Source organism: Petaurus breviceps, unplaced genomic scaffold, assembly GCF_028583685.1.
Source record: "Petaurus breviceps papuanus isolate PSGF00001 unplaced genomic scaffold, PetGlider_PUasm1.0 91041, whole genome shotgun sequence".
In the NCBI taxonomy this organism is placed as follows: domain Eukaryota; kingdom Metazoa; phylum Chordata; class Mammalia; order Diprotodontia; family Petauridae; genus Petaurus; species Petaurus breviceps.
In genome coordinates this window covers 18563608-18621413 of record NW_027187400.1, presented here as the reverse complement: position 1 = coordinate 18621413, position 57806 = coordinate 18563608, and the positions used below count along the sequence as shown (strand labels likewise).

Below are 57806 nucleotides of genomic sequence, written 5' to 3'. Positions count from 1 at the left end.
CTTTCCTGTTCTTCTTCCACCCAGAATCCCCTGGTGCATCTGTCAAGGCCTGACATTGAGTGGGACAGCTGCCCTGGTCTCAGCAACAGGGGCTAAAGTCAGAGCAAGATTCTTTGTCAGGCAGGGTGGCCCCCAGGTTGATGTCCACCAGCTTGATGTCCACATGGGGAGTACTGTCCATGGTCCAATCATAGTGGTCCCACACCAGGGTTTCTGGTCTTGTTGGTGTTCCCTTTGCCTCTTTCCCATGATGGCAGATCTGCCAAGTGGGTCTCTGGCACCTTTTTCTCCTTCTGACTTTAAGGTTTTCTCCTGACTGTATCAGCTCCCTCCCATTTAATACCATACAAAAAGCCGGTCCAGTGCTGGGGGTACAAAACTACAAAATCACACCTCCCTTACCAGAAGGGAAGTTTGTTCTCCCCCTATGCTCATTATACATGTGGGAGATTTTGAATAGGAAAAGACCTTGGAGGCAAGCTATATAATCTGAGCCCTTCTGGGGTTTCACACCCCATGGGTGTGAAAAGTGGGGCCCCAAGTGGTTAGGCACTTTTCCCAAAGAGAAGTAGGTCAGGAAATCTTTGAACCCTGTCCTCTTATTCCAAATACAGATTTTGTTCCCTGCAGGAGAATGGGTCTCCCTTGGGAGGCTGAAGGTGTGTTATGAGAGCTAGGCCCTAGAGCCCTGGGACTTTCAGCAGCAGCCCATTCCTGCTGCAAGCACCCCCGAAGTCTCAGCTGACCCACAGGGAAGGGGCAGGAGCTGTTCCCTTTTCCATTCCAGTCTCCCCCAACATGTAGAAGTGTACCTGGGTAAACCATCAATAGAGAAACTCCCCTTTAGGGGAAGGGCCCCCACTGCTTTCCAAACCCTTTCCCTCTTCCTTTTGGTTTGCCTTTTTGTTCCTCCTTCACGACTACTGTCTGGTCAGAGGGGCCCTTCTCCTTTTCCCATTGGAGAGCTTGACCTAGAGACTGGAACCTTGAGGTCCCTTGATTTCCCAGCATTGTGTGATACTTGCCTTCTTACATCCCAGAGGGGCTTGTAGAGAGTAGGATTTGGATGTTCTCAGCCTGTTTCCAGATCTTTGTGGGCCTGCTTCTAGCCAAGTAAGACTCATCTCTGAGGGGTGTGTGTGTTGTAAACTAAATTCCATCATGTATTTTCCTTTTGTGTACTGAGGTCTATATGTAATCACTCACAAGGGAAGGTTTGCTATTTCTCTGTGTCCCCACCATCTGGTAGCTGGTTTAAAGCTGGGAGGGTTTAATCATTTTGTAATCACTTATTGTTTAAAGATTCCTTTTATTGACTGCTGAGGCAAAAGCTCAGTAGAATTAGTCAGTACAAAAGGGCTATTTTCCTTCCCCACTGTGAATCCTGTAAAGTGGTTCCAGCTGGGTCCCCAGAGTTGGGTGGGAAAGGGGACAATTTCCTGTCTCCCACCTAGCCTCCATATGGCCACAAGGGCCATCCCTATTGTGTGTGTGTTTGTGTGTGAGAGAGAGAAGCATATTTGTGCCACCTGAGTGGGTGTGTGGGTGTGTATCCTTTCTTAATCCTAAGGTTACTGAATATCAAGAGTCTGGAGCAATTGGGTGGGTTTTGGGATTGTAAAAGGTGTAAATGTTAGGAATGGCCTGTGGATGAGGCACTTGTGTTTTCACACAGTAACAGTGTTGTCTGGTCAGGAAAGCTTCATTGGAGAATATGGCCGCTGACAAAGTCTCAATGAAATTTGGCCCTTGGACCAAGAGTGGTTGGACAGGACCCAGCCAAGGTGAAGTAGAAATATCTGATGAGCTGTCTTGCAAAACCACTTAACCTTGGAAGGGGCTTCCCTTTGGCCTCCTTATGTATTGTGTAACTCATTATCCTGTGCATCTTTCGAGTGTGTGAGTGATTGGTGTGTATCTACACCTCCTTTCTGCCTTGTCTGGAATAAATGTACCTGGTTCTTCTTTCTATGGTCTGTAGATTTGTTCCCCCCCCCCGCCCCTTTTTTTGGTGGGACACCTTGACTCGGGAAGCCCGGAGGGAGGGAGGGCATGGGAACTGCGGGCCTTGACAATGAGCCTCCCCAAGGGCCACGGGAGGAAACTGCGGCACACAGGATCGGTGGCTCTCCGTTGTTACACAGGCCTTCCAGCCTCGGCCAAGGCCCGATGTACCATCCCCAGGAAGCGGGTGTGGGCCGGTCCTAGAGCCGAGCTGGGGCAAAACTGCAGCCTAATCTCCGGGAAGGAAGGCCCGGCAGAGCCTCAGTGACTGCGAGCTGGATCAGCCTGGAGAAACCGCGCCTCCTCGTGACGTCGCAGGGGCGCGGCAATCCCTCGTGGTCCCGCAGATCTTTAGGCCTCTCTCCGTGCCCTACCTCGACATAACTGGTGCGGTCCTCCCAGGTCTTTCGTGTACTGAGGGGTACTGTTGCTAGGCCGAAGAACCGGCCCGGCATGCCCCGCGTTCTCTCATACTCGCTAGGAAGTATGTAGCCACTCTCTCGATCGCCTGACCCGGGGCATCTTGGGTAAGGCCGCAGTACCGCGCGCCGCATCCATGGCGACGGCGCTTGGGGAGAACTGGGGGAGGGACGCAGAGCGGTGTGTGCAGGGCCCCTCCCTGATGGGGGTGAGGACGGCGGCCGGGGAGGCTCAGGCGGGTTCGGGGGCCAGAAAGGCTCTTTGGCTCGAACCAGGCGCCCGCCCTTTAAGGAGTCACGTGCCCCGCCGCGCCGCCTCCCTTGTGGGCTCGAGCCGGGGTCCTGCAGCGGAGGCGGGGCGGAGCCTGGAGGCGGCCGCTGGTGTCGCTCTCGGCCGCCCAGGACTCTGCGGTGCCGGCGGCGGCCGGCCAGCAGGCAGGCGGGCGGTGGGGACCACGACCCTGCTCCCGGGTAAGGAAGTACGAACTTCGGAGCGCTGGGGCCAGGCCTGGGCGGGCGGGGCGGGGCTTGGCCTTGGCAGCCCGGCCGGTTCACAAGCTCCCCGGGATTCGGTGCCCGCTGCCGGCGGTGGGGCTGAGGAGCCCAAGGGCGAGAGACAGGGAAGGAAACTGAGGCCCGGCCCTGAGAGGGGCACCCCCGAGCTCTTGGCTGGCCGCCCCCTGCCCCCCCCCCCCCCCCCCCCCCCCCCCCCCCCCCCCACCCCCCCCGGGGGGGGGGCGGCGGCGCCCGGCGCGGGGCCCCCCCCCCGCCGCGGCGCGCCCCCCCCCCCCCCCCCCCCCCCCCCCGCTCCAGCGCGCCCTTGAACTTCCGCGGGCGGTAGGACGGCTGTGCTCTCCAGTTGACCCGAGGCCCCAGACCGGGAAGAGCGGTCCCTCCTGGGCCGAGGCCTCCGGCCTGGCTGCCCACGGCCGAAGCCGGCCGGACTGATGGGTCTGAGGGTTGGGGGGCGGGAGGGGGGTGTTGCTGTCAGTTCAGCAAATGGCATTTGGTGCTTTCCCCGGTCCTCCCACTCCCACCCCCGCCCTCGGCCAGGCTGCCGGGGTCAGCCCTTTTTTACAGCCAAGGGGATGGAGCTTCCGGGACTCCGAGCCCTTCCCTATCCTCTGTCCCACCGTCCTGGTAGTGTCTTTGCCCTAGGTGTCATCTTTTAAGCTCCCATTGTCGGTTTTTCTTTATTTGTAGAAACAGCCCTATCCGAAATTTTATGGGGCTTCTTAGTCATACGAAGTCTCATTCTGTATTTCAACAGTAGTTTTTAAATTCTAAGTCCCTCCTCTGGTGGCCACACTGTCACAAGTCTCATCATCTTTGCTCCCATAATTTATGGCAGTTCCGTAAGCCAGGTGGAAATCATACTTGCTCCCATTGTAAATAGGTGAAAGCCGAGTCTTAGCTTGGATAATTGTTTGCACAACTGGCTAATGGTAGCACAAGTACTATTTCCAGGGCACAGAGGGTTGGCTTTAATAAATTCAGTGACTGAAATCAGTGCAGTAGATAGCCAAACTGAACCCACAAGTAATTCATTCCAACAAGAAGAGCACCCACTCTGTATGCAGAGCATTCTGCTGGGGATCCACAGAGAAAAATAGAGAAATCATCCTTGGTCTCAAGGAGTTAACCTTCTACTGGGGAGAAACTAGTATGCAGCTAAATTACAATAAAAATTAGAAGTAATCTTGTGTCAAGTTGAGAAGGGAGGAGGGCAGATGATAGCCCAGTTGATAAATGTTGGGGCCAGAGTCAGGAAGACCAGAAGAGTCTGCACTTACTGGCAGAGTGACCGTCAGCAAGTCATGTAAATTGTTTGCCCCAGTTTCCTCATCTGTAAAATGTGGATGATAATAGCACCTACCTCCCATCATTGTTGCCAGATAACATTTTGAAAGAAGCTTAGCACAGTGCCTGGTTACACAGTAGCAACTGTATAAATGTTTATTCTCTTTCCCCTTCCATCCTCATCTGATGCCTCAGGATAGGCTTTGTCTAAGAAGTGGAGTTTGGGCCATTGCTGAGAACATATATCCAAAAGATATAGTAGCCTGTTTGTAGATCTTCAAAAAGATATTGGAGAACAATATCCATTTGTCTAACATGAATACTCTCTGATACATCTTGTTTTCTCTCCTCTATTTGTCATAACTATTGCCACCAGTATTTTCTCAGTTCAGTAAAATCTATGGGGATTTGCAACTGGTGGACTTCTATATCTGCCTTTGGGACGTTTGTCTTCTTCTAAAAGTAACATCCTTGCTGTTGAGGCGGCATATGAGTATTTTCATCCTTCCAGCTTGGCTCATTGATGAAGAGTCTGTATAGAAATGATAGCTGCATCATGGGACAACTTGATTGTAGTCATATTTCTATAAGAAGAAAGTTAAAGACTTGTCTTGTTCTTTCCTCAACCTGGGTCATCTTCAGAAAGGTGCTGAATACAGTGATAAGATTTACTGGAAGATGGGACACTATGTTCATCATTGACTCCACCTTTAATAACAAACTAAATTTTCTCTAGCTTGGATCTTGCCCTTGTGTTTCTATCTCCATGAATTCTTATATGACTGTCATAAAACAGATGGTTAAAATAAGGAGGAAGTTGTGAAATGCTCCTTTGCATTTCAGTAAAATTAACTAGAAGGAAACAAAAGTGAAGGGATGGAATTTGAAGCAGTGTTGAGGCTACTGTTCTAAAATTTAAAATAATTTTACTTCAATCTTTTGGACTTGGAAATACCCACAAGCACTTCCTCATTCACCTGCCCTATCTTAGGGTTTATTCTTAGTTTTTAAAGAACCTCTGTGGAAGTGTTCATTGAAACAAATTTAGCCCTGTTAGTAAATTAAATCAAACATATATTTTGAATGATCTCACAAGAATTTTCTTCTTTTGATTTTTCTCCCATATTAATTTGCTATTATTTTTTCTACATTAGTATGAATTAGTCTGGTCCTTTTGTTTGACTTTTTTTTTTTTTTAAGTCTACAAGTTCAGTGATCTTTGAACTATGTCTAAGCCAAAGGTTTTTGGCCACAGCTGTTGATTCTCAACATGTTTTTGTGTAATAGTCTTAGTTCATGATGCTGTTTTTTTAGGGAAGAATTGTCTGCCTTGGGCTAATTTAAAATATCTATATTTTTTCATCAGAGACTTGATTTTTTTTCTGCCTAAGGTTTTGTTAGTTGTGGGGGTTGAGGGTTGGTGGAGGGTTTCCGTCCATATGTCTTCTGCTTTTACCTAGACCAGTACTGTCCAGGTTTCTGCTGCTGAAACTCATACCTATTCAATCATTTCAGCTCTGGGAAGGAAGAGAAATGGGAGTGAGAACGTTGAGCCTTTCCTGGCAGTTCTTGATAGTTCTGGTTTTGATCCTGCAAATCTTGTCCGCGTTGGATTTTGACCCATACAGAGTCCTAAGGGTCAGCCGCACAGCCAGCCAGGCTGATATTAAAAAGGCTTATAAGAAGCTCGCCCGGGAATGGTAGGTGGAACAAATCACAAATAGAAGTTTAATGTGAGCACGACACTTTTGGAAGGGCCACATAGCCTAAAATTGAACTGGTTAGCATTAATGTTTGTGTCTCTCTACACTTATACTATATACCTATGTGAAACATTGACGGACAAGTCACCTTTTTTCTGTCTATATTTTTGAGTAATCAAGTCTAAAGGTTATGACAACACCTTAGTTTGATCAGTAACAGTGAGAGTTTTACAATTCACAATGTCCTTTCTTACACATTTTCTCATTTGACCTCCATAGCTATCCTTGTAGTTTGGGCCAGTACCATTTTCCCAGTTTGACAGATGAAGCAGTGGGCACAGATGCCCAGAGTGGTTTTCCCTCAGTCACACAGCCAGGAAGTGTCAGAGGCAGGACTATAACCATTTCTCTGGCTCCCAGGCTGTCTTCTTGCCGCATTACTGTTTCACTTCATTGTTTGTTACCAGTTTAAAAAAAATAATATTTCAGAAATCACTAAACCTGAGAAAGCATTTCTATTTAAAATTTAAAAATTTAAAATTTTTAGAGAGAAAAATATGTCTGTAGGCATGTACAGAATATGCACAATTTTAAGTTTGAGGGCAGAGCTGGTCTTTTGCCTCTCTCTGTATCCCCAGCACTGGCATAGCCCAGTGCCTGGTGCATAGACTAACAGACTAGTGCAGGTGAGAACTTAATACAGAAATAGAATGGTGTAATGTAATCCACCGATAATACAAAATTATTTTTGGCCAAATACGTGACTGTTTGCTGCAGTCTGGCCTAGTGAATGAACTGGCCTCTGAGTCAGAAAGAATTAGATTCCGGTATTGGCCATGTGGTCCTGGGCCCCGTACTTCAACTCCTTGGAGAAACGCCTTAGGGGAGATTAGTGAGGAACTCCCTAGCAGTAGCCTTGGGTAGAAGTGATAGGAGGAGAGAGACACAAAATGGTAAAAAAGACGGGTTAAATCACCACTACCTCCTTCAAGCTGCTTACTATTGGCAGTAAGTCATTTGGGGCATTTCAACTGTCTTGGCCTCAGTTTCCAAATCTGTCAGATGAGACCTCTGACATCCCTTCCACTCCTCAGCCTATGGTCTTATAATCTATGTATAAAGCTAGCAGTAGAGGAAAGAGGAGGGGGGGAAACCTTGATGAACAGAAATTGGATGCTTAGGCTCCAAATAGTGGAATATTAAGTAAAGTCATGTTACCTTCTGTTCCCAGCTTTCTCATACCATTTTCACAGCATCATGTGACTGTTAATAAATATTATAACAGCTTTGCCCAGCTGACTAGAAAGAGGAGGTTTCATGGTTGGATATCAGAGAACCAAGAAAAGAGGACTGGGTTTGAAACCTTTCCAAGACACTGGGGCCTGGTTCTGTGGCCCTGCCAAGTCACTAAATTTCTCTTAACCTGTTTCCTTATCTGTAAGATGAAGATGATAATAGCACCTACAGGGCTGTTGTGAGAAGCCACCAGTTTGATGCCTATAAGGCATTTTGCAAGCCTTACAGAAGAACTCTCTATAAATGGGAGCTATTTACTTTCAGAAAGGTGATTAGAAGGAAGCCATGAAGGAGGAGGGGGGCTCCAGGACTGTCTGGGAATCCTAAAGGCCCTGCAACGAAAGGGTCTGCTAAGGGATGTGAAATAAGAATGCCCATGTGTCTGGGGCTTCCTATACCACAAGGCATGATCCCTTCATACATCCATGGGATAGAAGGAGGGCACTTTGCAGGTGGGCATTGTGAGACCCAAGGAACTGGAGAGCCTTGGGCCAGGGCCAGTGGGGCAGAAGGAGCAGGTGTCCAAGACAGGTCCTCCCTCTTGCTCCTGCCATTGTTCATTGACTTCGTGGTCACACCTGTAGGTAGGTGGTGGGCTGCATTTTGGTTGAGAGAAGTTGCTCTGACAAATAAGAGAAGACTCCTGTCTGGAAAACTGTGGAAACATTTGGGGATTATCCTCTGTGGTGTCAGGAAAACAAAGGGGAGCTCTGAGATCCTTGGCACTGGTGAAGCCTGACTCAAGGCTGATTTATTCTTGACTTGATATCAACATTTCCGTCCAGGGTTCCTCTTTACCCCAAAGTGTAATGCTTTTCTGTTAATGTACAGTTTTCTGTTTGGCCTCTCATTTTTTAAATCTAAACAGCACTTAATATTAGTGAGGTTATAGTTACTTCAAATGGCAACATCATTCTTTTAGAACTTTAGGGTATTTCCCCCTTAATAAGATGTTTTAAGGACTCTTACTGACAGTTTTTCTATCATGAAGGAATGCAGGGAGATAGCTTGACATTTTCATCTTCCAGAGCTGAATAAGGTTCTGTTGTTTTGATTCACTGAGTCATGTGCTGTTTTCCCTGGAATTCGTTTTCCTAGGAATATCCATTCACAATAGATGTAGATCATGAACGTCTGTGAAGTTTTTCTTTGCTGTTATATTTCCATAACACCCTTATGCCCAATTATTGCAACTATGGAAATGTTTCCTAATGGAAAGAATTGAAGTTTTTGGTACAAAATAGTATATACCCATTTTTCACAAGTAGACCTAGAAGTATGAGCTACAGCCAAGGGAAATATGGTGACTTGGGGTCTTTGGTACATCTTGTCTTAGTGGATTTTTGTTCTTGTGCTTCTCAAAACTTCACCCTCATCTTTACAAAGCCATTTGGGGAAAAGCTTTTAAAATGACGTGTCCTCTCCATTTCTTGTATACTCTTGTGGTTTTGTTGTGGTCTTAGCCCATTTTTTCCCTCAGGAATACTGTGTTTGTTTCCAGTAGATTAGTCAAGTGTTACAGAATTTTTTTTTCAAACTTTTAGCAAAAAAGAAAAAAGATATCAAAGGAATTCAGGCGCATGAGTACTTCAGCAAACTGCATTCTACGTAATTTTTATATAGTTTTATATAATTATTTTCTGTTAGAGTTGGTAAGGCCCCCAGAAGTCCTCTAGGCCAACCTTTAGTATTTTTCTTACTACAGTTTTACTTATTCAGAAGTTGCCAGACAAGGAGAACATCACAACATCCAGTATTTCCTTTGGAAAATACAGGAAGTTGACCCAATTTTAGAGACCATTTGTTATTATTTTTAAATGTAAAAGATTCCACTTTGGTTCATGAAATTATTTCAGAGTAATTGAAATGGGTATCAGGACAACAGTCCTATAGAGAGATGATTCTTAGGTTATACCTACTGTAACAATTCCCCCTCTTCCACTGTGAGCTGAAAGCTTTCTCCTCTTGGCTTCCCACCCACTTTTTCTGTTTAGCCAGCTTTTCTTAGTTACCAAACTAGCTTCAAGCATTTCTCTTGTGATTCGGCATCTTTAGAAGTAATTTGGTTGATTACAACATTTTTTTCCTCAGTTTTTAAAAGCCAAGTTTAGACAATTGAAACATTTTCACTCATCATCCAATGCATGTTAGAGCCACAGTCTCATATTTCCGTGAGGCAGAAGCTTTACCATAGTTGGCTACGTTGTGTTTTTTTCTAACAAATAGTTCAGCTTTTTCTCCCTTTCTGCCCCAAATAATATCAACATATATTAAATGCTAAAATTTGAGTTGATATTATTGGTAAATATTTTGAGTGTTTTGTTTCTGTGAGGTCAAAGTGCATAATAGATAAATAGGGGGAAAAAAGAAAGAAGGAGATCTAGCCAAAGTGCTCCTCTGAGATCTATGAGATATTCAGGAAATAAGAATTTTTTATTAATTTATTTATTTTAGTCTTCAACATTCATTTCCACAAGATTTTGAGTTCCAAATTTTCTCCCCATCTCTCCCCTCCCCCCACCCCAAAATGGCAAGCATTCTGATCATCCCTTCCCCTAGTCTTCCTTCCCCTCTATCACCCCTGTTATCCCCCTCCGCCTCACTTCCTTGTAGGGCAAGATAGATTTCTATACTCCATTGCCTGTACATCTAGAAATAAGAATTTTTTTTTTTAGTATATAATAGAGTTGGTTTTGTTCTCTATTCACTTTCTAGTGACAGAATGACCAATCTTAGACCCTTCCTTATCCCAATAAGTAGTTATTTACATCACTTGAAGGAGCTAATAGAAAAGGTTTTGTACAGATTAGACCATATAGCTAACAGAATTTCATTTCATAAAATGAAGATTGACTCAACTAACTAACACGTAATTATAGAATACATACTAAGTGCAGGGGTATATAGCAGTAGGTAGTCATCCCAGCTCCCGGGAAGCTTATAAACTTCTGTGTGGAAGACATTAGTACTAAAAAGGGAAAGGCAGTTCTAGAAGAAATGCCACAGGGAAATAGATCATTAATTGCCAAGTGAGTAACCCAGATTGTCAGTAGTATTAGCTCAGATTTATTATATTTTTTTGTTTAGATACATTTTAATAATCAAATTTTGAAATCTTGTGGGTCCCTTTGCCTCGTAGAGAACATTAGCGAGTGCTCATGCCATGGGGCAGCTAACAGCACAGGAGGTCAGCACCTAGCTGCTGTTCAGAATGTGATGGGTCCTTTCATTGAGCAATGGGAGTGCAACCTGAGCCATCAGATTTAACTAGGGGAAATTCCTGTGCCCACTGTCCGGAGGCTGCAGTGACATTTTCTGTCTGCTCTTGGAGAAAGAAGTGGGTTCTTGCTGACAGGTTCAACCATCAGCCAAATTTAGCACTACTTAGTTTTCACTAGATCCTGCTTCTTTGTAATGGAATATTAGAAGAGAGACCTGTCAGTCATAACAGAATGGTGCTTTAGAAGCTTGCCTTTCTGTTGTTGTTTCTTATAAAGAAATTTCTTATCCTTTCAAAGGCTCCACCTGCTTAGGTGAGACAGACTGACCCCTTGCTAGAAACCCTTCTGACCAAGTTTCCTGCTATTTGCCTCTGGCATCACCAGCTGTGTCCAAAGGCATTGAGGGATGGTATCTAAGAATAAGTCTTTTCTCACCCTGGGCTTATTTTTTTTTATTTCAGGCATCCTGACAAAAATAAAGATCCAGGAGCAGAAGACAAGTTCATTCAGATTAGCAAGGCTTATGAGGTATTGTACCAGGCTTTGTCATTTCTGCATCATCTGTTACTCAATACAAGTAATAGGGACGATACTAATAATGTCTTAATTTGCATAGTACTTCATCGTTTTATACACATTGACTTATTTGTGTTTTTAAAGGGGAGTTTATACCCTATCCCTTGGCTTTACCCTAGATGCTGTCTAATATTTTAAAGTATTATCACATCTGTTATTTCATCATTACAAATCTTCATGAGGTAGTCATTGTCATTTTCATTGTAGACATGAAGAAATTGTCTCACAAGGACTTCCTTGAAGTTACATGGCTAGTCGTGGCAGAAATGGGGTTGGCAGTATCCATGTCTACCTTTGAGTCCTTCAATCAATTGATAAACATTTATTAAGCACCTGCTCTGTGCCAGGCACTGTGCTAAGCACTGGGGATACAGAAAGAGGCAGACAACAGTCCCTACCCCCAAGAGGCTTGCAGTCTAATGGTTGGAAACAGCATGCAGTCAGAAACAAGGCGAGCTATATATAGGTTAAATAGGAAGGAATTAACAGAGGGAAGGAAAGAGTTAAGGAATGACATTTGAATGCATAACCTGATTCTCCTACCGTATCCCACAAGGCCATATTAAATAAGCACATGTTGATTGGCATCTGCTACATGCAGGGCATTCTCGGTGTATTCCTTAATTTTCCTAATCAGAGATGTGTTTAAATTACTCCAGCTCAGTTGGGGCATAATGATGCTGTCGATCATCACTGTCATATTTGATTTGTCCCATCTAATCTTGTTGGTGTCAGGAGAGTTACAAACCTTCTGATTCCCTGCAGGCCTTGGGAGCTTGATTCATAAAGCCAGAATAACTGTGCGTGATTCCTACCTCAATACGTGGTAGAGCATGTGTAGATTGTCCAGCATCGTGGCTGTCTATTACCATGCTGTCCTTGGCCTGTTCTCTAGGGTGCTTTGATCCTCTTGAGCTCTTCAGATTTTCTCTCAACAGATTCTTTCCAATGAAGAAAAGAGGTCCAACTTTGACCGCTACGGAGATGCCGGTGAAAACGCCGGGCACCACCAGCCACAGCAGCCGCAGAGTCACCACTTCCACCATTTCCATGACAGCTTCTACTTTGATGAATCATTCTTCCATTTCCCGTTCCACTCGGAGCGGCGAGACTCATCCGACGAGAAGTACCTGCTGCACTTTTCCCATTATGTCAATGAGGTGGTCCCAGACAGCTTCAGAAAGCCCTACCTCATCAAGATCACCTCGGACTGGTGCTTCAGCTGCATCCACATTGAGCCTGTCTGGAAAGAAGTTGTGCAGGAACTGGAGGGCTTAGGTGAGCGCTGATCCCCTCGATGCCAGCCTCGGAGGGAGGCCTCAGCTGTTGTGAATGTGACGCCTCCCTCCAGGGGTGCAAGCCTGAGTAATTCAATGGGCACATTTTGAAAGAAATGTCTACAAGTTTCTTTTATAAACAAAATACTATTTCATAATAATACTGATTTACAGTTACACAGCCCATACACACATATAAGGAGACTACGCAGTGTAGTAGAACGTTGTAGCTCCAACACAATATTCACAGCGCCAATGGTGACTGTAAATATGCCAACATAGTTCTCGATCACAAAATATAACACTCTCCATGTACAAGACAGAAGCTAAACATTTATTCAGACACCAGAAAACCAAATCCCAACACCAGGAAACTGGATCCATTATAGCAACATAGAAGTTAATACACCACAACACAGCAGAGAGCCACATCATCTTTTAGCCTTCCCACAAACCATCACTCACCATCCTAGCTGCCTCCCTGGTTATGTCCTCTCCTCCCTCCAGCTCTAACTGCTCTGACTCCCAGCTTCCTTTGGGCCCTGCTCTACCTTTTAGCAAACTCTTCCCACCACATGTTCCATGTGATTACATTCACCCTATTAGGGGGCAGGGAAGATCTTCAGATTCCCATCACCATTACCAACACTAACCCTGAAGTCAAGACTGAGGTTTGAGTCTTCTGTCTCACCTTTTTTTTTTTTTTTTCGCTTTGAATCATAGCATTTGGAGCTGGAAGGAGCCTTTGAGACTCTCTAGTCCATCTAATTGTACAGATGAGGACTTTACTGGCTGTGGAGTCTTGGGTGAGATAGTTCTCTTGTGAGCTGCAGTTTTCACATCTGTAAAGTGGGGTTAATAGTACTTGGACGCTACCTCTACTATAGGATTTTAAAGACAAAAGTCCTTGTTAAATTTCAAAGCCCTGTAGCAATGTGAAGAAGTATTATTATCTCCTCTGATCCTTCTATTGAGCATGGAAGATAGGTAGTGCAGAAGTTGCTGTGTATCCCTGTTTTGCCAGTGAGGGTTCATGTGACTTGCCCAGATCATTCAGGCAGTAAAGGATGAAGCCAAGTCTTCAACACCAGTCTTCCAGTGTTCTTTCTGTTCCATCAGAAGCCTTTCTGGCATCTAGGTGGTACAGAGTATAGAGCACCAAGCCTAGAGTCAGAAAGACCTGAGTTCAAATCCAGCCTCAGATACTTACTAGCTGTGTGATCCTGAGCAAGTCATTTAACAGTTTGCCTCAGTTTCCTCATTTGTTAAATGAGCTGCAGAAGGAAATGGCAAACCATTCCAGTATCTCTGCCAAGAAGACCCTGAATGAGGTCACAAAGAGTTGGACATGACCAAAATGAATGAACAGCAATAGGCAGCCTTTGGGTAGGCTTGGTCTGCTGGGGTATCCATAGGGATACATACCTTTGAGAGTCTGAGGCCCATGAGTTTCGCAGTTAGTTTGCAAAATGATTTTGCCATCTGTATGGCCATGAGGAATTTCTCCTGGCTCAAAATCTATCCTTTGTTGTTGAATTTCCTTCTTCCTCCTCCAGGAAATGCCAAGGAAATCCCAGGTTGATTGATTGATCGAGGTTGAATGTTTAATGACTCCTAGAGGTGCCTTGCTAGTAACTCTTATTAGTTCATTCTGTGGCCCTCTCCAGTTTTTGGAAGAGGCAGTCTGCTGCTCCTCTCCAGTGGTTTTTGGTGCTTTGCACTATCTCACTGTCTTTACTGAATCAAATGGTACATTAAGAAAGTACTTACATTTATATGAACTAATTTCAACACAAAATATCGTAGCTTTCATCTGTTCCCTCTTTGTCTCCATCAGTATTCCCCATCCATTAGTTCTCATTTACCATTCCTCTCTGTGGCCTTCCTGTAAGCACCATTCATCTGATTCATTTTTTTTTTTTTTACTTTTCATTGGAAAACCTTCCTAGGGAACTTTGTGTATTACAATTTGGGCTTGCATTGGCTTGTGGCTTAGTAAACGCCCTCAGCAAAGTAGAGTCGTCCCTTCTGTATAGTCATTGAAGGGACAACTTACATGTCTGAATCGGGCCTGGAACCCAAACCTTCCAGACTCTGCAGGTCAGCTTCTGTCCCCTCTTCAGATTTAGCGGTCTTGATTACATCTTAGTTTTGCATAATGTAACACAATTTATTTAGCTCTTCTCCTGATGTGGGACATTTAGGTTGTTTCTAGTTTTCTATAATGATATGCTATGAAAATCTCTGAGGATATAGTTCTCTTAAAAATATCATTTTTAGGATATATTTCTAAGGTTTTGTTGCATTTAAGGTAGAGTTGTCAACATCATGTCCAGATGAGGCCAGAGGACCCTCCAAGGCAGGAAGTGGTACTTAGGTATAGGAAGCAGATTTGGAGAAGGCCAAGGTCTTCCTTTATAAATGGATTAAGGAAGCAAATCTTGTGGTCTGGGAAGTGACATCTGCTTTAGCAGGGAGAGTGAGCTGAATTGCAGCATGTGAACAGAGTGAGCAGCTCTTCCAAGAGGAAGGTGCAGACTGTTTCCATGATAGGCTCTCTCCTGTGTTTTGGTTGTGATTTTATGCATTCAGAAAGTGTGAAACATCTACTATAGACTGGGCTGTGAACAAGCAGAAAGGAAACTATATGAGAATAATTCCAAAGAACATGAATTAAGGTAATTCGAGAGTAATTTTGTGAGTTCAAAAGGTTGTGCCCATTGCTGTCTTTTTACAAGTCAAACAGAAAGTTAATAGCTAGGGAAAACGAGGTTTTGTATGATCCTGAGGTGACTGATTAGTAACCAGTCAGCAAATTTTCCTGTCTGAAAGGATGGCTGCTTCCTTTGGTTCCTTGAACCCTGAAAAAGAATTTATGCTCACTAAGGTTCTAAGGGAAAGGAGCTATTTGTAAGTATCACAGTTATTTCACTTTAAATCTGTTTGCTTGATTTTCCGTTTGGGGATTTTTGTTTGTGAGTCATTTTGTTAGAACTTGTATTTAGCAAGACCTGAAATAAGCATCATCTTGGATTTGGCACTGCCGTCCTTTGAGGTTAAGAGGCTACAGACAGAAATGGATTTTCATAGTATACAGCTAGAGGAGAAGGGAAGGGAACTGGGCAAGAGTTTACTGTGTGCCAGACACTTTGCTGAGCACTTTATAAACATTTGGCCATTTGATCCTCACACCAATCCTTAGAGGTAGGTGCTGTTATGATCACCGTTTTACAGAGGAGGGAACATAGGCAGCCAGGGGTGAAGTGACTTGCCCAGGATCACACAGCTAGTAAATATCTGAGGCCAGATTGAACCCAGGTCTTCCAGGCCCAGCACTCTGACACCTGGTTAATCACATCCTTAAAAGAAGTCATGTGGGGCTGGTGTGGAATGAAGACAAATGTAGCCTGGGTATCTGGGGGTGGGGGTGGGGATGTTATTTATTAATTTTATTTTTTCAGTTGGTGAAAATCTGCCTTTTGTTCCTTTCCTTCCACCCTCACCAACCTCCTCTGCCCCCAAACGCGCATAGTCAAGCAAAGAAAATGGCATAGTTGTCTTTTGAAGAGATATACAATTGGTTCTCACTTTATGTAAGTGAACCATTCCTCAGACCTCTACATAAAGTGATTTTTAGATTTTCATGTAATGAGAATTTGCCTTCAATAAAAAATTGAGGGAGAGAGGCAATGCACAAACTGACTTTATGTAGAGAATTCTGAAAGAAATCCACATGCCAAAAAAACACCTATGTTAACTTTACAGTAAGTACTCTCTCTCCCTCAGCTCCTGCCCCTTAGCTTTGTGTCCTCTCCCCACCACCAAAAAAAAATATCCTTCTACATGAACAGACAGGTAGCAAGACCTCCTCCCCAGCCACCTGATGCCTGGATCTAGGGCTTAGCTTGAGACCCCGGTGCCAAGAGGAGACCTTTGCCCCATCCCACCCACCTGTTTCTTCCCCCCACCTCCCCACTGCCCCACCATGTGCATGCATTCTTCCTTTCAGTTCTGGCCAGGCCCTGGACCCCCAAATTCTTCTTCCTGTTCTCACTTCTCAGTCCCCATGTGTCCTTGAACTGTGCCCCTTTCCTTAGAGTGTGAGCTTCTTGAAGACAAGGACTGTCTTTTGCCCTTTTTTTTTTTTTATCCCCAGCACTGAGCATATTGCCTGGCACACAATAGGTGCTTAATAAACACGTATTGTTTGTTGGCCTTGTAGCTACATTCACACTCTCTGCACCGCAGCCATTCTGGCCTGCTTTCCCCTCTCAGCCATTGTAGAGGCAGTTCCCCAGCATGCAATGCCCTTCCTCCCCTCCACCTCTTGCTTTCCTTCCCACTGTTACTAGTCCCTTGGAGGATGGCCAGAAACAGCTACAAGAATGAAGTCAAATAACCTTAGAGTCTGCTGCTTTATTTCACTTGGCCCCTCGGCAAAGGAATTATATTCAGTACTGCAAAGCTAGGTAACAAAGCATCCATCTGTAAAGCACGTGAATGTAACTGTTTCTGGTTACTTTTTCTCCTCCTAGATGAGGTGGTTGTGGGCATTCAAGGCACTCTGCTGTTTGCCGACAGCCTGTCTTTGCAACCTTCCCTCATTCTCTTTCCCTTAAGGACTTTCCCCACCATTGCCATCCTTCACTGCACCAGCTGCTCTGTCCATGCTTGTTCCTGTGTCCCCCATCCCCATTTGCAAAGTCTTCCCTTCCTTGAAGGCCCAGTGCAAGTGCACTTTCTCTGTGAAGCTTTCTCCGATTCAGGCCTTCTACTGCCAAGATAAAAATCAATCCCTCCTTCCTCACATTTCTTGTAGCATTTTGCCTGGGTCTTTTTTCCCCACACACTTTATCCCACTCCTCCTTGTACGTGATTATTTGTGTTTCTTTTTCTTTACTAGATTATAAGTTCCTTGAGATCAGGGACTGCCTCATATCCATGTTTGTATCATCAGTGCCCACCCCACAGTAGGTTTTTAATAAAATGTTTCTGGGGGATTCTAAACTTTAGAAATCAGGAGGAAATGAAGATTGGTCTTAGAAGCCATGTTGCTAATGTTATCTTAGAAACTTTCAAAATCATTAATGCTTTTGTATTGTTTCTCAAGGTTGAGTTTTGAGGAGGGGAAACCAAGGAAAATGATACACTAAGTGTTCTCATGCCTTCCTCCTAGGTAGAAGAAGCTCCAAATTATTTATGAAAAGGACTCTGCTTTGGCCAGTCTGTCCTTCTCCTTCCACTTTCAGTCACCCACCTCAGTACCCTAGAAGGTCTTCATGTAGTCTCCCTCTTTTTTCAGGTGTGGGAATTGGTGTTGTCCACGCTGGTTATGAAAGACGGCTGGCCCATCACCTGGGAGCCCACAGCACACCCTCCATCCTAGGAATTATAAATGGAAAAATCTCATTCTTTCACAATGCAGTTGTTCGAGAGAACCTTCGACAGTTTGTGGAGAGCCTCATTCCAGGGAATTTGGTGGAGAAGGTAGGTTTCACAAGGGATTGATCCCAAAGAACATGACAACTGGAAAAGCCTTTGGGGGGGGGGGGGGTCAGGTCATCTGAGTCTATGTGTTGCTTGAGCCTTTGCAGATTTAAGTTTCTGTTGGGTTGGGCAATAAACAAAGTAATTAGTTAAACTAAGTCACTTGAGTGTGAAGGGAAGCTAAAGCACAGGTGTGGAGGATAAACTAATTAATGTTATTAGCTGCTTTTCAAATGTATGTTTTCCCAAATTGAGTTGACCTTGTCAGGAATGATCAGATTGTGGGATCCACACTATTGGGTTAGAAACCATGATTGTCGAGACCTAACAACTGTGGAAGGAGCAGGATTCCCTCTGCTTCAGAGAGAACTTGGACTTTGACAAAACTGACCACATTCCATTGCCTGTGCTTCATGCAGCTCACAGGCTGTCCTCCAGTTCCCTGAACAACTACAGATTCCCCCAGCTCTGTGCCTTTGATTGAACTCTTCCCTCCCTGCACACAGATCATGTTCCTCCTCATCTGTTCACATCCTGCCCATGTTTCAAGGTCACCCAGTTTTTGTCCTCTCTTCCCTAACAGCCTTCGCCTGCCTGTGATCTCTTCCCTGCACTAAACCATTTGTTCAGACCTTTCTTACACACTTACCCACCCTACCCTGTATTGCCATTTTTTGTGTTCTGTCCTGTCTGCCCTTGGAGAGTACAAACTCCCCAAGGACAGCAACCTTGTCTTCCTTCTCTCTCTCTCTCTCCCAGCTCCTGGCCCAGTGACTCCTCTACAGTAGTCTCTAGTCTCTTATTCATTATTTGTTGCATTAAATTGAGAACTTTTGACATGTGGGAAAATTCTCCTGTTTTCTTTTGAAGGGTTTGTCCTTTATATTAACAAGAGAAAATAACAGTAGTAGATCCTAGTGTTTTCATTACACTCTCTCAACATAGTTGTCAGGGAATTGGGTCATGCCTAGAAGGAAGAAATGGAAGGCAGCATTTTTGGAAGGAATATGATAAGAAAAATGTCAGTTCAGAAACCTTGATTCAGCACCTACCCTGTATATGTCAGTCCCAACAATTGCTGAAGGAGTTATCTGGATGAGGTAGACTTCCAGTGTCCAGACAGTTGAAAGCACACAGCCTGGGTCAGCATCACTGTGGTCCTCAGGCTGAGACTGAACACCCTTTGTATGTGACATTGTTGTGTGAGGGGGCTCAAGAAATCTTCCCTAGCTGACATCCAGGGGCAGAAATGACTTAACCCTTACCTTCGTGTCACTTATAGTCCAGTTGGGGTCTAGCAGGCACATGTGTGCGCGCGCACACACACACACACACACACACACCTGTCCTAATGTGCCCATAGAGTAATGGAAGAGAAGAGATCTTGGCATATGAACTGCTTAAAGACTGGACAGATTTTGGAACCTGGAACCTCACCTTGTTCATGTTTTTAAATCATCCCCCTCTAGGGGAGGCTTTTTGGGCACAAAAGCTTATACAATTGTGTAGACTATGCGTGTGGGGATTGGGGGTATGGGAGGGTTAGAACTTTTTAAAAATACTGTTAAAATGTCACCTTTTTAAAAAAGCAAAATATTACCTTTTAAAAGAAGAACCAGGTATTATCTCACAAAAGGGTAAGTTTTAAAAGACAGGGAATGTTCAGCCTGGAGGGGAGGTGGTGGCAGATCTTACCTTCAGTTTCTTAAAGAACTGTCACTTGGGACCAGATTTGCTCTGCTTCATCTCAGGGGGACACAGATAAGCACAGTAAGACTGGGGGTGGCGGGTGACGTGGGGGGACATGACAGTTGCAAAGAGGTAGTTTTTGACTCAATATAAAGAAGAACTTGTGACATTGAGAAATCTGCAGAAGTGAAATGTGGGTCCTGCACTGGAAGCTGAATGACGGCTTGTCAGGGACAGCATAAAGGGATGGCCTCTGCAGTCAGGCCGTCCTCTGGGGCCTCTTCGGTCCCTTCCAGCTTTGTGCTTGTTACAACGAACTTGTCGGATTTTTCTCAGACCACTGTGAAGGAATACAGAGGAAGAGCTGGATATGGGAAGCTTTGCTTTTCATCCCCATTACTGCTCCCACCAAACTCTGAAACACTTTATCTCAGAAACATTCGCTGTTTTTAGGAATGTTGTGCATGCAAAATAAATGCCTTGGTAGAAAAAGTCATTGGAGAAAGAACCAAATTTGGGGGTCTTTTTTCTTGGTTACGTGGCCAGTAATTGTTTTGGAAAGGATTATGATTTCAAGTAAAAAATAATAAGTAGAAGCAAATGATTTTACAAGATCCCAGCTCCTTTAAATAGCTGCAGTAGTAACAGGAGAAGATCTATTGGCTGTGTTTTAACAAATCTTTTAAACATATTTAGGACTGTTTATCCTTTCAAGACCACTATTAAGGATTAAAGATCAAAACAAACATTTAACTTTCTTTTTTCCCTCTAATTTTAAGGTCACCGATAAAAATTACATCCGATTTCTCTCTGGCTGGCAGCAAGAAAACAAGCCTCATGTCCTTCTGTTTGACCACATGCCACTGGCACCATTGCTGTACAAGGTACATTCTGTGCCACCACCTGGCTTAGTGGAAGGAGGAGTCTGTGGTGAGACTGAACAAGGGTGCCTTGTAGTAAATACCAGCTGATCCCTGGGGAATGTGGGAAGATCAGAGATCTGTGATTTCCACATCACTTCCTTTTCTTCTGATTGTCTTTTCCAGTGAGTTGTGGGTCCATTTGAAGATTTTCAAGTTGAAAAATATGACCACCAGTATTCCTAGCTTTGTTCTAGTTTTGTTCAATTTGTGCATGGTACATATGTACATATTTTCTTTACACAGATGCTAAGAACCTGAGCTTTAGGGCTGACTGGGTCAGAACATCATGACCTGGGAAGGATGGGGAGAAAGCTACTAACAAAAGAGTTAGCAAGGTTATGGCTTCCTCAAAGATCCCAAGGACCTAAATCTGGAATAATAAAAATGAATGGGAAATTGTGCACAGGGTCCTTGCTCTCCAAGCCCAAAGAAAGCAAGATGATTCTGTGCTGTGTTTGTGAACAGGAGTGAAATTTGCCCTTGCTTCTGTATGTGGCACACTGAGGTGATGAAGCCCCAGTGGAGCTATAAATGCTGTACGTCAAGGGGAACAATTCCAGGGCTGATTTCAGATGTAGAACTTACTGTTCGTTTCCACTTTTTCCCGTCATACCCCACCAGTTGATTGCTTTTGCCCACAAGGACTACTTGTCATTTGGATATGTCTATGTCGGCTTGAGAGGGACTCAAGAGATGACAAGTCAGTACAATGTCAACATCTACACTCCTACCATGTTGGTCTTCAAGGAACATATAGACAAGCCAGCTGATGTCATACAGGTACAGGTGGTGGTGGTGGTGGTGGTGCTTCTTGTTGTTGTGTTGTACACAACTCTTCACAACCCCATTTGGGGTTTTCTTGACAAAGATACTGCAGTGGTTTGCCATTTCCTTCTCCAACTCATTTTGCAAATGAGGAAATTGAGGCAAACAGGGTCAAGTGTCTTGCCTAGGGTCACACAACTACTAAGTGTCCAAGGCCAGGCTTGAACTCAGGAAGATTCCTGAGTCTTCCTGACTTCAGGACCAGTGCTTTATCCTCTGTGCCACCTAGCTGCCTACATAGAGATACATAGAGGTTTCTTTTTGTCCAGAGTCTCTTTTAATTGTCATCTAGAGGCTCAGGCGATGTGAATATTAAAACCAGACATAGCATGTGAGGAGGAGAGAGCAAACCTCTTTGAAATTTTACCTTTAGAAGGAAATAAAGATTTAACCATAGTCTGACTTCCCAGTTACCTGTATTTAATCTGTCTTAATACTTAGTCCTTAAGAGAACTTATACTATATCAGAAGTTCTCCCGCTGGAGAACTAGCTAGATCCTTAGACAGCCTGTGCCTTCTTCATTCATTTCCTCTGACTTCTTAAAGGAGATTATTCTGGACAGTCCTATACCTGACTTCTAATTCAATTACTAATTCTCAACAAGTATGAGAACTGCCTTGCTTTACTTTTTACTGGTATCTCATACTCCTTGTGCCTTATAAACTTTCAAGTGCTATATAAGCATGAATTGTTCTTAATGTTTATACCTAGTGATGCTCAAGTAAAATTTTAAAACAGTCTTTTGTATAACACATTTACCACCTCATTCAAGGGTTTTGGTTGCAAGAAATACAATGAATGAAATCCTAGATCTTTATACTATGTGTTGTATACTTCTTTCCACTGAGAGTTTGTAGCAGAATCCAGAATTAAGAGCAAATCTAGCAAGAAATCCAATATTCATGGAGACCACAAAAACTCAGGTATTCCTTCGATTTCTGACTAATGCACTCCTTGCTGCATCCATTAATATGGCAGGAGGATATTTACTTTGGTGGGCGACATATCACTCAGAGCCAATCTTTCAGCCTCTCTGTCCTTGAGAGTCTTTTCCTGCAATTGGACAGGGCTTGGAAGGTCTCTGCTCTCTGGTGCAGGAGAGTGGAATAAAAGTCCACTGCTATTTGGTGTGTTTCTCCAGGCTCGGGGTTTGAAGAAACAGACCATTGAAGACTTCGTCTCCCAAAATAAGTACCTCCTAGCAGCCAGGCTCACCAGCCAGAAGATGTTCCATGAACTGTGTCCAGTAAAGAGGTCTCATCGCCAAAGGAAGTAAGATCTTGAGGCTTTTGCAGCTGAGGACTCAGGGAAGGGGCTGAGGAAGTCTCCTACCTACTCCCCCATCAGACTTTTCCTGACTTGGGGTGCTGGGGCTCCAAAGCTTTCACAAGATGTATGTGGTTTTAAAGAGTTCAGATACAGTAGAAATGATGATCAGGGGTTCAAAGGCTAGGCAAGCAGAAAAATGCTCAAGCAATTCTGTGCACTTAGCCCGAAGGCTGAGGTGGGGTCACTTACATTGTCTAAAGTTTGTGACTGATTGAACTGGAGCAGGGACTGAATGTAGCCTAAGGAGGGAAATAGTATTCTGCAGTCAGTGAGCACTTAGTAAATGTTTGTCTAATTAAATTGGCTTTAATTACCTAACTAGGATTCAATGATTTGAAAAAGGTTATTAAATGTTGCATTGTCTTTTGGCTCAAAGGAATGACTGGGATTTGGAAAAATAGAACCTCTCTGGGGAAGCAGTGGGGAGTTAATAACCTTCTTTCATCAGTGTGAAATTTCCTGAATATAACCTGGGTTCATACTGTGAAACTGTTGACTTATTTGAGTGGGAAATTGATTTATTCAGCAAGTATTTATTAAATACCTACTGTGCACTAAGCCCTGGGACTACCAAGACAAAAGTCAGACAATTCCTGTGTTTAAGGAGCTGAGTTTATTGAAAACAAACTGCTTGTAAACTGATAAATAAATGCAAATACAGATACCAAAGTCACAAGGGGCTGGGGGAGGGGGGAAGGGAGAGGGGAGGTTCTGACAATGGGAGGCCCCTTTAGGTGATAGCTCCTGAGCTGGCCCCTGGGCCCTCTTGGATTATGTAATTCAGATTCTGTCTGGTTTCTTCACTGGGCACAGGCTCATGGGCTCAAGACTCGCCCCCTGGAAGGTAATTTTGCACATTGATTCCAGAACTGACTATGTCCTGCCTTCTCTTGGTGCTACGTAGGTACTGTGTGCTCTTGCTGATTCGGGAAGGAACAAAGTCAGATCCAGATTTTGAAGCTTTCCTGTCCTTTGCCTTGGCAAACAGCCAAGACACAGTGAGGTTCGTGCATGTCTACAGCAACCGGCAGCAGGAGTTTGCCAACACTTTGCTACCGAGCAGTGAAACATTTCAAGGGAAATCTGCGGTGAGTCTAGTGGGGCATTGACAAGTCAGAGGTGTGCCAAGCAACCGTGGTTTAGGGATCATATTTTAGAAACCCTTAAGACCTTACCATTTATCATCTCACCATCCTCAAGCGTTAGTTATAGAGGCCCTGGCCCACGAGAGACTTTTTTCAGACTGATGGGGAAGGAACGGCATTAGCCATCTTTCCATGGAGTGTCATCACCACTCTTCTTAATAAAACCTTCCTTCTGTCACAAGACTTTAGAGATTTTTCTTCCCACTTCCCTTCTACTCTCCTCCCTGTTCATTAGCAACAAGCTCCTGCCATAGATACTTAGAATCCCAGAGCTGGAGTAGACACTGAAGGGGAGTATCATGTCCAGCCTGCCACATAGACAAGAATCCAGCAAGGGGTAGAGCCTCTGTTTCAAGAGCTTGAGAAGGTGGAAACCATCCCAATGCCAGGGCAACCCAGGGACAGCACTTCCCCATGTTCCTAGTTCTGCCCTCCTATGCCAATCAGAGGGAAGAACCTCCTTTTCCACATAGGGGCTGTGTGTTCCTTAGCAGCCTTCTGTATGGTTTGAGTGCCTTATTGTGGTACTTGTGTTAAATCCTTTCCCAAATCCTGGGCTTCCCACTCTTGTATCAGAAACCACAGAAATGACATTTCTAGGACAGACAAAACAGAGCAGCTGGGTCTTGTCTGATCCTACCCATGTTCTTTAGAGGATAAGAACATCATTTTCTTTTGCCACTTAACCCACATGACATAATTGCCCTTAGCTCTGTTTTCCAACACCTCCCCAAAGAAGCAGGTTATCATCATAGCTGAGACCTCCTTTTTTCTTTTTGTTGTGGCTCAGGTCTCTATCTTAGAAAGGCGTAACACAGCTGGGAAGGTGGTCTACAAAACTCTCGAAAATCCCTGGACTGGAAGCGAGAAGGATAAGTTCATCCTTCTGGGCTACCTGGATCAGCTTCGAAGAGACCCCGCTCTTCTTTCCTCCGAGGCCATCTTACTTGATCTGGTTGATGAACTTGCTCCGGTAAGCATCGCTGATCCATGGCAGTTCATGGGAAATAACTCTGCAACAACCCTGTTAGGTAGCCAGTGTGAAGATCATTATCCACATTTCACCATAGGGAAATGGCAGCTTGCAGGGTGCAAGCTTCCCCATAGCCAAGCAGCTAAGCAGTGTCAGGACCAGATTTCCACTTGTCTTCTCTAGCCTACTGCTTCTCAGAGTTCACAGAAGACTGGGTTCATTCTCTTCTTAGGAGCTTGTAGCAGGGGTAAGTGGGAAGACTGTGCAAGGGCACCATGTTGGGAAAGGAGGCTGCTAATGCAGTAGGAGTTTGTTGACAGTTGGTGGCTTCTTTCTGAGGTTAGAATGTGGAAGAACAGCTCTGTACTTGGCATGTGGGCTACAGTTTTTCATATACAGACATTCCTGTTCAGAGAGAGGTCCGATCAGGTAGTTTCTCTTGCTCATTGGAATTCTCTCTCCCAAGCACTTTCCACTTAGATTTTCTAATAACCCTAAAACAAAAGACAAAATTCCATAGCAAAATAAAATAAAAGTACCTAGCTTAAGTTTAGATTTTGCTGGGCTATTTTTTTTTTTACCATTCATAATTTTATTAATGTTATGGTTGGTACATCCTTGGAGAAACATCGTCCTTAAACCAATCATCTCCTCTCTAACTTTTTCCCCTTCATTCTGGTCACAGGTGAGCAGAGAGATACTTCTTAATTGAATTAAATAGACATTTTCACTATTAGCCAACATATGCAACTCTTTAGCCATAAATAACAAGTCTTGTTTCAGAAAATCAAAATCCCCCCAGAGGCAATTTAATCTTCTCTTCAAGGAATACTGATTAGGTCTTTAACTTAAGTGAGACCGAGGACTTCCAACTAGAACACTATCCTCAATGTTATTCCATAATTCTGATACCACTGAGGCCTTAGTGCTGTGCATCCATAGGAAGGAGCAGGATGGCCATCTGATTTCATGTTCTTTCTTTTGAAATTAGGTGTTTTTCCTCCGATGGATATACTCCACTTCTGAATACTTCTCAGACTTCTGGGATAGCGTACTTCACAACAACTGGTAGAAAAATTGTTTGTGTTGAGTGATTGTTTCTAATACCAACATTGCTTTTCTTAGGAAGAAATAATCCATTGACATGAACAAGTGAGAGAACACTCAGGAGTTTTCAAGGCAGAGCAAGGCCTTTCCTCTTGCTCTCTTGTTCAGTAGCCTAGAATATATGGTTCTTTAAACCAATAGGCGCCCAAATGTTTGCTAAATGCTAAATTTCTATTCTTGAGTGATTATGGGTGGATCGTGTTATCATAAGACTGGAAATAAATATGTAAGGCCACTTCTACTTCATCTAATCCCCAACCTTCACAGGGGACTATACTGAAGTTGTACTGGCCATGGGTTTACAGAAAACCAATCATAGCCCATTCATTAACCTTTTTCAGTATCTGAACAAACCATCTTCATTGTAGGGAAGTCATTCCTGATGTTTAACTTAATCCTTTATTGATTGCCTATTACCTTTCATAGGTTTATACTTAATAAATTCTGCATATTGCCCCTGAGATCCAGAGTTCATGCCATGGCTACCTTTGAATTGAGAGGTTTGGGGGGAAAATAAGTTCACCTTTTTGGAGACAAAAGAGACAAAAGTATTAGAAATGGGAAAAGCTGTTTCATATTGGTTGTTAGAGAGGAAAAAACTCTCAGTATAACCTGTTTTTCCCATCTGTCAACATTGTTTCAGGCGAGAAATGATGCCCCTTCTGTCCCTGATCTTTTCTGCTCTCTTCATTCTTTTTGGAACAGTCATTGTTCAAGCTTTCAGGCAAGTACCTGGATATTTACTGGCCCTACCTTTGAAGTGTTTCTACAGCCAATCTTCACTTAATTTGAAAGCCTTTTTCTTCATTTGTTCAGTGATTCCAATGAAGATCGAGAGTCACGACCTCCTGAGAAAGAAGTCAGTGAGAAGACTGAGAAGACTGAGACCTGCTTCAGCAAAGAGAACAGCAGGTAGCCACATAAAGAAAGTCATTCGTAGTCATGAGCTGCCATCAGTGTGGCACCTTGAAACTGATGAAGTCCTGGCCTCATGGCAGCTCTGAAAAACATCCTGAACCTGTGGTTTGGTTGGGGTTGGGACCTCCATAGCACCTGCAACCCTGGGAGTTGCTTTGACCTAACTAAAGTTGTGCAGTGTACCTACAGACACAATACATGTATATGTGTATATATAAATGTACATGTATGTGTGTGTGCACACACATAAACTGATATAATCTTTTTGAGGGGGTATTTTATTCAAATCCTCTAATTCATGGAAGTCATGCCTTACCTGAAAGGAATTGCTGACTAATTAATTACCATTCAAACCTGTTTAGTTTCCTTTAAACCAATCTTACTGCGATAATTTGTTTTGGTATTACCTACACTTCCAGTGTATCACACTTTCCCTCACAGAGCACCATCCATAAAACAGAATAGAAAAGGAGGAAAAGCAGCCCACTAAGCTCAAGTCTGACATGATATACAGAGATTCAGCCCAGTGACCCCTGGACTAGACCAAAAAGGATCTTTCTCATAGCTTTTCTCGGGGGTCAAACTTAGTAGTTATATTTTTGCAGTATTTGGTTTGAATTATTTTCTACTTTTTTCATTTCATCATATTGTTGCTGCTATTGTGTATGTTGTTTTCCTGGTTCTGTTTATTTCACTTTGCATCAGTTCATATAAGCCTTCCCATACTTCTCTGCATTCATCGTGTTTATTGTTTTTTACAGCATAGTAACATTACAGTATATCCCCAGCATGTTTAGCCTTTCTCCATCCATTGAGCATCCTGCTTCATTTTCAGTTCTTTGCTACAACAAAAAAATGCTGCTACAAAGAAGGAGACCCTTTTTAAAGGGCCTCCTTAACTTCCTTGGGGTTTATGCCTAGCAGTGGATTCTCTGGGTCAAAAAATATAAATATTTTAGTCCCTTTATTTGCATAATTAACCAAACTGCTTTCCAAAATACTTATACTGCTTCACTGCTCCACCAACAATGCACTAGTGTGCCTATCTTTCCAGCATTGCAGTTTAATGGTGTGTTATGGGGTCATCTCAAAAGAATTCACAGATTCAGACCATCTCCAAACCAAGAAAAGGGATTTATTGAAAATTACACATCTCAGAAAGCGGAATGAACTCCCTGAAGGAACTGGCAATTTCAGTAAGAGGACAGGCAGTTTTATGGAGTGTATAATGCTGATTACAAAACAGGAAATATGAATGTTAAAAAGGTAGGAGGGGTTTGTCAGGGGATTAGAGGAGGGATCTCAATCTTGGTGGAACTATACCTATGATTTCCCATAATGCATACAGAAAAACTCATTTGAAGGGGCATTAATATATGGTAATGATATTATAAGCCACTCAATGCCTTAAGTTTACTTTAGGTCAGTTCTTTACTATTACTGTGCAGGCATTATCTTAGGAAAAGACTCTTCCATAGTTTGGTCAAGCATCCTGGTTAACATCCTGGTGGTGCTGCTTTCTGATTGTCTGACTGTTGTGGTCCTGTGAGTCTGGTTGGGTGTGGTTATGGTTGAATGCATGGATGTGCTTACTATTTCTGTGAGTAATATGAGGAAGATGAAGTATTAGGGGGCAGCTTTATTAGGGTTCCATCACCAGACCTCCAACATTGACTATTTCCATCTTTTGTCATCTTTGCCAATTTGCTGGATAGGATGTGAAACCTGAGTTGTTTTTATTTGCATTTCTGTTATTATTGATATGCAGTATTCTTCCATGTGGTTATAATTTGTACACTTCTTTTGAAAAAACTGTTCATATCCTGTTACCACTTAGTCCCTTGGGGAATAGCTTTTAGTCTTATATCTTTCTGTTAGTTGCCTATAAATATTATATATCAGATCCTCATAAGAAATACAAAAGGTTTTTCTCCCCGAGTGTTTCCTTTGTTGCTATTCTCTTTGTTCTATCTGCTTTAATTTTGTTTATACAAAAACTTTTCAAATTCTTGTTATCACAATTAAATTTTTTTTTGTGGTCAACTTTATCCCTTGTTTGGATTAGAACTCACTTCCTACCTGTGGCTCTTTTGGCTCTTTTCTGATTGTTTTTTTGGTTTCACCTTCTATAGTCAAGTCAGGTATCTATTTTGAGTTCATTGTTGTATATGATGCAGAAAAGGTGGTCCAAACCTAATTTCTGTGAGACTGTTTTACAGTTTTCCCCATCATTTCTTATTAAATAAAGAGTTCCTCCCCAGGTAATTTATCTTTTAGGGTTTATTAAATACTAAATTTGATTTTTAATGATTTTCCTTGCCCCATCTGTATTACTGGTTTACTTTTCTGTTTTTTAAGTGATACCAAGTAATTTTGATGAGTGCTGCCTTGTAGTATAATTCGAAGTCTGGAAGTGCTTATCCCTCCTTCATTCCCACTTATTTCTATTGTTTATCTTGCTACTATAGATCTTTGATACTATTAGTTTTTAATGGAACACTTTGGGCTTGTGATGGTCACCTCTCCAATATGATAAGGCATCAGAGGAATACTTTAGTACAGGTCCAGTGAGGGTCTGTGTCTTTTGTCCCAGTGCTATCTTAGCCAAATTCAGAGAGACTCAGACCAAAGGGTGAGGAATATGGGGAAAATGCAACCCCAAACTCTGCTAAGTTTTGGAACATTTATGTTGTATAACAGTCATCATACAAGGGAATACCCACCCTTGGCCTGTGAGATCTCTGAATCACTGAAGTATTAGCCTCAGCCTTCTCCTGCCCACCTTTTCACTTTTCGATATTTCTCCACAGCAGAATTCCCAAGAAGGGTTTTGTGGAGGTGACTGAGCTTACAGACGTCACATACACGAGTAACCTAGTTCGACTGAGGCCAGGCCATATGAATGTCGTCCTCATTCTGTCTAACTCCACCAAGACCAGCCTGCTTCAGAAGTTTGCTTTTGAAGTGTACACGTTCACTGGGTAAGCTTTGGGGTGTATGGCAAAAGGCAAGGAGAGAGATCTCTGAGCAAGGGTTAGTTTTGTTGAGCTTTCCCTTTTATGCCCTTTAATTTGGGAGGCCTCTGGGTAATCCAAGCCAGACACAAATGCATAGCCTGGATTTGGAGTGGAATGTGCAGGATGTAAAGAATCCCTCTCATGTGTCCCAAAGTCCCAGGGCTACAGTAAAACATGGAAGAAAGGGCATTTGCTTTCAGCCTTGGCTTTGGGTTCTTTTGCTTTGATTGAGGCAAGAGATTGAAAAGATTCCAACTTTCTGGTCCCTTCAGTAGAAACTTTACCCTTAGTTTCTTGTGAAATGGTGAATGAAAGTAACAGGTTTGCAGTGGAGGGGGCCAGCCTAGGTCAGGAGCCCTCTGAGCCCCTCCTTCAGCAGGCTTCCTACCCCAGCCCAGATGACCTTTGTCCACAGGTGAGTCTGACTAGATTCTGGCTCATCTGGCTGCTGTTCTTCCCACAGGAGCAGCTGCCTTCACTTCTCCTTCCTGAGTCTTGATAAGCACCGAGAATGGCTGGAATATCTCTTAGAGTTTGCTCAGGATGCTGCTCCCATCCCAAACCAGTATGACAGGCATTTCTTGGAGCGTGACTACACTGGCTACGTCCTGGCTTTGAATGGACACAAGAAATACTTCTGCCTCTTCAAGCCCCAGAAAACAGTAGATGATGAGGAAACCATAGGTCTGACTAGTGACCTTGACTCTTCCCTCCATTTGGGTGAGACCCGAGGGAAACCTTTCTGTAATTCTGGATCCAGACCCATCAAAGGCAAACTAAGCAAGCTGTCCTTATGGATGGAACGCCTTTTGGAAGGCTCTTTACAGAGATTCTATATCCCATCGTGGCCTGAACTAGACTGAGAGGATTTTTTAAAAGAGATTCAGCCCTTCAAGACGTTGTCAGAAGACAAGCATCACAGCAGGCAGACAGTAGGTTTTAGATACTCTTCTAGGACAGTGGCTAGGAGAATCCTCCCTTTGTCTTGCTCTGACCTAAGAGTGAAATATACCACACGTTGAATTCTCTGTACCAAAATGTTTGGGGTTTTTTTCCTCATTTGGATGCCGCACTATTGAAAACAGACACTCTCTCTTCCTCTTGTGTCCTCACCACATGTGCTTCCCATACTTTGTTCTGTCTCTTCCATGGAGAGACCTCATGACTCAGAGAGGATTGAACCTTATGAAGCTGGTGGACAGAGGCAGTCGTGCGCGCGCACACACACACACACACACACACACACACACACACACACACACACACACGCACCCCCCCCTTCCTCACTCATCCCTCTCCATCCTCCTCCCACTGTGCTCCTGCCTCGGTGCCTGCAATAATCCTGGGGCGAGGGTGGAGGGGGGCACCCTGGAAGTGGCCAGGAGTGTATTGGGGGCATCCCCCTTTAGCAGACTGTGAGCTGTCTTTCCTGCACTGACAAGTGTGAGCAGGGGCCCTGCATGTGCATTCGTTTTTCTTTCCAGGGGAAGGGAAGAGCAAAAGTGTCTAAGACTTTGCAGTTCCACGTTCTTGTTGTCGTGGCCTAAACCGTCCGGACAAGCCTCACCTGCTAAGCCCATAGCCCAGGTGAGGGGGACACTGAGGGAGCCTGTGGCCACTCTGAGCCATTGCAATGTCTCTTGTCTTCAGATGCCTTTCTGTCTCAGCTAGTCATAGGGCACTCTCCTGACTAGGAGCCATAACCTCTGGTTGGGTTCTCAGATGTAGGGACAAGCTGCCACGAGCCAGTAGATGAATAGAACCCACGTCAAGCACTCCTGCCTTTGTTGAGAGTCAGTCTGAAGGAATTTTTTCAACCCCCAGCGCACTTTAGGACAACAGACATTTCTTTGCATCAAGGGATTTAAAATTTGTCATTTATTTTATTTTTTTGGATTCTGTTGCCCCCACAGTGCTATCAAATCCTCTGTCACCAGTGGAACCACTCTAGTTATGGCAGCCCCTTTAGATGGTGCCTGGTTTCAGCCTCTGGCCCGCTTTGCCAGGTCTTCTCAGCTGCTTTCCATATTAACTTACAATAACCTTCTGCAACTTTGGGGTCAAACTGAAATCACCAGCTGTTTCAGCTTGCCTGGCCTGGTGCTCCGTTGGCTCTAGAGGGGACAGTGTTAGCTGACCCCTTCTTTAAGGACAGAGCTGCCAGGAGAGGCTTCAAGAACGTCATCATGACCTGCTCATCTCTAAAGCAGGAGGCAGAAACCAGAGATAGGACTCGTGGGAAAATGACGTGGGCTTTTAAATTATAATTGCTTTAGCCTGTATCATTTGACTGCAGAATAACCCAGTAGTAGTTAGTTACATTGTGAGTGCCTGCAGGGGGAATGTGGTGAATGATTCAAACCAAGGTTCTTCCAATATTATTCACTAAGGGGGAAAAAAACCAGTGCCAGGCTTCCCCTCCCCTTGAGCCTCCAGGAAATGCTTGCGTAGCCTTGGCAGGCCGTGTCTTGGGACCCTCCTGACACAGAGCTTTGGCGTTGGAAACGGCCAGGTCAGCCTTTGGGCTTTGTGGTCCAGTGTGCTCAGCCTTGTCCCAGGGCCCCGCCTGGGTAGGGTGAGTGGGGCTGCACAAAAGTCACCCTTCCAGTGTGGCCCTGGGCTTTTGTTTTTAATTCCTATTTGCACGGGCTTCCTCACCTTAGGTTCTGAAAACCAAAAACCTCTTCCTCAACTTGCTGCTTCTTTTTTTGCACTTTGCCTTGTGTAGACAATGCAAACCAAGTGGCCAGATATACTTTCAGCCCCCCTCCTACTAACACAGGACCACTGGGTTTGGACCGAAGCCACTGCTGGGGAAGGTGCTAGTCCTGACAACTCCCCCCAGAAGGCCTTTTTGGGGAGAGGGGTTTTTGTCAAGTTAAAAGAAAAATTTTAAATGAGGGGCTTGGTAAATGATCACTAAGATCCCTCCCAACTGTGACACTGTGTTCTAAGGTCTGTTAGAACGGTCCTACCATTCTGTGGTTATGGGTTTATGATTCCTTTTGTACAATATGGATTTTGCTTTTTTCTTTTCAAACCAAACCCCTCAATCATCTAAGCCTTTCCTCCAAAGAAGAGTCTCAGCTGATATTATTTGCCCTTATTTCAGAGGTACCTGCATAAAGGATGAATTGTTTATTCAAACCAGCTTTCTAATTTAAGGTGAATTTTGAGGTATGACCAAGTTGATGGAGCAACTTTTAAAGTTGGGTTCTTTGTTCCTGGTTGATAAGAACTCTGTATGTAAGTGTGTTCTCTGCCAAGAACAGATACATAGAAGCATGACAGCTGAGCCAAAACAAGTTTGTGCAGAACATTGCTTCATTCCAAAAGAAAGATGCCTGTTGTCATCGCCCTCCCAGTCTTCAAAGCCGTGAACTTCAGCAAAGCAATAACAGCAAGAGCCCAGCTCCCCCGTCACTAAGCACCATCAGATGCTCTCCCAGCCCCAGCCCCACACTGGGAGAGGTTACCCAGCAACAGCAGCCTCTGCTTCATCCTGCTTCCCTCACAGATGCTGTCTGGACCCATCCACCACTGCCACCCATGTGTGTGCAGGGGCTCTCAGTCAAAAAGCAGAAGGCTTGCGTGGGTAGAGATGAGGGATGGGGAACACACACAGAGATCCTATTTGTTTTTTTTTTTTTAGTAAAAATTCTTAGAAACTGAAGCAAAGCATCTTTGTAACAAAGGGAAATGTAGCTGACAGCCAACCCCTGATGTTCGTGCTTGAGAGCAGCCTGACTGGGCTACAGTCGGCAGCATCCCCGCAGTTGCTGGGTGGGCAGGCAGGTGGGTGTGCAGGCTGTCAGTTCAATGCAAGTCTGGAGAGGGAGTGGTCATACCTGGGAGAGAGGTCTGAAAAGAAGGCGAACATTTTGCACTTTTGATACTCTTAGCAACAAATAACTTATTTAGCAAATTGTCTTTTTTTATGTTTGTTTTTTGTATTGTGAACGGGCATTGATGTTGATGTTATTTTTGTTTTAAAACTTACAGAATGGAAACTGAAATAAACTATTTTAATGTGTGACGATGGTGGGTCAGCTCTTGGATTATAATGACAGCAGCCTGAATCACGGTGGCCATGAGCGAGCACGAGGGCAGAGGGGAACGGGCATGACTCACTCAACTCCACTCACCATGATCACAGATGTCAGGCACAGCCCCATGCGAGCTGGCTTAGTGGGTGGCTCTTCCTTTCCTTGTAAGCCCATTTCTCCAGGTCTTAAGTCCGAGATGCAATTGTAGACTCCTGATCAGTTTAGTAACTGCCTAGTGCAAGTAGGTGTTGATAGAACCCTCATCTGTACCATATATTCTGTCATCCCTTTCTGCGCTGACATCCAAGGATACTATGATTGATCAGAAGTCCTGGTTGGTTCTCAGGGGGATGGGGAGGAAGCTTTGTTTTGGGCTTAGTTGATTGGGTTTTTGTTTAATTTTTGTTTAGTTGTAACTATGTCCTTGAAAAAGAATTATAATGATCATTTTATTTTTATGTTTCTAGAAGTCAGACACAAGACACTTTTAGCAGAAAATCCTTATTTAGTTTAGCAAAAACTTGTCCAGTGTGCTTAATCTTCTGGGTGCTTCAGCTAGGCCACTTCCTAAGATCTGTCTGCCCTGTGGCCAGTCCACCCTTGTAAGTTTTCCCTCTAAGAAGTGCCAAGACCAGAATCAGCTCAGGCAGTTTTCACTTTGGGGAGAACACACAGCATCTCGAAGAGCAGGTTGGCCGCCAGGAGGGCTGTGTTTCCTGCAAAGGAAGAAGACCCACGAGAGTTTGCTAAGCAGCTTCCCCACAGGAGCTCCTCTCACAAAGGCTTGAGAATGAGAACAGGACCACTTAGCCCAGAGTTTTTCCCACAGTATGTCCCTCCCTTAGGACTCCCAAGTACGTGACATCCATCTTCCTGAGATGATTTAGTCACTCCGTTCCTCCGTTCAGTATCAGTACTTCAGAACTCAGTTGGAGTACCCTTTTTTTTTTAATCCAGAAAAAGAAATTTCCCAAGGAAAATTTGTCATAAGCATCTACATAATATCATCAACTCTTTCAGGTGAACCAGGCCATAAACCTATACAGGTCTTTCTGACCTAAAATCAGTGGATCGGCATCTGTCATGAATATTCACGGTTGAAGTAACCCGCTCAGTAAAACTGGTCACTGCTCCAAATGTTTGCTCTTCAGTGAAATGTTAAAGCATAAATATAAAATATTAAAGCAGGTTGGCACCTCTATCACAAAACTGCAGGCCTGGCTTTTCTTCAACAGACAGGTGGGAAAAGCTAATAATATTTAACTCTCTCCCAGGGGTTTTGTTAGGGTTAATTAGCTTGCGTTGGCAAGGAGCAGGATCAGAAGCTGCTTTGCCTCACTATTAGAAATGTCCCCTTCACTGAATAAAGAGAACTTCACATATCCCTAGCGATCGACCAAATTAAACACTACTCTAGTCCAGCCATTACTTACGACTTTGTCCCCTATACTCACCAGAAGGATCATAGATAGGGGCGACTTCCACAAGGTCACAGCCCACCACATTTAGGCCTTGACATCCACGGATAATCTCCAAGGCCTAAGCAAAGTAAATGGTCATGTTAGGTAAAGAAACAGGAATTTCAGCCCGTCAGCACAGTGAGCTCCCACAGTGATTTCTGTGATTTCTGAGGTCCAATTTACAGCTTCCAAACAGACCAACAGATGAAGCAAAACAGAAAAAAGTCCCAAATGAATCTTAGTCCCTGAACTACCCACCCCAGTGTTAGAGATCAAAGGATTTTGAACTGGAGGTGATGTCTGTGATAATTCAGGATCCACTAGATGCCCTGGAGAGAACACAAGAACGAAAATCTCTGCCCTCAAGAAGCTTGTGTTTTACTGTGTCTTACCAGGGTGCAGTGAACACACAAAGAAATAGTCAGTATGAAGGTCAGACACCTGAACTCTGCTGTGAAAGAGGTTAGAGGATTTGCAGAGCAGAGGAGAAGGAGGAAAGCATTCCAGACATAGGAAGAACCTCTGTAAAGGCATGGAGGTGGCCAGGGCAGATGCATAAAGGAAAGTGATGAAAAGACTGGAAAGACAGAAGCCATATTTTGGAGGGCTCTAAGTGTACTAGGCTTAGGATTTTGCATTTTCTACTAGCAGCAACCCCCTCATTTTACAGATAAAGAAATGGACCCAGAGAGGTGGTTATTTGCCCAAGCTTGCATATTACTGCAGCAAGTGAAAGAGCCAGAATTTGAACCCAGTCTCCATTCTTTGACTCAAAGCTGAGTGGGTCTGCAGCCATCCACTGAAGCTGAGAATTCAGACATTTATTCTTTTAGAGACTCCTTACTTGACTTGGTGTGAGGCCAGCAATCTCGGGAGTCCCCGTCCCTGGGGCATAGGCTGGATCCAAGGCATCGATGTCAAAGCTGATATAAATAGGTTTGTCACCCATCTGCTGCCTCACTTCTCCCATCAACGGAACTAGTGACTTCAGCCAGCAGTCTTCAGCCAGGACCACACGGAAGCCCTATTGGAAGTGAAGTTAAAGATCTCTAGAGAACAGAAGAGTTTCCCAAGCCTGAGAAGGGAAACTGACCTCCTCTGTTGCTGTTATGGGAGATAGACCCATAAATGGGTCCATAAATTCAAACCCCAGAATTTTTCCAGATCTTTCTGTTTTATCACTATTCCCTTCCTTCTCTCCCCGCACTCAAAAATCAGACACTGACCAAGTGCCCCTAAAGGCATCCAAAGACCACACTGGGCAGCTGTTCATCCTCTGAATGGCTCTTTTGATTTGTTTCTTAAGCATTTATTAAATATCTCCTGTATGCCAAGCTCTGGGCTAGATGCTAGGAACACAGACCAAAATGTTCATGTGTGCGTGCGTGCATGTGTGTGTGTGTGTGTGTGTAGTATATGTATGTGTGTATATATACATATATGTATTGTGTGTATATATGTGCCATTAGTAGCTTACATTCTATCAGATCGGGGATTCTTAACTTTTCTGTGTGTGTCATGGACTCCTCTGACCATCTGGTGAAGCCGAGCACTACAGAAGTCCTTTGCCTACCTTTTTAATTGAAGGAAATGAAATGCTAAGTTTCAGTTACATGTTGGTGAAAATTAAATCCTTTTTTCCCCATCCAAGCTAAACCTCCTCTAATCTATCCACAATCCTCTTGAACATTGATAGACCCCAGGTCAAGAGCTCCTGAGTAAGTGGATACATTTGAACAGATTCTAGACTGGACCTGTGAATTAACTGGTATAAAAAACTCTCTTTACCAATGCAGATAAGCATATTAGAAAATTAGCTGGGGCCCTGAAAAGTTAACAGGTTTGGCCCTGGTCCCAAAGCCAGCATGTGGGAGGTGGCATGCAGAGGAGGGGACTTGAACCCAGGACTCTGTCTTCCAGGTCAGCTCTTTATCTTCTATATCAGGCTGTCTTTTGATAAATATAATTTAAGGTGGGAAAGAGCACCAACTGCCAGGGACCAGGAAAGGAACTTCCTGGAAGAGGGCACGTGAGCTCAACCTGGCAGAATGTGTTGAGACACTAATAAAACTGTCATGGCTGGGTTTTAAAAACTTCTCCCTAGAATGAACCAATTCCTATTATGTTTCCTCAGGCTACTGTCCCTTCTTGTATATAAGAAATGTTCTTTTTGCATTTGGGGTCTGTGCATCCCCATCAGATTCTGCTTAGTTTGTTCCCAGGAGCAGCTGGCAATATTCTTGGTACCATTCCACTAACACCCACCTCCCTTCTTGTTTCCTCACCCCCAACATGTGGTTTCTCATCCCATGGGCCAGCATCCTTGTCTATGTCTCGTGTAACACTTCTGGTAAAAACAGAGTCTCTCACCCCCAGCCTTCCAGGCTTCGTGACTAAGGCAAGCCCTGACCACCACCTTATATATGCTTTAGGGAGAGAAGCAGAGGATTCTTCTTCTCCAATCCATCACCTGGTCTCGATTATATTTGTAGGGATTCAGGGTCATGGAAGATCCACGGATGCCTATCTGCACCACTCGTCTACAGTCCAGGAGTCCTTCTTCTACACAGCGGCGAAAGGGGGTCCAATGGTAGAGCTTTTCCCCCAAGGCCTTGTCGGCTGTATCTGTGTGGGCATCGATATGTAACAGCCCAACGGAACCATGCCTAGTGACAGTAGAGGAACCAGAGGGGAGAGTCATATGTCTTTGGAAGACCAACTCAACAACAAATTCAACAAGCACTGGCTGGGGGTGACAGTTTAGACAAGCACATGCCCTCAAGGAGCTTATAGTCTAGTGGGAGGTTATGGCATACAGATACCTTTGATAAAAATAAATACATGATAAATACATTCAAGTATGGTGAAGGAAGCATTCTATGGGAGGGCTAAAGTAGAGACAAATGATTAAGGGGACTGAGTTCAGGTCCTAGGCTCAATTACTTACTAGCTCTGTGATTCTGGGCAAGTCACTGAAGATCCCTCTATACCTCCATTTCCTGTTCTATAAAATGAAGGGTTTAGATAAGCTGGTGTCAAGCTAATAGAAAAAGGGGCCACTAAACTGTAAGCTGGCCACATGTTGGCTGAGCTTTAAAATGGAGTGTTATTTCCCAATTACCTTTTACTCTGGTTCTGGTCAAACTTGGGAGTGTGGTGGGTCCCGTGCTCATGTCTGACACCTCTAGATTAGATGACCTTTAAAGCACTTTCCGTCTTTTAATTCTATGATTCACTAACTGGGATGGGTCAGAGAAGGCTCCCTACAGGAAGTGGCATTCTGATTTGGGCTTAAAAGAATGTGTAGGAATTCAAGAGGGAGAAGCAAGGGGTGAGCATGGTAGGCATGAAGAACAACATGAATGAAGACTAGCCTGTGTTTGCACACACAAGATAACTGGCCTTCTCCCTAGGGAGTACATTAGAAGGAATAAGTCAGATGACATATGGTTAGAAAGAGAACATGGCAGGAGATTGTGGGTAGCCTTCAACGCCAGGGCAGAAGAATCTCAACCTCACTCGAGGAAATTGGTGGTCCTGCTGTCATGATTTTCCCCTGTTCCACACTTAAAGAAATGAGCTTGGACATTTTGATTGCCACCTGGAATTTTTGTATTTCTTCGGGTATTGTGAAAGCTGTTTGGAAATGGATTTAGAGACGAAAGATTATCTTGAGATTATCTAGTCTAACTCCCTTATTTTACAGAAGAGAAAATGGGAGGGCTCCAAAGGTTAAGGGACTTGTTGAAGGTCACATGGGTAGGAAGTGGCAGAATTGGGATTTGAACCCACGCTCCCTGGCCCCCAATCCATCTCTTCACCACAGCATGACACCTTCATGGTGACCATAGGCACGCCACAAGACTACAACAAATACAGATTGAACCCAAATGGCCCCCTTGTTCTCTGTTCTCCATCCAGCCAGGAAACAATGGCACATTTCTTCTCTTAGTTTCTCCTGGGAAAAACCCATCTATTCTCTGTGTCAGAAAGAGCCCCCACCTCCAAGCTCACCCTTATCTAAAGGCTCTCAGTCTTTCCTTTGACAATGAATGATGAAGCCAAACCAAATAAAACTCAATGTTATCTAGAGATTGAATACTTCACTACAGCTTAAGAAAAACCAGAAGGAAAAACCACAGGGGCGGCTAGGTGACGCAATGAGTAAAGCGCCGGCCGGCCGAGGAGTCAGGAGGACTGGAGTTCAGTTCCAGCCTCAGACAATTAACACCTGCATACACATACACACACAGAAAAAAAAACTAGCCATGTAACCTTGGGCAAGCTAACCCCAATTGTGTGACCTTGGACAAATTACTTAACCCCAATTGCCCTCCAAAAGGCAAAAAAATAAAATAAAATAAAATGCTGAGCACACTGACCAGAACAAGATGGAAGCAGGAACCAGAGAGTGAATGTGCTCTGGAAACCCAGAAGATTCTGACTCGTGCCTAGCAAATGGCAAAACACCTTTCTTCATTCCATCAGCCCAGCCATTTGGCTAGATAACCTCCTAAAAGTCCCCCATTCCCAATGACCTGAGCTCATATGACCTCAGAGCCAACAATACCTGGATTTTAAAAGACTAATTTGTTCTAGATCTCCTGAAACTCACTTTTCTGCCAAAGCCTGCAGTATGGGGTAAGTGATTGTGTGATCTCCTCCTGTAATGAAAGAAAAAGACAAAAAAATCACCCTCCTCTGAAATTACAGGGAGGACCAGTGGACTCTGCCTAGTACATAGGTTATAACAAGTTAGCATGCACCTAATTTGAAGCACCTTTCCATTAAGATGAAAGAACTGAAGCCAGAGCTGAAGTAAGAGTAGGTTCCATGATGGGCTGGCAAGGATGGAGGCAGGGGAACATGCACATTAGAGAAACTGAGGCACCCACCAAACCATGCTCAAGAAAATGTTTAAAGGTGGAGCTGATACAAGCATAGTGTTGTATCCAATTGCCTCAAGCCATCAGGATGGCTCATCTCTCTACCAGGGAAGCTTGGTGCCTTAGTAGATGGTTTCATGGCACCCCAGGGCCCAAGCTGAGGTGAGAAGCTTGAGGACACTTCCTAAGAAGGGACATATACATGTAGCCTATTGGGGGGAAGGTACTGACTCAAAGTCTTCCCAATCTGGAAGCATCTGCTGGGATAACTCCACTCCTCCCAATCCCACCCACCCACTCAAGGTAATCTACACATCATCTCCAAGACTCTAAAAATGTCTTTTGTCTCCCCAATCCAGGAAAAGAAAATGTTCTTGGACCTTTAGTAGCTCATAGCATATGGGACAAATGTGTTATATTAAGTACTTATGAAATCAGTCAGGGAGCTGAGAGAAAGGGGGGCTGAACAATAGACCAGGGGACTTCAGCAGGCATGCCAACCAGCCCTGGCTCTACAGGTTTGTGGTATCTGCCTTCTGAAGGCTTCATGTTGGCCTAGATTCGTCCGCATGAAAGAACTTGACCAACCTGTGAGTTTCTTTTAATTTTGTCATTCTCCCCACAGGGAGTACCCAGGTAGGACAATGAATGACATTTTTCTCTCTCTCGCTCTTTCTTCCTCAATTTCAATTCTGATTGTTCCTGGGCTCTGCATCTTGGTACCAGATTTAGTGTGAAAACTCAAATCAGTTACCGCCCAGGACTTCCCAACTCAAGTGACTTCCCACCTGAATTAAAATCCAGTCTCTGACACTTTGTTATGTGACTCTAGGCAAGTTGCTTATACTCTGCCTGCCTCAGTTTCCTCAACAGTAACAGGGATCATAATAGCACCTAACTCCCAGCATTGTGGGGAGGATAAAATGAGATAACTCTTAGCCTTAAACACAGAAAGAGCTTAATAAATGCTTTTTCTTTTTCATTCCTTCCACCAGCTGCAGGGACATGAATGTGGGCCTTCATTCTGTCTGCAGGATGAATGAAACAGTAATCCATACTGGGAAAGCAGCTATAATAAGAAAATTAGCTAATGATACTAGCATTTACATAGCACTCAGCACTTTACAAATGTGACCTCATTTTATCTTTACAACAACCTGGGGGGCAGAGGCTATTATTATTTGCCTTTTACAGTTGAGGAAACTGAGGCAGGCAGCAGTGACTTACCCAAGATCTCACAACTAGTAGATGTCTGAGGTCAAATCTGAACTCAGGACTTCCAGTGCTCGATCCACTGCACGACCTGGCTGCCTCATGATATGAAAACAAACTGCCATGGTCCCTTACCCAAGGTAAGAGGAATACAGCTGGCTGCTGCAATTTTCTGATAGGCTTCTCGAATGAGCCGGCAGCTGTCCGGGAGATTGTACGGGTTGACATCCACATCACCAATGTCAGCCACCAAGAGGGACTGGAAGGGGAGAGCACCTGTGCTTGGGTTAACTGTCCTCAGCTGCACAGATTCCTCCCGGATCCGGCGAGGTCCAAACCTGGGAGAAGAGGAGCAGCAGGATTAATCACCTGCAAAAGGAGAGGAAGGCCCTGGGTAGCTCCATGCAAGGGGCAAAGCCTCTGGGAGCAGTCAGACACCTTTCTCTCCAGACCTGCTTCTTCAGGGATAAGAACAATGTCTATTATTAATAGCAATAACAGCTAGCATTTATTAAATGCTTGCTATGTGCCGTACACCATGCTAAGCACTTTAAACCATTATCTCATTTGATCCCCGCAGCAAACCCAGAAGGTAGGGGCTAATATTATCCCCACTTTATAGTTGAGGAAACATGCAAGTAGAGTGACTTGCCCAGGGTCACACAAGTTGTAGTCATAGTCATCTGAGGTCAGATTTGAACTCAGGCCTACCTGACTCCAGGCCCAATAAGTAGCTTGTCCACTGTGCTGCTTAGCTGCCCAATGAGCCATGTGTGCAAGACAAAAGAATTTTTTAAATAGCAATGAAGTAGAGCTTGTTAGTTTTTCAGAAATAAGAATTTTTAGGAGAAATATAAAAGCAAACTCCCCCCACCACCACCACCAAAAGAACTTTGAGGGAGGCTAGGTGACACAATGACTGGAGCACAAGGCCCGAAATCAGGAAGACTCATCTCTGCATTCAAAGCCAGCCTCAGACACTTACTAGCCGTGTGACGCTGGGCAAGTCACTTCACCTTCTTTGCCTCAGTTTCCTCATCTGTCAAATGAGCTGGAGAAGGAAATGGCAAATCCCTCCAGTATCTCTGCCAAGAAAACCCCAGGTGGGTCTCAAAGAGTTGGATACGACTAAAATGACTGAACAACACCAACAAAGTGCGTCATCAATTTCTTCTTCCAAAAGCACAAGGCATAAATCAGCCTGACGCATCATTGGTCTGTTCTGATACAGTCAAAGAGAATCCTGGTATTAGCAGACTGCACTCTTGGTTCATCTCCCTCCTGCCTCCTGGTTACCACCCTGCCCTCCTCCCCACCTCAGCTCATCCCTTTCCACAGATTCGTGGAAGAGACTGCTTTTACAGAGGCCACAGACCCAGCTGCATCAGCTGGTCAGGCTGCATTATGAGCATTAGCTTCAGCACATCAGGTTCCCAGGATTCGGTGATCCTTCCACCAGGGCAGATTGCAGCCCCCAGTGACTTAATGGATGGTCTTTGGCAGATCCTTTTTGTTGTTCAGTCTTTTCAGTCCTGACCAACTCTCCATGACCATTTGGGGTTTTCTTAGCAAAGATCAGTTATCTTTAGTTTGCCTTCCTTCTCCAGCTCATTTTACAATGAAGAAACTGAGGCAAACAGGGTAAAGTGACTTGCCTAAGGTCACACAGCTAGTAAATATCTGAGGCCAGAATTAAATTCAAAAAGATGAGTCTTCCTAACTCTGGCCCAGAGCTCTATCTGTCCCCCTTGGTAGCTCTAGCCACCAAAAAAATCACCCTGCAACCAACCTGTTGACAAGGTTCTGCAAACTTAGCTGGTCTGGTCCTCCAAAAACAGACATCTTGTCAGTCGGTCACAGAGCCCATGTTCCAAGTCTGTATAACCTGGCGGGACCTGCTAGACTGGCACTCTGCTGGCACAACCTCTGATAGCCTCTACATCTATAATAACTAATTAGCAAAGCCCCTCCATTAAACTCCTGATCCAAATGAGGTGCACTGTGGAGAGAGGGCCAGACCTAGACTCAGGAAGACCTAATTCAAGTCTGATTCAGACACCAACTTGATGGGTGACTCTGGGTAAGACACTTTACCCCCTGTGCCTCAGTTTCCTCATCAGGTGAAATGGAGAGGCTAATAGCACCCACCTCCCAGAGTTGTTGTGAGGATCAAATGAGTTAACAAATGTTTGATGCCTTTCTAACCTTAAAATACCATATAAATAAGAGCTAGCATTTCTATACGTTTTCAAAGTGCTGTTTGTTAATTCACTTGGTCCACATAACAATCCTGAGAGTAGGTGCTGTTATTATCGCCATTTTACAGAGAAGGAAACTTGAACCCAGAGGGGTTAAGTGACTTGCCCCAGATCATGCAACCACTCGGTATCTGAGGTCATTTAAAACCCAGGTCCTCCTGCCTCCAGGTTCCCCTATCCTGCCCCACCAAGTGGAATAAGCAATTAATACTTCTCTCATTCATTCATTCCCTCATTCACAGCAACCTGGTGAGGGGAGTACAGTAGTGGATTATTACTGCCTATTTTACAGATGAGAAAACTAAGACTTGGAAAGGTGAAGGGCCTTGTCTAAACCACATAAGTACAAGAGCTAGAATAGAAGCCAGACCTCTAAATTCCATGTCTGGGGGGCACTGGGCTCTCTGTTGCCTTTCGAGGGAGCTTACCTTGTCCCAGGTCGGTTAGAGGTGCCAGTATCTAGAGGAACCCCCACAAATGCAGCATCTAGCCCTTCAGGGGAGCTCTGCAAAGGCAGTCTCATCATGGTGCAGACACCCACTGACTGGGCTACAAGCTCAGAGCTGGGAGGCATGTTACATGTAGCGCCCGAGGCCCATCGGTTTGAGATGTCTGACCATTGGAGGTGGTTCTTGATAAGCGTAGGAACAGAGCCAGTTAGACAGCCAGAATGTGCCCATGAGAGCATGGAAAAGGCCCTGGTCAAAGGCCTTTGGCAGGTCCCCGACCATCGTAGTACACTGAGTCCTGAGGAGGTCCCCAGATGGACTCCCTCTTTCCACAAACTAGCTTGGAGAAGTCTTCCACCATGGCAGGAAAAGAGCTGTTCCATGCTGCCCTGGAGCTGGTGAAATCCTTCCTGGCCTTTGCTTTTCCTCTGGAGCAACCAAGTTGATTGATCAGTAACTTAGTCCTGGCTCAAAGGGCAGAGGAACAGAGAATATCTTCTGGGGCAATTTTAGTTCAAACGCAGTGGGGGAGGGGATTCCAAGGCCAACACAAAGACTTATTCGTTCCCTCCTCCCATCCCAGCCCCAGCTCCTTTAGAAGCAAAACTGGGCCTGAGAATGAAGAACACTGTTGCAAGTTCCTGGCCCCTATCCAATATGGAAATAAAAATAATCCAAATTTCTCAAGCACATGGGTTCTTGACCTATAGATAAATTTCAGAGGTGTATGAACCAGCATGGGGGAAAAATTCCACCTTGATTTAGTATTTTCTTCAGTTATGAGTTATTTTTTGTTTTAGTTATTGTTTTTTAAATTATCCTGAGAAAGGGTAGTCCAGTGGATAGAGTGCCCAAGCCTTGGAGTCCAGAAGACCCAAGTTCAAATTTGACCTCAGACACTTACTAGCTGTGTGACCCTAAGCAAGTCACTTCACCCTGTTTGCCTCAGTTTCCCCATCTGTAAAATGAGCTGAAGAAGGAAATGGCAAACCACTCTAGTGTCTCTGCTAAGAAAAACCCAAACAGGGTCATGAAGAGACAGACAGGACTGAAATGACTGAGCATCAAGGTTCCCTAGGCTTCCCCAGACTGCCAGAGGTGTCCAGAAGGAAAGGGAGGGAAAGAGGGAACAAGGATTTACATGGCACCTACTATGTGTGAGGCAATGTGCCAAGCACTTTACAAGTATTATCTCACGGCATCCTCACAACCACCCTTGGAGGTAAGTGCTGTTTTCATCCCCATTTTACAGATGAGGAAACTGAGGAAGGCAGAGGTGAAGTGGCTTGCCCAGGGTCACATAGCTAGTAAATGTCTGAGGTCAAATTTGAACTTGGGTCTTCTGGACTCCAAGGCCCAGCAACTACATCCACCTGACTACCTCATTAAAAAAAAAAAAAGGTTAAGAACATCACACACACACACACACACACACACACACACACACACCTGCCCTAATCACTTTGGGGTTTGCAAAAATGTTTTTCTCTTTAACTGTCCAGTAAGGTGGGTAGTTCAAGTGTTAATATCTCTATTTTACAGAAAAGGAAACTGAGGCTCTAAGAAGTTGTGATATGATACTGTTCACATAACTCATAAGTATCTGAGACAGGATTCAAAGACCTGACTTCAGGAATGGCACTCTATCCACCACACCAACAATGAGGAAACATACCAAAATGCAGGATGAAGCCAAAGCAGTATTTAGGGGAAATTTTATGTCTCCAAATGCTTACATCAATAAGAGACAGAGACAGAGACAGAGACAGACAGAGAGAGAGCAGATCAATAAATTGTGAATGTAACTAAAAAAAAACTAGAAAAAGAACTAATTAAAAATCCCCAATTAAACACCAAAATATAAGTCTGAAAGATTAACAAAATTGAAAATAAAAAACTTTGAACTAATAAATAAAACCAGGAGCTAGTTTAATTTGATTTTTAAAAATAAAAAGGGTGATGTATCACCAATGAAGATGAAAGCAAAGCAACTACTAAGAATTATTTAGCCCAATTATATGCTAATAAAACTGACAATCTAAGTAAAATGGACAAATATTTACACAAATATAAATTGTCTGGATTAACAGAAGAGGAAATGGAATACTTAAATAACTCTACCTTAGAAAAGGAAATTGAACAAGCCATAAATGAGCTCCCTAAGAGAATTCCCCCAGGACCAGACAAATTTACAAGTGAATTCTACCAAACATTTAAGGAATAATTAATTACAATACTATTTAAACTATGTAGGGAAAACAGGTAAAGAAGGAGTCCTACCAAATTCCTTTTATGACACAAATATGGTTTTGATACCTAAAGCATAGAGAATAAAAACAGAGAAAGAAAACTACAGATCAATTTCCCTAATGTTACTTCAAAAATTTTAAATAAAATACTAGTAAGGAGAATACAGCATTATGTCACAAAGATCATACACTATGACCAGGTAGGATTTATGCCAGAAATGCAGGGCTGATTCAATATTAGGAAAACTGTAAGTATAAATGACTACTTCAATAACAAAACCAACAAAAATCCTATAATTAACTCAAAAAAGCAGAAAAGGCTTTTGACGAAATACAACACCCACTCCTATTTGAAAAAAAAAAACACTAGAAAGTATAGGAATAAATGGAGCCTTTCTTAAAATGGTAAACAGTATCTATGAAAACCACGAGCAAGCATTTTCTGTAATGGGGATAAACTAGAAACCTTCCTAATAAACTCAGGGGAGAAACAAGGATGTCTATTATTACCACTATTATTCAGTACTATAGGAAAAATATATATATATATACTATATATACTATAGCAATAATACAAGAAAAGGAAATTGAAGAAATAAAAATACACAATTAGGAAACAAAACAATCACTCATCATAAAAATGAGAAAAGGACCCACATGTACAAAAACATTTATAGTAGCTCTTTTTGTGATGGCAAAGAATTGGAAATTGAGGGGATACCCATCAATTAGGGAATGGCTAAACAATTTGTGGTATATGAATGTAATGGAATTCTACTGTGCTATAAGAAATGGTGAGCAGGGAGACTTCAGAAAAACCTGGAAAGACTCATATGAACTGATGTTGAGTGAAATGAGCAGAACCAGGAGAACACTGTACACAGTAACAGTCACATTGTGCAATGACTAACTTTCATTGACTTAGCTCTTCTCAGCAGTGCAAGGATCTAAGACAATTCCAAAAGACTCATGATGGGAAATGCTGTGCACACCCAGACAAAGAACTATGGAGGAGTCTGCATGTAGACCGAACCGTGCTATTTGCTCTCTTAATCTTTTGTTGTTTTGTTTTCTTTCTCCTTTCTCGGGTCCTAATACTTCTTTACAACATCACTAATGTGAAAATTTTTATTATGAATGTATAGGTAGAGCCTATATCAGATTTCATGCCATATTGGGGAGGGTGAAGGGGAAGGAGAGGTAGGAAATTTAAAATTCAAAAGCTTATTGAAGTGAATATTGAAACTAAAAATAAATTAATAAGTAGAAAAAACGTTAAAATCACTTTTTGCAGATTATATGATGGTATACTTACAGACTTCTAGAGAATCGATTAAAAACTAGTTGAAACAATGAATAAGTTTAGCAAAGTCTCAGAATATAAAATAAACCCATATAAGCCATCAACATTTCTATATATTTCCAACAAAACCCAGGAGGAAAAGACAGAAAGAGAAATTCCATTTAAAATAATCATACACAATATAAAATACTTCAGAGTCTGCCTGCTGAAATAAACCCAGGAACTATATGAACATAATTACTAAATGCTTTTCACACAAATACAGATCTAAACAATTGGGAGAAATATTAACTTTTCATGGATGGGCCAAGCCAAGATAACGAAAATAACACTTCTACCTAAGTTAATTTACTTATTCGATACCATACCAAGTTACCAAAGAATCAGCAAGAAAAAAATAATATCAAAGTTCATCGGGAGGAACAAAAGATCAAGAACATCAAGCAACTCAATGAAAAAAAAAAAGGAAAAAAATAGTGTGAAAGAAGGTGGCCTAGCAGTTCCAGATCTCAAACTATAATACAAAATGGTAATATCAGAAGAATCTGTTACTGAATAAGAAAAAGAGTGGTTGTCTGATAAATGGAATAGATTAGATACACAGTACACAGTAGTAAATATCATAGAAACCTAGCATTTGAATAAACCCAAAGATCCAAGCTTTGGGGGCAAGAACTCACTATATGACAAAATTGCTGAGAAAACAAGAAAGCAATTTGGTAGAAACTAGACCTAGATCAATATCTCACACCATATATCAAGACAAGGTCAAAATGGGCACATGATTTAGACATAAAGGTTGACATCATAAGCAAATTAGGGAAGCATGAAAAAGATTATCTGTCAGATCCATGGATAAAGAAAAGAGTTTGTGAGCAAACAAGAGATAGGGAGGGTCACAGGAAGTTAAATAAATAATTTGATTAAAAGTTTTTTGTTTTGGGGTTTTTTTTTTCTCATAGATACCCAGTAAGTATTTTATTGAGGTGAAATGGTATAGTGGGAAGAACTTTGGACTTGGAGATAGGAGGCTGACTTTGAGTAGGGGATTTGCCACTATCTCACAGCTTACTAATAGTTTGAGCAAATAGTAACTTTTCTGGGCCCCAATATTCTCACCTGTAAAATGGGGATAATAATGACCATATCGCCTACCTCAGAGGGTTGTTATGAGAATGTAAAAGGCTAAATCAATATGAATTGTTAATAACAACAATCCTTCAAAGGATCTGCGATTTTATCCATCAATATTATTTCCCTCCATGGTGTAGATGGCAACCCCGCCATACCTTTTCATCCAGCATGATTCTGGTCAATAATCTTCCACCTAGGACCCCTGTGACAGGCTTTAACAAGGGTTCTTAATCTTTGTGTATCATAGACTCCTTTAGCAGTCTGGTGAAGCCTGTCAACTGCTTCTCAGAATGATATTTTTCTTTTAAAATCTTCTCATGCTTCTCTTGCTTCTTGTATCTGAATGTCAAATTTTCTATTCAACTCTGGTTTTTTCAGCAAGAATGCTTGAAAGTCCTCTATTCCACTGAATGACCATATTTTCCCCTGAAACATGATACTCAGTTTTGCTGGGTAGGTGACTCTTGGTTTTAATCCCAGCTCCTTTGACCTCCGAAATATCATATTCCAAGCCCTTCAATCCCTCAGTGTAGAAGCTGCCAGATCCTGGCTTATCCTGATTGTGTTTCCACAATATTCAAATTGTTTCTTCCTGGCTGTTTGTAATACTCTCCTTAATCTGGGAATTCCAGAACCTGGCTATAATATTCCTAGGAGTTTTCTTTTTGGGATCTTTTTCAAGAGGTGATCAGTGGATTCTTTCAACCTCTATTTTGCCCCCTGATTCTAAAACATCAGGGCAGTTTTCTTTGAGAACTTCCTGGAGGATGATTTCTAGGTTTCTTACTTTGATCATAGCTTTCAGGTAGTCCAATAATTTTTAAATTCTGTCTCCTGGATCTATTTTCCAGGTCAGTGGTTTTTCCCATGAGATATTTCACATTGCCTTCTATTCTTTCATTTGTTTGGATCTGTTTAACAGCATCTTGATTTCTCATAAAGTCATGAGCTTCCATTTGCTCCAATCTAATTCTGAAGCAATGATTCTCCTCAGTGAGCTTTTGAGATTCTTTTTCCATCTGGCAAATTCAGCTTTTTAAGGCATTCTTCTCCTCATTGCCTTTTTGAGCCTCTTTTGCCATTTGAGTTAGTCTATTTTTTTAAGCTGTGATTTTCCTCAGTCAGGCTGTTGACTCTCATTTCATAATTTTCTTGCATTGTTCTCATTTCTCTTCCCAATTTTTCCTCCACTTCTCTTCTCTGCTTCTTAAGGTCCTCTATGGCCTGTAACCAGCTCGTATTTCCCTTTGAAGCTTTTGGTGCAGGAGTTCTGACTTCACTGTCTTCCTCCTGTTTCATGCTTTGCTCCTTTTTGTCCCCAAAATAGGAGTCTAATGTTGGGATCTTCTGTCTGCTTTATTTCCTTTGCCTGGTCATGTCGCCCCTCAGTCACTTGACCCCTGTGCTTTTTGCCACAGTAGGGCTCTGCCACCAGACAGGGGAGCTTTTGTCCCAAACGCTGGGGTTTTCTCAGCTGCCAGAGGTATTAGATGGGTGCCCTCTCTGAGGTCTCCACACACTCTGGCAAGCTGTATACACATCCCAGGCCCTCTACCCTAGACTGCAATCCAGATCCAAGAAGGTTAAAGCAAGAGTGATTACCCCTCAGACTGGTGCTTGGTCCCCCTACACTCTGCAGACCAGGAGCTGAAGCCGCCACGTGGTGCTGGCTGGCTGTGCCAGCATCTCAGCAGCTTCTCACCCTGGGTGTGAGAACCTTCTCACGCACTCCACTTACTAGGTCCCAAAATCCAGACTGCACTGACCTCTAACTTTGTCCTTCACATTTATGTGTTGATAAATCTGGAAAAGGTCACAGCTGCTGCTGATCTGGAGTCCCTCCAGCCGGCTGCTGGTCAGGCCCGCCCTGGGGCTAAAGCCTCAGAGTGGGGCTGGGCTCGGCTCCCAGAGCGTTGCACTGGCCAATTCCTGCCAGCCTGCTGGGCTGTCCTCAATGGGAGGTTAGCTTCTCTGTGTCATTTTGTGGGTTCTGCACCTCCAAAGTTTGTTTAGAGTCCCCTTTTTACATGGATTAGGGAAGGTAGAAGCCAGAGCAGCGGGGAGATCCTGCTACTACTCTGCCATCTTGACTCCCTGATTAAAAGTTTTTGCACAAAGACAATGCATCCAAAATTAGAAGGAAATCAGGGAATTAAGGAAAAAATTACAAGTTTTCTAATAAAGGCATGATTTCTCAACTATATATAGAACTAAGCAAAAGTTATAAAAATAAGAGTCATTTCCCAATTGATAAATGGTCAAAGGTTATGAACAAGCAGTTTTTAAATGAAGAAATCAAGGCTATTTGTAGTCATACGAAAAATGTTCTGTTACTAATAATTAGATAAATGAAAATTTTAAAAACTCTGAGGTACCACCTCGTACCTATCAGATCCGTCAATATGATAGAAAAGGCAAATAACAAATGCTGGAGGGAATGTGGCAAAATTGGGAGGGTAACACATTGTTGGTAAAGCTGTGAACCCATTCTGGGAACAATTTGAAACTCTTCTCAAAGAGCTATAAAACTGTGCATACCCATCAACCCAGCAATACCACTACTGTATCCCAAAGACATAAAAGGAAAAGGACCTATATATACAAAAATATTTATGGCAGCTCTTTTTAAAAATTAATTTATTTTTAATACATATTAAGAAAAGAAGGGGGTGGCCAAGTAGCACAGCGAGTAAGAGCACTGGCTCCAGTGTCAAGATGACCTGGGGATTGAATCCTGGGCTCAGACACTTAGCACCCACCCAGAAACACTTAGCCATGTAACCTTGAGCAAGTTACTTAACCCCAATTGCTTAGGGGTGGCCAGGTAAGTAAGAGCACTGGCTCCAGTGTCGGGATGACCTGGGGATCAAATCTGGGCTCAGATACTCAGCACCACACCCAGAAATAACTGGCCGTGTAACCTTAAGCTAGTTACTTAACCCCGATTGCTTAAAAAAAAAAAGAAAAGAAAAAGAATCATATTATAAGCTTAAATACAAAATAAGAAAAAGGGAAAAAAGCATTGCCATGTATACAGCAGAACATAAGAGAAGACTCAAAATAAACAGAATAAATTTCCACTTCAAGAAAACCCGTATAATACTATGCATTGTTTTCAGAGCTGTCCATCTTTACTTCCTTGTAAGTTTTCTTTTGTTCTCTGCTGTGTACGTCTTACTTTATTTTTCTCCCCTTTCCCCTCTCCCTCAAGAAGGCTATAATTAAGGCAGATATATAGATATAGATGTATGTGTGTACATATACACATGTATACATATATGGACCTACATGCATGCAGTTACATATATGTACATGTACTTAGATATCTTACATGCATATATACACACATATATATACATACATACTCATATATAGCAGCTTTTTTGTGGTGGCAAAGGAATGGCTAAACAAGTTGTGGTATATGATTATGTTGGAATACTATTGTGCTTTAAGAGATGACAAGCAGGATGGTTTCAGGAAAACCTAGGAAGGTTTGCATGAACAGATACAAAGTGAAATGAGGAGAAGAGTGCACACAGTAATAGCAATATGATTACCATGGTCAACTATGAAAGACTTAGCTACTCTGATCAATACAGTGATCCAAGACAATTTCAAAGAACTTACAATGTAAAAATGCTATCAACATCCAGAGATAACTGATGAACTCTGAATGCAAATTGAAGCTTAATTTTTCACTTTTTTTTTTTCAACATAGTTAATATGGAAATATGTTTGGCATGACTTCACCGCTACAGGGTGTCCCTAAAGTCTGGACACATAGGAAATCTCATTAATTTTGCATATTTTCAAGAAATGAAATTTTCGACATTTTATTTAATTAGTATAAATGAAATTTCATAGGAAGACATAGTAGACACATAGGAAATCTCATTAATTAAATTAATCTCATTAATATTAAAAATAGTCCCCAATAGCTAATGAAAGTTTTTATTCCATATGAAATTGTCATGGCTAAAATTTATGCTAATTAAATAAAATGTTGTTGAAAATTTCATTAATTTCATTTCTTGAAAATATGCATAGTTAATGACATTTCCTATGTGTCCAGACTTTAGGGACACCCTGTATAACTACTATCATATTGCTTGCCTTCTCAGTGGGTAGGGAAAGAGCTGAAAGAAGTGAGATAATTTGGAACTCAAAAAATGTTTAAATGAATGTTAAAATAAAAAGTATATTTTTAAAAAATGCTTTGTATAACCAACATCAAATTGCTTTCCTTCTCAATGAGGTGGTGGGGGAATTTGGAACTCAAAAAAATTTTTAAACAAATGTTAACTGTTTTTACATGTAATTGGGGAAAGAATAACTTATTAGATTAACAAAAATAAATGTTTGTGGAGTTGAACTGATCAACGTTTAGTGGTAATAGTCCATAACAAGTATTCAGTATTTGACAATGGCCTCTCCTTCCAAGACAGAAAACTGATTCGGACTATTTCCTGAATTGCAGCCACTGGACTACATGCCCACCAGAGATTCTAGTTTCAATATTAGGTTTCTCATCTTCTGAAAACACTGATGGTAGCTCTTAGATAATTAATATTTCAGCTAAAGCATATGACAGCCAGCCCAAGTGTGAACAGAGAGCACTCTGTTTCTGTGATCCTCATGGATTCCCTTGGGCCCCTGTGAATGATGTAACAATTCCACAGAAGGTGTCATCAAATTGACTTGTTCAGTCTCCTCCAAGGTTGGGAGGTATTCTTCTAGCTCTTCCTTATCGCCAAGAGATTCCTAGACCGCCTGAGTCCTAGAGTATTACATCAGCTCTTTCTCACAGTCCTTATCCCCTGGGACTAAAGGTAAAAACACAGATAAATTTTAATTTTGCGAGTATTTTTGCCTGGGCACATTAAGCTTCAATTCTGTGATCTCAGAACATGTCCTCTCCATCTTTAAAAAGCAAAGGAAAAAGGAATTTTTAAAAAGATGTACATTGATGTAGTAAAAAAGAAAAATTTGCAATATTTTAAAAAAAACAAGGGAAATAAAACAGACTAATGTTTCATTGGTCTAGAATGAGTCAGACTCCATTCCTCTGGCCATTTGTTTATAAAGGAACATAAACATGGATCAGGGAGCAGGGACATTTTGCTCCTAGTTTCTGTGTGTACATTGTAAAAAGCACATGAGTATGTTCAGGGTCCACAACTTCATTCCCTTCATACAGAAGGATCATTATTAGCAAAAGCATTATCTCTGATTGCAAAGAACAGTAATCTATATTATGACCCTTCCTATTCCAACAATGAATTGATTCTATAGTCCCCTCACTGTCTCTGGGTGTGCTGTCAATCTGCACCTGTTCTACCAGCATTTTAGTTGGACATCAAGTAATTATGTGCTTCTGGGGCCCCGCTTTCTCTGTCTTCCATCCCTAAATGCAACTCACCAGGGCTGTGCAGCATTAATTAACCACCCAGGAAGGGGGTGGTGTGCTTTGAAGGCACAAAGAATTATTTTATTCAGTGCAGTTTCAGTATCAGGCCAGAAGAGGGCAAAGAAGACTACTTCGTACAATCCATGAAGGCCTGGGTGCAATGAGACAATGGAGGACATTCTCATTCTTCTCAGAAGATAATGGACAGTCACCAAACATCTCACACTGTTTATAATGTAATCTAGGTCAATTTAAAAAAAAAAGCATTACTGCTAAAATTCATACTGACATCCCATAACATTTGTCATTAGGATATTTCAAATGGATAACAGTGACTTTTATATGTCCTTTTGAACAAAATGTTTTACATACATTCTCTCATTAGAGTCTGTGAGATGGGGCACTGCAGACATTATCATCAGAGCCAAGGCTGGAATCCCAGTCTTGCTGATTTCCAAGGCCAAAGCTCAATCCGCCATACCAAACTAAGGTCAAGCAGTGGAAAGTTGTGCCAGGATCTTAAAACTTGGGTCTGAATCTAGCTGTGTGGTCACAGACAAGTCACTTACCCACTAGGTGCCTTGGTTTCCTCATTTGTAAAATGGGAACACTATTGGCACTACTTACCTTATGAGGTTTGTGTACTCAGTGAGCATTAGCAGAAAGCAACATACAGCCAACTAGAAACAGTGACATAGAATAGGAGGGAAGATGCCATCAAGGAAAAGAAGACAAGCTGGTCATATGGTGAGAGATGACAAGGGGACAGTCTGATGGCTCCACTTGTGATGTTAGGAAAAAGCTTAGAAGACCATGGCAAGTTGATAAACTGCCTATGGTGAATTTTTGGGAAAACTCCTTTGAGTTCCAGCTTTCTTCAAGAAGCCACTAATGATCCCCCTTAGTCTTTTTTTTTTTTTGCCATTGGGGTTAACTTGCTCAAGGTTACATGGCCAGTTATTTTGTGTGGATGCCAAGTATCTGAGGCCAGAACTGATGCTGGGTCTCCCGACTCTGGGGCCAGCGCTCTTACTCACTGTTCCACCTGGAAGCCCCTAAGCCATTGGGGTTAAGTAACTTGCTCAAGGTTACACGGCCAGTTATTTTGTGTGGGTGTTAAGTATCTGAGGCCAGAACTGATGCTGGGTCTCCCGACTCTGGGGCCAGCGCTCTTACTCACTGTGCCATCTGGCCGCCCCAATCCCCCTTAATCTTAATGCCTTCCTTTCACGGTTATTTCCAATGTATCCCATACACATCCTGTTTGTTTGCATGTAGTTTCCCCCCTCCTCCATTAGACTGTGAGCTCTTTGAGGGCAGGGATTGTCTTTTTGCCTGTCTTTGTATCCCCAGAGTCTGGCAAACAATAGGTGTTTAATAAATGTTTATTGACTGGGAAAACAGATGAGAATAATACAAGATCATCTGGCATGGTTGGAAATTATCCTATCTGAGTTACTGGAGGAAACTCCTTAATCTATGAGGTCACAAAACCATTAGAGACAGCTAGACAGAGCAGTAGATAGAGAGGAAGGCGTAGATTCAAGAAGACTAGAGTTCAGATTCACCCTTCAAGATACCTACCAGTTGTGACTCTGGGCAAGTAAGCTCCATCTGCCTTGGTTTTCTCATGGAAAATAGGAATGATGAGGGCGGCCAGGTGGCACAGTGAGTAAGAGCACCGGCTCCAGTGTCGGGATGACCTGGGATCGAATCCGGGCTCTGATACTTAGTACCACACCCAGAAATAACTGGCCATATAACCTTGAGCAAGTTACTTAACCCCAATTGCTTTAAAAAAAAAAAAAAGGAAAGAAAATAGGAATGATGAAAAGAGCACTTGCCTCTCAGGGTTCTTGTGAGGATAAAATAACATTTGCAAAGCACTTTGCAAACCTTAAAGTGTTATATAAATGCTGGCTATTATGACTCAGAACTACCTTAAAGGGGTGTTCTGTGGAAAGTGGAAATCCTGAACTGTCACCAAAACTATCACATCAGTGTGTGCTCCCCCTCCACTGAAATAGGTTATGGTCTCTCCATAACTTAATGGATAGTTTCATGAGTTGCTTTGGACAAATAATCCCTCGCCTCATTATCAGCCTTTATTTACATTGAGGTAGGCTGCTCCTAGGATGACCGACAGTCTTTCAGGAGGTTCACATGTGAGGCCTTTCAAGCTTGGGTAAGACCAGCCAGAAATCACATTACATAGGCAGAGTCTTCAATCCAGAATCATCATCATGAAGAAGCACCAGAGTAAGATTTTATAAAAAAAACAAAATAGTTTATTATAATATTCCCATGCCTATTTTAAAAAATAAAATTTCATTAATGTTTTTTTTTTACATCATCATAGTTAATCCCCATATCCTTCCTCTCCCCAGACTGCTCTCTGGGACTATAACAAATTATATTTTCTAAAAGTAAAAAAAAAATTTGAACACAACTGATCAATACATTGAAAAAGTGTGGACACATATGTAGTGTGTATATGAAGATCTGTGGATCTTCCACCTCCACAAAGGGGTAGGTTGGAGGTATCTTTTCATCTCTTCATTTGAATCACGTTTAATCTTTATACTTTTATTATATTCACTTTTGATTTTTTTCTGTCTGTGGTTATTCTCTCCTTCACTCTGTTGTTGTCATTGTGTATATGGTTTTCTTGGCTCTGCTCACTTCACTATGTATCAATTCATATAAATCTTTCCACACTTCTCTGTATCTATCACAAATATAATTTCTTATGGCACAGTATTATTCCATTACATTCATGTACCACAATTTGTTTAAAAATCCTTCAATCGATGGGCATCTACTTTGTTTCCATTTCTTTGCTATCACAAAAAGTTTTGCTCTACATTTTTTTTGGTGTACATGGGAACGGTCTTCTTTATCGAAGGTTTTCTTGGGGTATAAGCCCAGTAGCAGAATCTCTGATTCAGAGTATGTAGATGTTTGTTAAGCAAACACATCCCCATTTAATCTTGCCTTGAAATTTTTATTTTGCTTCAGTTTCAGATGTTCTCTTCCTCTCAGATGACAGCATTTCTATATGATTACAGATAAAGCAGTTGGCTTCTGTAGAGTCTATTCTACTCAGTTACAAAATGGTGACTGTTATAGCTGCTCCCTGCTTGATTCCCAGTGATGACATATGGATGAGTGAGAGAAAGTAGTTTATGCTCCTTGGTCCTTGGAGAATAACATTAGTCAAATGAAAGGGGTTATTATTAATAATGAACTATACTCAGGGTAAACAGAATGAACTTAAGTTATAAATGAGGTTGAAAGTTTAATAATTAATGACCAGAGGGATTTCAGCTTAAAACAAAGGCTTTATAGTGGCTAAAAGATCTTTGATGTATACATGCAACATATATGTATATAATGTATGTATACATATATATGCTTCATACTATATACACACATTGCCAACTTAGCTCAGTAATCTAATGTGAGAGCAGGAACCCTGCCACAATAATGTTTCTTCTTTTGGTGGTGAAGGGGAACCAAGAACAGTCATGGATCACATACACATTATGTATGTTTTTTTCTATTAAACACAATGTTAGGCACTGGAGAAAATACAAGGCTAAAATAAGATCTATGCCCTAATGGACCTTAGAGTCTAGTAGGAGAGATAAGACATGCACAGAAATAATGGTAATGCAGAATAGAACATAATG

General features: G+C 42.8%; 2 protein-coding genes across 5 annotated transcripts; one reads left to right on the top strand and one right to left on the bottom strand.

Annotated features, from left to right (window-relative positions):
• Window positions 1-2339: 2339 nt before the first annotated feature.
• DNAJC16 (DnaJ heat shock protein family (Hsp40) member C16) lies at window positions 2340-33746 on the top strand. 4 transcript variants are annotated; one of them, XM_069078713.1, is made up of 15 exons: window positions 2340-2531; window positions 5739-5923; window positions 10905-10971; window positions 11958-12297; window positions 17599-17783; window positions 20252-20356; window positions 21017-21175; window positions 22363-22493; window positions 23455-23638; window positions 24486-24668; window positions 25660-25736; window positions 26419-26499; window positions 26592-26687; window positions 29504-29674; window positions 30174-33746. In XM_069078713.1, the coding sequence occupies exons 2-15, from the start codon at window positions 5757-5759 to the stop codon at window positions 30571-30573; spliced, it is 2346 nt and encodes a 781-aa protein (XP_068934814.1). In that variant the 5' UTR covers window positions 2340-2531; window positions 5739-5756; the 3' UTR covers window positions 30574-33746. The 4 variants fall into 4 exon arrangements, with proteins under 4 accessions (XP_068934814.1, XP_068934816.1, XP_068934815.1 ...); XM_069078715.1 differs by lacking the exon at window positions 2340-2531 and adding an exon at window positions 2738-2894; XM_069078714.1 differs by lacking the exon at window positions 2340-2531 and adding an exon at window positions 2762-2894 and having other exon boundaries at window positions 29507-29674.
• A 462-nt stretch (window positions 33747-34208) lies between these two features.
• Window positions 34209-44435, bottom strand: AGMAT (agmatinase (putative)). The gene is made up of 7 exons (XM_069078333.1): window positions 44001-44435; window positions 41450-41652; window positions 39832-39880; window positions 37687-37882; window positions 36061-36240; window positions 35211-35295; window positions 34209-34472 (listed from the first exon to the last, which is right to left on the bottom strand). The coding sequence occupies exons 1-7, from the start codon at window positions 44402-44404 to the stop codon at window positions 34399-34401; spliced, it is 1191 nt and encodes a 396-aa protein (XP_068934434.1). The 5' UTR covers window positions 44405-44435; the 3' UTR covers window positions 34209-34398.
• Between the last annotated feature and the right edge of the window lie 13371 nt (window positions 44436-57806).

Coding starts and splice junctions, on each gene's coding strand:
- AGMAT (XM_069078333.1), bottom strand. CDS start 44,404: ATGGAACAGCTCTTTTCCTGCCATGGTGGAAGACTTCTCCAAGCTAGT. Junction 41,653..44,000: donor TCTAACCGACCTGGGACAAG/GTAAGCTCCCTC, acceptor CTCTTCTCCCAG/GTTTGGACCTCGCCGGATCC. Junction 39,881..41,449: donor CTGTATTCCTCTTACCTTGG/GTAAGGGACCAT, acceptor CTTTCATTACAG/GAGGAGATCACACAATCACT.
- DNAJC16 (XM_069078713.1), top strand. CDS start 5,757: ATGGGAGTGAGAACGTTGAGCCTTTCCTGGCAGTTCTTGATAGTTCTG. Junction 26,500..26,591: donor GTCATTGTTCAAGCTTTCAG/GCAAGTACCTGG, acceptor TCATTTGTTCAG/TGATTCCAATGAAGATCGAG. Junction 29,675..30,173: donor GAAGTGTACACGTTCACTGG/GTAAGCTTTGGG, acceptor TTCTTCCCACAG/GAGCAGCTGCCTTCACTTCT.